At 36.0% G+C, this 72,089-nt stretch overlaps 1 protein-coding gene across 1 annotated transcript; it reads right to left on the bottom strand.

The window, feature by feature from the left end:
* Positions 1-13,476: 13,476 nt before the first annotated feature.
* Positions 13,477-54,686, bottom strand: LOC121429404 (receptor tyrosine-protein kinase erbB-4-like). Its single transcript, XM_041626385.1, has 29 exons — positions 54,603-54,686; positions 53,065-53,202; positions 52,396-52,461; positions 51,860-51,978; positions 51,272-51,413; positions 50,666-50,767; positions 49,499-49,625; positions 48,387-48,551; positions 47,064-47,275; positions 37,325-37,457; positions 36,297-36,384; positions 35,670-35,833; positions 35,190-35,271; positions 34,393-34,488; positions 33,855-33,992; positions 33,261-33,362; positions 32,132-32,421; positions 31,112-31,247; positions 30,352-30,390; positions 29,621-29,830; positions 29,057-29,242; positions 27,624-27,779; positions 27,120-27,195; positions 26,581-26,727; positions 26,127-26,224; positions 25,621-25,800; positions 24,535-24,670; positions 23,922-23,981; positions 13,477-18,746 (listed from the first exon to the last, which is right to left on the bottom strand). The coding sequence occupies exons 2-29, from the start codon at positions 53,126-53,128 to the stop codon at positions 18,223-18,225; spliced, it is 4,038 nt and encodes a 1,345-aa protein (XP_041482319.1). The 5' UTR covers positions 53,129-53,202; positions 54,603-54,686; the 3' UTR covers positions 13,477-18,222.
* Between the last annotated feature and the right edge of the window lie 17,403 nt (positions 54,687-72,089).

The following is a 72,089-nucleotide window of genomic DNA, read 5'->3' as shown; positions in this document are numbered from 1 at the left end:
CCTCTTGACCGTTTGACCACTTTAGGATAGTTGCAATTTGCAAGCTTTTGTTTCTTGGAGTGTACTTACTTTTGAGATCCTCAACCTCTCATTCTATGACTGGACTCTCTATTCCAGCCTCTTGTAGGAATCCTTAATCCCTTTTGACTGTTTGACCACTTTAGGATAGTTGCAATTTGCAAGCTTTTGTTTCTTGGAGATTACTTCTCAGTTCCTAGGCTAATGTCCTCTGTATTGGCCTATGTAATAGCCCTCTTTACTTTTGAGATCCTCAGCCTCTCCTTCTATGACTGGACTCTGTATTCCAGCCTCTTATAGGAATCCTTCATCCCTCTTGATTGACCATTTGACCACTTTAGGATAGTTGCAATTTGCAAGCTTTTGTCTCTTGGAGATTACTTCTCAGTTCCTAGGCTAATGTCCTCTGTATTGGCCTATGTAATAGCCCTCTTTACTTTCGAGATCCTCAACCTCTCATTCTATGACTGGACTCTGTATTCCAGCCTCTTGTAGGAATCCTTCATCCCTGTTGACCATTTGGCCACTTTAGTATGACAGTATGAACTCTTGTGATGAAATCCTATAAAAAGACCCACAAGCCATCAAGGTACAGAGTATAGGGTAAGGGAGAAGGAACTGTTTAGAATTGGGTACACTGGGTTTAGAGAGACACTGAAGGAAGAATAATTTGAGATGAGGTGGACCAAGGAGGATTCTGGAAGTGGGTGAGTATACTTTGTAGATTTTTGTTCATTTTTTTAGTGTAGGGACTAATTTAATGGGACTGAAATTTGGGACAAAAGTGGGCAAATGCATTTTTTCATGACTCTTTTACAACCTTCCTTGAAATTTGCATCATCCATGCAGTGTCTAACCTTTTGTTTGAGTGTTTTCAGATTTAGGTCATAAGCAAGATACAGGAGAGCTTTTGTTGGCTTCAAGTGCAGACTGCTTTTTGTGTCATTGGATCATGGAATGTCAGAGACCGTCCTGATGTATGAGGAGGAAGAAATGGTCTGAGTAACCTGATATGTGTGAGGGTTCACACCCAGCATGTATTACATGTATGATCTCAAGACCAGAATATGACCCCACCTCCCATTCCCTGTTGAAATGTCTGCCCAGTTTAAGGACGTTCCACAGTAATGTTTGTGTACATCATGATCTGCGCTTATATTTTGCCATGCGCATTGACGTAACAATGGATAAACAGGTGATTGATTTAATAGCTATAGGTATCAGTCATTTTTCAAATGATCTACATTTTAACTGCAGATTAAATGTGTTATCTTATAAAGCTAAGTAGCTGGAAATAATCCCTGTATTGTATTACAGGTTTATCGTAAACGTCTTGTGGAGGGCCAGTCAAATGTATTGCTGTACACACACATGACCAAATTATTTCCAAACACCCCCTAAACAAGTTTTTCCGAGGCTTAATTTACACATATTGGCCCTTCAACAAGTTGTTGCCAGAATATGACCCCGGGGAAAAAGCTTGGAGAAAAAACGTACCCTAAACGGAAAAAAAACATACCCTAAATACGTTTGACCCCACGATTGACCTTTGACCATCCTTTTAAAACCACCCTTTTTCTTGAAAATCTGTGTTTTGATACCAAATTCTTGGTTTTGATTGGCTGAGAGGCACTGGCCTCTGTTACCATGGTAATTGTCAGAGAAAGTCAATTTTTTCACAGCTTACAACTTTCATAAAGCGTTCCCCTGCTTTTCATTATGTAGGTAATTGTTCCACTCATACACAATAGGAGAGTAAATACACAGAGGAAATGGAACTTTAAATCTCAATCCATATGATTATTGGGTAAATTCCTAATTTGTCCATTGCCAACATGTCCACTCATCACAAGCTTTCAAAAGAACATGCCCTAAAAATGTTTGACCCTCTAATTGACCATTGACCAGTCTTTCAAAACTACCCCTTTTTGAAAATCAGTGTTTATGATACATTTACAGATATTTTTCTCAAGTGGCACACTTAAAAAGGCAAGTTTTCAAAAGTCTGCTCTGTGTCTTTAGCAGGATTCTTCCTCTGAAGGTGGTGTATTTCACAGCACCGATAATTGTCTGTGATAAAATGTGCAAATTGGCAATAAAAAGCCACGAGTTGGTTTCCTGCTGGGAAAGAAGCAGCTTTGATTATTTACAAGGTGCCTGACAAGTTGAGTACCCCCTCCTCCATCTATATTCCCTACCCACAATGTGCAGACAGAATGATATGAATGTAGGTTAATAGTGAAATAACAGATGCAACCCTCTAGTAGATCATGGATGGATCTTACGAGAACCATGGCAGGGTCCATAAGAAAAATTGTCAGTCTCACCAACCTGAGAAGAGATAAGGAAATGCACAGTGTCATTGTAATCATATGATGATCAAGTATGGACATATTTGTCCATGATCAGAGAGAAATGTGTCATCTTTGAGGCTCAACCCTACAGGGTTATACACTGTTTTTCAAACAATTTTAATGGAGGTAGGGAAACCACCTCTCACGCAATGGAGATATGAATACTCTATTTGCAGGCTTATTAGTTATTATGCTAGCCTGCAATCAGTAACTTGCAATAATGCATAACTTTTTTTGTGAAGAGAGAAATTCTTGAATCGTTTATGGTTTCTATAGTAAAACCTTATGTATGGTTGTATGATCTCTCACATAATCAAGATGTATATTTGCAGGCTTATGCCAAATGATATAATACTTATTCATCTTGATTAAGATATGATATCAGTACACCTGTAAAGAATCGTATACAGCCTGTATCAGATTTATTGGTATAGCAAATCATATTATATATATACTCCTCTTGCTTGACCAATTATTGAGGAAAAAAATATGATACCAGTACACTAGTTTGAGGGTATTTAGAACTTGATTATTTGAGTAACTGGTAATCATTTCACTGCCAGATTTATGGGTATAGCCATGCTATTACAGATTGAGAGATACATACAATATTTTCAATTTCCTCTTCTATTTGCCACCAAATTGGTGGCAATAGACACTGCATTACCTTTAACCTTGTAGGATGAAACTTTGTTCACTTATACCCCAGTCACATTTTCCAAAAAGTGGTCTATTGTCTGTCAAAGGTTTATTTTATTTTTTGTTATCTGATGATATGTTTATTATCATACCGACTTCAAATTTGAACATTGTTAGTGATATGTTCATCTTTGATTAGTTTTGTTATTTAATATTTTTATCATTAGTAACATTTTTTTTGTATTTATGGTGATTGTTTCTATTGTTTTGAGTAGAGGATTATTTGTGACATTGTAACCACTCCTGTCTGATTGCCTGTGTGTAGAGCAGTCATGGTGTGATTTATCCCTAAGCAATCGATGATGCAGGGGATGTGGGAGACGCCCGGTTTGAGAAACTTTTTATCCTCTGTCATTTGTCAGTTCACTGGCAAGTGACGGGCTGATTGTGACTCAGACCGGGCGTTCCTGCATCATCTTTTACTTGGGGATATAATCACTCCATGACTTGTCTATGCACAAGCAATTAGACAGAAGTGGTAACAATTCAAATTCAATCCTCTAATCAAAACAATAAACACAGTCAACATAACAAATATTGTAATAATGATATCAATAGTATTAACAAAATTATCAACGATGACAATATCAATAACAATGTACAACAATATTGAAGTTAGTGTCATTATAAACACTGAAATAATCAGGAAACAAATTATTTAAGTGCCATGTCTATTTTTGTTTATATTGGCATATATTTTGGTCATTGGCCATTATCATGATATATTATTCTGTTTGGCATTATGTTTACAGTTATCTTCAATATATCATTTTTTTTTCATTTTTTGTGACATTGTTACCACTCCTGTCTGAAGACCAGTCATTGTGGTACATGTAATTTATCTCTCCAAGCAATTGATAGATGCAGGAATATTTCATGCGCCGAGTTTATTACCCATTGTTATTACAGATCGTTAATTGTGGCATATAGTGGCATTGTCATTTTTTTTTCATATGTGGCATTATTTTACAGATATTATTTGCATTATTTTTGCAACAAGTAGATGATTTTGCGGTATTGTCTACCACTCCAGTCCGATTGCCTATAAAGTTCAGACCAGTCATGGTGTATCTCCAAGCAATTTATAGTCATAGGAATAGTGGATCGTCCTGTTCATGTTGTCAATTTATTTTCCTATGATGGGATCATCGTGGTCTAGTGGTTCTTACTCTCGTCTTTCAGAGGGTCCAGGGTTAGAATCCTAGCCTTGGTATGTTTTCTTTCAGCAAACACACTGTGCTGCACTCCACCCAGGTTAGGTGAATGAGTATCTACATGGCAGGATTTTTTTTTTCATTCCAACAATGCAGCGCTGCTGAAAGCGCTATATACATTCAGCAATCAGTGTGTTCTTACTCCAGAAAAAGTTGCTCACTCCAGAAACAGTCCCTCGCTCCAGAAACGGTTGCTCACATGGGTAGTTTATTGCTTTAATTTTGTTATATTGTTACTTATATATCTGGCAATCAGTAGAAGAGAGGTTCAATTTGTATATTTCTTTACAATAGGACCCCATTGGAAAAGAGCCTTATGGCTTTCATGGGCTATCCTGTCAAGGTATTCTTCAATTTCATTGTAATCACCGGTGATATTCTTGACGAATAAAATCAATCAATCACTGCTCCAGAAACAGTCCCTCACTCCAGAAACAGTTGCTCACATGGGTAGTATGTTACTTTAATTATGTTACTGTATATTGTTATATTGCCATTATCATGATGTATTGTTTTGATTGGCATTGTGATTGAGGTGTATTGTCCTCATTATATCATTTTTCTGATGAGTAAAGGATGATTTTGTGATATTGTTACCACTCCTGTCTGATTGCCTGTAACAATTCATATTTATTCCTTTTTACTCTTGTTATTGTAATTGCATATATATTTTGTTAATTACAAGTACTGTTATATTGCCATTGTCTTGATATATTTGTTGGCATTGTGTTTGAGGTATATTGTCTTCATTTTATTTTTTGATGAGTAAAGGATGATTTTGTGGTATTTTTACCACTCCTGACTGATTGCTTTGTGAAGAGCAGTCATGGTGTGATTATCTTCAAGCAACTGATAGACGCAGGGAACATGAGAGGTGCCCTGTTAATTACCCATTGTTACTAAAGATTGTCTATAGTGCCTTAATTATTTTGTATAGTGTCATTGTTATTTTTACATGTACACTGTATATGACAATATTGCTCAGATATCATTTGCATTTTAAGTAGATGATTTGTTTGCCACTCCTCTTATTGCCTGTGTAGATCAGTCATGGTGGAATTTATCTCCAAGCAATTGATAGATGCAGGAATAGTGGCATTGTTATATTTACATTTCATATGTGGCAATATTCTTCAGATATCATTTGTATTATAAGTAAATGATTTTGTGGTATTGTTTACCACTACTGATTGCCTGTGTCATGGTAAATCATCATGTTATGCAAATGTTGTTTTGATGCCATGTTAATTATTGTTTATATTGGCATATATTTTGATATTGCCATTATCTTCATACATTATTTTGTTATGGCATTGCTTTTTCAGGGGGCAAAAGGATGATTTTGTGATATTGTTGCCATTCCTGTCTGATTGCCTGTGTGTAGAGCAGTTATGGTTTGATTTATCCCTAAGCAATGGATGACGCAGGGAACATGGGAGGCGCTCGGTTTGGGAAACTTTTCAGCCCCTGTCCTTTGTTGGTTTACTGGCAAGTGACAGGGGCTGATTGCGACTCAGACCGGGCGTTCCCGCGTCATCTTTTGCTTGGAGATATAATCACTCCATGACTTGTCTATACACAAGCAATCAGACAGGAGTGGTAACAATGTAACGAAGAGCCATCTTTATCTTGTTATTACAATATATTATGTTATCTGCCCTATTGTATTGCATATTATTTCATTATGTATTATATTATATTGCCATTCTTGCATTTCTTATATAGGGGCTGTATTTGATTATTAATATATATTATTTTTATGCTCCTTATAAACTATGTCTTGTGTCTTTATTTGTGAAAGGTGTATCATAAAGCAGATGAAGAGGAAAGCTGACAGGAGATGGTAGATGAAACCGAGAAATTCCTGGTAATTTGTAAGTGAATTAAGCTTGCATGAGAGGGGGTGGGGGGTTATTGTTTTTATCTGTATAGTCAGAATTATAGGATCAAGAGTTGACGTATTGTAGCGATAGATATGACAATTTCAGTGAAATTCTTTGTTGTGATTGGCTGAGAGAAACTGGCCTCTGTTTTTATGGGAACTGTCGGAGAAAGTCAATGTTTTTCAGAGCTGACAACTTTCATAAAGCGGTCCCCTGATTTTCATTATATAGGTCATTGTTCCACTCATACGCAATAGGCGTACACACACACAGAGGAAATGGAACTTCACATCTCAATCCATATGATGATTGAGTAAATTCCTAATTTGTCAACTGCCAACTCGTCCACTCATCACAAGATCTACCTTCATGTAGTCTTATACCATCCCGTCCATTAACATTTGGTCAAACAACCATTTAGACCCATAATCACTTTGTCTAATCGCCAGTTGGTCTATATGACCATTTTGTCTCATAACCAGTTGGTCTATTTTCTTTTCATTTGTTTCGCCCAATAATCACTTGGTCCAATTAGACCGAATGTTGTATGAACTAAATCGGTATTAGATGAAATAGCAATTGGACCATGTGGATAGTGGATGAACTGATGGTAGACCAAATGATAGTAGATTAGTTTGTAATTGAGCAAATCAGCATTAGACCAATGTAAAATAAAAGTATGATTGTGTTTTTTGTCCATCATGATTCACAGAACAAGAAAAGGTGGTATGTAAATCGCAAGGAAGAAATGATTGAAAGAATTGCGTGCATGTGAACCAACAGAATGCCATGCCACTGCAAGTAAGCCTATGGGGATTGGGCCGGCCGTTACGAATTAAACGGTTACACTTCTTAATTTCAAAGATTTGTTATTCCGAAGGTTCGTAATTCCCAAACATGCAAATAGCCTATACCTCGATGTACGTTAATCCGAAAAAGAAAAAGGGTTCGTTAAACTGAACATTTGTGGCATTATTCCGAAGGTTCGTCAGTTCGAAAACGAAATAAGGTTCGTTATTCCGAGAACGAAATAAGGTTCGTTCCAAAAGTTTGATAATCGGAAAACGAAATAAGGTTGGTTGTTCCGAAGGTTCGTTAATCCGAAAACGAAATAAGGTTCGTTTTTCCAAGGGTTCGATTATCCGAAAACCAAATAGGCATGGGTGTCGATCACGGGGGGGATGGCCTGTATTGTCATCCCCCCCCAATAATTTAGGGTAGAAAAATTATAATGATTGATGATGAAAAAATGAAAAGTTTGATCATGATGATTACAGTGATGATTATAGTATGCCATCAATCAGTTTGTTCCCCTGGCAATTTGTGTATATTGTTATTAAATAAAAACATTCTTTTCCAGGACTTTTAAACAGTTGGGTGGAGGTTCAAGATGAAAAAGAATGAAATGTTTATGTATATGATATGTTTAACACATGACATAAAAGGAGATCCCAACAAAAAACAACTTTTGTTGATAAGATGTTCCATCCCACCAGTGGTGAATAACTCTGCAAAGAATTTACAAGTGAGGTCTGACATGAGGCGAAAGATTTTCGGACATTATTGAGACTACCTGAAATAGATGTTGTTCTATTTCACCCTTTTTCTTATTCATTCCTAGAAAATCCAAAGAAAAAGAAAAATACCTTTGCATTTCTATAGAGTATAGGCTAATTACTTCATTTGCCCGGCTATACACACTTTACCGATGTATATCATGGTAGTATTGTTATATATCAAGTTCGGCATTCAGTAAACCTTTGAACAAGAACATATACCAAAAGGAAGATGTGCACAAAACGAAAGTCATCCCTACTTGTATATCCAAATACCTTGACTTGAACGATAATTTTTGGTCAATAATATTTTGCAGAAGAGCATTGATGTCCTCATTACCTATCTATGTGGAAATGAGGTGCCTATAGTCATGAAAGAGTGAGCCCATATCAAATGCAAAAATTTCACTTTTAAAAAGGCATAATGGTCGTTTGGTGATCAGTAGCTCATATGTATGGTGCTTTGATGTATGCGGTTGGATGTAATTAATATCAAACATTTTGTCATGTGACCCCATCAGATACCTCATGAAAATATTGAGGTTCGGTGAGCTCAATATAATACGATCATATTTTTACAATTTTTTGAGATGTGAAATCAGTTAATGATTTCAGAAAGAATACTCATTCATATCTCTCTAACGCTTATCTTCGGATATGAACATCAGATGTCTTTTTCTATGTTATTCGTGTTATTGTTCTGGACTTGAATAATTGAACTTGATTGATTTTTTCTTATTTTGGCAAAAAGAAATCTCTTTTAAGTTTAGAAAGGGATGACAGTTTTGCATTCTATATGAGCACACTCATGCGGTACGTAAATTTCATTTTTAACACATATTAGCTGATATTACACATTGATGGTTCAAGAAAATGTTGGAGAAATATCATAACATGAAAGTTGAGTTGATTGTTTTTATGTTTGTTTTTGTTTCATGCACTTATAAAGCATTTAAAACATGTTAAAATCCAGGGTTAAAAATCGTCTAATGAATGACGGTAAGCCCGATGGCGCACAAGAAGCCACACACTTTGTAATTTTTGCTGGTCTTAATTTGTCTGAATCTGCATTTTATCATCATGCATTAAGAAGAAAAAAAGATATTGCCAGTCTGGTTAGATTTAAGAGAGAAGTTGTATACATCATGCTCAATAAACAGATCACCTTGTACATGGTCCAGACAATTTTTGTCATTTTTTCTTTCGTATGAGTTTAGAAAAGGCTTACTTGTAACAAAAATTGAATTTTCAATAAAATTATGTTAATTATATGTTAAAAATTAGTGTTATGTGGATAGGGAGGTAAAAGAAGGGCGGCAGATCAAAGTGGAGTAGAGCAAAGCCTTTTGAAGTGATATCTGATTATGGTAAGATATATACATGTATATATATATATATATATATATATATATATATAGGGTTTATTTTTCGCGAGAGAGTGTAACAAGCGAACAAATTGGAAAAAAATTCAAAGCTGATGTTGTAAAACTCGTTTTTTTTATTAACTGTAATTTGGGCATCCTTGGTAGGTGTTGCGAGCGTGAATCGCAAGCCACTTTTGGACATTTCTATAAGAAATGAAAATAAAACATTCTGAGCAGTTGTTAATTGCAATCTTTAAAAGATGTGCATCTAACTGAAGAATTAACATGATCAAGCGTGAAGTGCAAGCTGAATATACTGACCACATGCAGAAAAGGAACCTGTTAATTTGCGTTTATACCTCGGTCACATTTGATCTACGGCGACCATACGGCAAGTCGAAAATAGCCGTTTTATTCTTTTTTTTCTTTAAACCACCTATTATGTAGCTGGTGCAAAAAATGTTAAAACGGCTGTTTTCCACTTGCCGTACGGCCGCCATAGAGCAAATGTGATCGAGGTATTAGTGACTCATGAATAGGATACATTGAATAATGCGGGTGGGAAGCGCGAGCTAAAAAGATATTCCAGTCTGAAAACTGGACATTCTAAGCCTTTTTATAACAGGAAACAGTGAGTACCTTACTAAACAATGATAATAACAACAAAAAAAGGGATTTTCTAATCTAAAATGTATACTTTCATTTCGAAGAAACGGCACATTTCATTTAAAAAGACAACGGAATTTCCCATTTTTGAAAAATAGTATTTCATTCCTATGGGGATTATTATTTTTTTTTTTTTTCCAAATTTTATTGATTTTCAAGATTTTTTGTAACATTACAAAAAAAATCAAAACCTATGAAACTTAATACTGAATTCCTGCATTTCTGAATATAAATGTATCTCTTCAATAAGATAATTAAGTGATTCAGTAATATTTTTTGTGGTCCCTTCCAATCCTTTATAAATCCAATGATTATTATTTGGGGGGTGCAATTGCCCCCTGTCTCCCCCTACCCTCACCCCTGTGGAAAGGAGCTGATCTATCGTTACCAGGGGCGTTTACGTATGCAGAATTCTCTAAGGGCTTTTGAGGCTAATTCATGTTTTTCTCTCATTGCTAGACCTGCAAATTTATTTGATCGTTCATTTTATTTATCTGGTTTAAAAGTAAATAAATGTACATGATACAAATTAAGGCACAAGGACTAAACTGAACATGTTTACAATAAGTACAACTTAAAACACAGACTACAGAACATCACACAAATAAAATATAAATGCATGCAACAAGAAAACTACTATTAATCTTAACAAAACAAGTATGAGAGCAGATCTATAGAAGTTATCAAATGAAATATCGATAGGGGTGCGTTGATGCACTTTTGTTTAAATTTCAAATGTCTTCTATTCTTGCATGTTTACCACTTTAAACCCCCCCCAAAAAAAAAAAATTCACTCTGCATGGGGGGGGGTTGATTGTTTGGACCAGAATAGGGGTGATAAGACCCACTTTGGGGATTTTTAATTTTTACATTTTCAGATTAACGAACCTCATTTCGTTTTCAGATGAACGAACCTTCGGAATTGCGAACCTCATTTTGTTTTTGGACTAACAAACCTTATTTCGTTTCCGGACTAATGGAACCTTCACAATTACGAACCTTTGGAATAACGAACCTTTGGAATACTTGAACCTTCGGAATATGAAGCGTCGGAATTACGAATGTATGCAAATTAAACATGGGTATAATACTTCCTTCGTCGTATATACTATTCTTTCTGTTTTTCAGAAGTTAAAAAGGATGCGCCCTTTTTTGTAGCCAAAAAATAGGGGGCCGGTGCCTGCTCTAAATTGGTTGGACACATAATTACCCTAATGCTGGTTAAAATTTTACCTAATGTTTTTCCATTGTACCCGTAATCTCACACGTAATTTTTACATGACATAGGGCACGTACACACCTCCCGAGTCCCCCCCCCCCCTCCCCCATGAAGAACTGTTACACCACTGCTCATTTTGGAGGTGACTTGGATTTAAGCCCCCATCAAACTTATTTGGAATCAGCAGGAATCAAGCAGAAGCTGGAACGAAAAAAAAATATTCAAAAAATCTAGAAATTTTTTGAAGGAATTTTTGAATTCACCAATGAAACTTTTCATGGTGGAAATATTAAATGAACATAGAGAATAATTAAGTTAGTTTTATCATAGGTATTTTTCCTCTTATCCTCATTCGAGCTATTTTAACCACAACAACGTATATATATATTTTTTTGGGGGTCTCACAAAATCCATATCATTATCGTTTCTTCTTCTTCCCAATCCCCTTCCTGGTCTTCTTCCTTTCCCCTCCTCATTCTCCTTGTCCTTCTTGTTATTTTTATTACTACTAGTAGTAGTAGTAGTAGAAGTAACAGAATTTTTACCATTATTATAGAACTGTATTCCACACTTGTATTGCCTTATCTATATTATTATAACTTAGTTGGGGAAGTACACATAGCTCTGGGAACCGGGGGTGCTGATAGCACTGGCCAAACAAATTATTTGGGATGTTTTATTCTCCATAGGCAGTATCCACAGGCCTGGAAGATGTGTGCAAGTGGAGAAAATGTAACCCAAATGACCCTCTTTTTGTAGTCAGGGGCGGAAATCTCTCCCAAAAGGTAGGGGGGGGACAAGAGTCTGGAAAATTTGACAAGCAAAAAAAAGGGGCTATTATCTAAAATTTAAGGTCATTTCGACGAAAATATATTTGACAAGCAAAAAAAAAGAAAAAAGGTCATCTCGTCCCAAAACACACGTTTTATTCCCATTTTGAGTGAAATATTTCTCAGCATCACCAAAGACCCAAAATAGTAGGGGGACATTTGATATTGCGTAGGGGGGACACATCCCCCTGGAATTTCCGCCCATGTTTGTAGTGAAACCCCTTTTTTTTTAAATTATATCAATCAGCAGCCCACTTAAAAAACTGTTCCCATGCAGGGCACTGGAAGTGCATTTCAGTGTAACCTAAAGAAAGTTACCCCAAAAAATAAAATAGAATCATAGCTGGAGCCAGGCCAAGATCAAAAGTTAGCACATTATACTCCGAGTTAAACTGCTTACCTGAAAAGATATTGCAACCTACCAGTAAGGTATTTTTTATTTATCAGTGTATCAATCGGTTTATGCCTCTTAAATTTTCTCAGTTGTTTGATACGAATCAGAATTTTCATAAATATAATGCACCCTCCTCTTTGCCAAGACACAGAACGTGTTCTTATTAACATAATATTTGTTTTATAGGTGCAAAAAAGAGGAACAAATTATCTAAGGACATCATAAATGTACCATCTTTGAATTAAACTTAGAGAAAAAGTTACACCCCGCTCCCTAAACTGAGTGATTTGCTCATTTTAAGTCTTGGGATGATTGGTTGACAATTTATTTATGGTGTCATTTGATATCACATATATAAAGTTGCCCCTTTTTGTTGTTGTTTTCCCCTTGTTATGTAATGTACTTTTTACGGATAAGTTCTTTTTGGTCTTTTTTACTGTCTATAAATCAGTGAATTTTTCACAAGCTCTGCTTATACCGAGTTCTTACCTCCATTGTATTCTAACTTTTAGAAATGTATTAATATGCTTATACCTTTGGAAATAAATGTTGAATTAAATTGAAAACTGTGTAGGCTTAATTGTACATGTATGTTTATATTTTTCATCTAATAAATTAAACTAGGTTTCAATCATATGCAACACATTGAATATCATGTACAAGTGAGGGTCTAAATTTGTATTTGAACAGGTTGTGAGAGAAATTGGAGAATTATGCAAATTAGGTTGCCCATAATGTCAAACACTCAACATTTATTTTGCAGTTTGCTCTATGTGGTGTTGTTATTACTCCCCATTTAACAAACACAATCACCATTATATTCTGATTTCAACAACAGATTCTTTAAAACGAACGACACGATACCAAATTGAAGACAAAAATGAAGAATAGAACATATTAACATTTTGATAAACGGAACATGTATCGAGGTGTCGCACCTCATTTTCAGGCTGAGGATGAGTTGCGACACCTTGAAACATGTTCTGTTTATTAAAATGTTATGTTCTATTCTTTAATTTTATCTTTAAGTTTTATTATTTTTTCCACTTTCTTCCACATTTCTCTTCGTCATTCTCTCTATATCTACCCCCCCCCCCTCTCCATCAATACTTCTCATAATTGCAACATTCCTTGGTATAATGTCAACTCTGATGACTCAGACTAATCCTTGCATTCCCATTGCTAATATACTAACTATTAAATATTGTTTTGGTTCTCTTTCAAAATCTTGAATCTACCCCCAAATACACACCAAAGAATAAAGAATTTAATGAAACTGTTTTCTGCAAATGAATAAAGGAACTTTAATTTTTAATAGTCCCAATGATGTACTAGGTTGTTAAACAGTAATAATTGTACACACATTCTCATAGCATAAAGTGATAACTTTCTTTCTTAAATACAACACCTCAATAATGACATATTGTTCATGTATATGAATAAAGATCCACAAAAACAGCTTCATTTGATTCCTCTCCCCAAAAGACGAATGTTGTTTGCAAAAAAATAATGTCACAATATAATACTAACATGTTTTATTCAAATCCTACATCAATGGAATATTACCACTATCTGGACAACTGTAACTTTCTTCTACCAAATAATGATCACAAGTTTTATAATTCTGTCTTTACTGATAATCTTGAGCATTGGCATCAATGCAAAGGATATCTATTTTTGCATCCATCCCCACCCCCTCACAAAAAGATATTTTTTGTGAGGGGGGGGGGGTGCAATTATGGATGTCCCCCCATGAACAAAGGATAATCCTCTTTGCTGATATGCCTTATATAAAGTATTTTCTACAGACATTCAACAGTTATTTTTTTCAGAAACAATGGCTAACTTTGAATAAACCCAGTAACACCAGCTTGAAATAATGTAAAAGCAAAGTGAACACAAACTATACCCAATATATTCAGAGTCAAAAGAAATGTACAACATATAAAGATAATTATCATACTCATTACCATTACCATCAACATCTTCATCATCATCATCACTATCATCATCATCATCAGCGTCATCATCATCAGCATCATCATCATCAGCATCATCGTCATCATCATCATTATCGTCATCATCATTACCATCATCATCATTACCATTATCATCATCCTTATCATCAACAAAATCCCTCAACTAGGGGACACATATCTCGATTTAGGATACCCCATAGCAGCAGTCAGGCTTCTTCCTTCTTCCCAAGAACCTGTAAGGACTAGACCAACCTCCAACAAGATCCAGTTCTTTATCCCACTGTTGATGTCTTCAAGGTCTTCTTGAGTGGGATGCAGAAGTAAACAACAAAAACATGAATGTTTTACTTACACATCTATATATTCGCACCTGCAGGACAAGAACAAGAGCTTACGAAATAACAGTATGTGAAAAGTTCCACATGTACACACACAACCATTGCATTCATCACCTTGAAGCAGCCCTTACTCTGGAAGAAGAAAGAAGAACTGTTTCTTTGTCTTGCTTTCGGCCACATCTAAGGCATTCCATAACTTTACTTTAGCATCTACGGTATATGCTACATAATACATAACATAAAATATTGCATAAGAAAGCATGTAAGTTTGATATCCCACCACCATTTCTATTTGATCATGTTGTAAGATGAAAGAAAACTCTGAGTGATGAAATATAAAAATCATGAACGACCAATCCCCAATCAAGACCATCTTTTAGGTTTATATTTTTTTCTTGGGTTTATAGTCTTTTCCTATTAGGCTGGCATGAAAGAATATCTTGAAATCGACTTGCATACATTAAATATCAGAAGCTAATAATGCTACAGACCTACTCTGACTAGAATAACCAAAAACATGTATAAAAATAATTTACAGTAGATTGCACCAGCCTTTCCAAAGAGCAATAAAAAGTCTTATAACAGTTCATTCAATAACAAAGGAAATCCATTTAAAAAATCTTTAAAAAAAATGCAACTCATGTTTTAAAAATGAGTCACCATTTAATACACTGTAATCTGACCGTTCTCATCTTTCTTGTTCCTGGGAGGTTTTTCTTACAGAAAGGGGGAGACATTTTCTCATTAATATGGTCTGTCCTTTAAAATACAAAAATACAAGACTTTAAAGTAACAGACAAGAGATGTTAGGAAACCTGCTACCTCTTTGCAAACAGATGGTAGAACTAAGAACAAGTTTGCATAAGAATTATGGCATAAATGAGGGACAAATGATAAACACAATACAGGAACTAACAAATCAACAAATGCTTTAAATTTGCATATGACATGTTCTGTGAGTACAACTGTTGTGGAGAATACAAGCATGCAATATAATGCATACATTTGGCCCAAATCAACAATCTCTAACAAGCAATTAAAAATAACATGAAAAGCTAGGAAACGTACAACATTTGTAGAAACAAGTAATTCCTTCATAACCATTCTTTGAAAATTTTGTCTTAACTAGGTTTAGGAACCTTATCATAAGCCAGAGCAGCATCTATCATGTGGAAATCCTGCAAGTAGTCTTTGATTGTTAATTGTTGCCTTTCATCATTGAAGAAACAGTTGAGGATGCAGAAAAGCCATGGAATTACATTAAAATAGCTCAAGAATTATAGTAACTATAAAACTGGAAAACACCAAGAATTTGGAATTTGAGGCAAAAAAAATTGAATTTTGATCAATCTCAAATTTCAGATATGTGAAATTGAATATCATATAATTGTTTTATTTTTTTTTGTATTTTAGAAAGACATTATATAAGTAGATGTATGGTCAATTAGGTAAGGATTGGTAATTTGTACCTAAACACCAGTAAACAACATATGACAATCTTCTCTGAGAAAAATTACTGGTAACCACTTTGTTCCAACGAGCACAAGATGCAAACATAAATGAATGTTTTTATGTTGAATTAATAAAAAAAAGAGAGACTTGTATGTTAACTTGTTAAGACAATATCAGAGTTAAAATGGAGGCAATGCTGGGAAGTACATCTAGAACGTTCAAATGAAACTTAACTCGGGATCAATCATTTTCCTCATATTATTTGGAATATGCTATAAAATATGATATTGTAAAATACACAGTATCTCCAGTATCTCCTATCTTGCAGTATCTCCTTCATACATGTACATGGCATGGGGCATATTGCAGAGACCCAATTCATATTACAAACACATTTCAAGCAGTAAAAATCCAAACCTCAAATGTACAATTTTAAAAACACCATCAATGCTAAATTCTGATTTATCTGATGCACCCATAGACATTATTCTTTTTGTTCTTTTAGTTTTAGGAAATTCCCCCTATATGTTACTTCCTCTTCATGCTACTTTTCCTTCTCAATAGTAGGTTGTTACTAAAAACTGACAACTTTTTCAGAATCACCAGTGATTGATGAACAGGGCAGCTGCAATCTCAATAAAATATCTTCAAATCTTTTAAGAAAGGGAACACAACACATACCACAATGCATAAATACATAATTAGTTCTACTGTAGAACTAACAGTAGGACTGTTCTTACACTGGCAGTGATAAGATACAACACTAAATCATTTACATAGTACTTTCTGACACAAAAATAACTCAACAATACATACAGATTATGCAAAATTCTACAATATTACTCAAATAAAGACTGTTGCACTGCATCTCAGATTTTTCTGAAAATATGGTGTAAAATATTTTAGTAAATTAGTTGAAAGAAGAAAAAAATGAGTTGAACGTGATATCAATAGTTGGAAGAAATCATCAGTGAGACATACATATACTGAATGAAGCACCTGAACTCTTAAGTTAATGTACTGTACAGAGAAACACATATGATTATTTGTTTTATAAATAGATCAAAAATAGATTTAATAGATGCATCTGAATATTTCAACAATTAAGAAGTGCTGATACTATAGAAAATTTTTTGACATTTATTTGTCATACAAATATTTATATATTCTTAATCACTTTTTTACATTTTTCGTTCATTTATAAAACTTAACATAGTTATTTGATGACATATTGTGCATACAGTACATATAAATGTTGTTTTCCACTCGCATTTGGCATTGTTCTTCACAACATATCATAAATCCAAAAGTCTTAGCTTGTTTCATTGTCCATTTGAATGAAAAATGGGCAAAGCAGGACATGTTCTGTGCAAGACTGACAATGCCAAACAATTACATCCCCAAAACATAAGTAGGTTTTCATAATGGATAATTGGTATCACTCAGTGACAACTATGGTCAATGTTGGGAAATCAGCTATTGGATTTAAAAATAACTTTGAAAAAAATAAAAGACAGCATTACTAAAATTAAGTACATTTCAACATGCTAAAACATGTGCATTAGTACATAAGTACTTCACAATTTTTTTAGTAATACCTTATGGTTACAATTAGGGTGAAATAAAGTTTTTCTACATACAACATGTTAAGGACACATAAAAACATTTTTTAAAGAGTACTGGATAATTCTTCAAACATAGTTGAGATGACACATTCAATACTTTACATATATTTCTCCTTATTCATCACTTTATCAAATAAATGATCAAAGATTGGTGAGCTGAAAAATTGGTAATACATGAACTTCCAAAGAATCTTTGGAGATAGAAAAGAGAACATTAACTTCACTTTTTGATTCCATCCTAAACAATCAATTATTTGGACACAATTAAAATATATGATCCATTCTCCTTTTACAAGGAAATTAAGAGAATAAATATGATTTGGTTTGTGATAGGTCAGCTTCATTCTTGAACCAAACTTGAGTTAATTTCTTGTTCACACTATTGTCACAAACATACATATACTAAATACTTTATAAAGTTGCTCATGAAAACGGTATAATTTGAATATGATTTAAAAATCATTACATAAAAAATATTTGAAGTATAAGTCTTTTCTCTAAATTTGTATATCCATTCTTCTGCTTGTGATGGATCAGTCGACATCTGGGAAAGAGTGCATGCTTGGCCACAACGTAAAATAGTTTTATGCAAGGAAGCCATGGCCTTTTTAAAAGTACATCTGTCCATTTATCAGACAGTAGACTCGCCACGATCCGTCACCACATCAGAGTTGACATAGTCATTCTCACTCCCCCTTGTTGAATTCCTACCAAGGCTTCCAGAACTAACGGAGGGTGGGGGTGAGCGGTAAAGGCCTTTGTGATTCCCATTTTGTCCATTCATGACAGGAGCACCGATTGGTACAGGCCCCTCAAAGGACACATCACCAAGAAGAGGGGTACTTGAGCTTACGTTGGGTGACATGGGGCCGTACCCTGGTGGTGTTCTTGGCTGTGAGGGCGTGCTATGTTGTCTTGCCATCAGATGAGGGTGTTGTTGTTGCATAGGTGTCCATGGATCACCAGTATGTATAGTAGGTGTCTTGGGTGATTTGGCTCCCTGTGATGCTTGATCCATCAATGCATGATATTCTAGATTATCCATCATACCAGCTGACTGTACCATCGGTTGAGAACCTGTTCCATCGTTCAGAGGGAGGTAGTTGTCACCAAGGTCTGTTGGTCTTCGTGGGTCGTTCTGGTACTCGTGCTCTTCTACATAAATTATAAAAAAACTTTTCTTTTATCTCATTTCATTTGACTTTTTTGTAATCCTCACAATTACATAATATTCTTCTTTGCAAAATGTTGAATCTTTCTTGATGAATAAGCAGCCAATAATCTTGCATATTCAGTAATGTGTACTGCTAGATTGAAATAATTTATTTTAAGAATTGCAGTTATCATTTAATTTACTCATTGCCTTACCAGTATATCGAATAGAAACTCTTAAATTTTAGTGATAAGTCAGGTTATTGTTTGTTTGCTTTGAAAAATTGATTTCCTCTCTTTTAATAAAAATCAGACTTAAAACTAAGAATGCAAGAGAAAAAACAGCAAGTATATACATCACGTTTGAAAACTCTTTAAAGGGTTTATATCAACTCACCTCTAGGTGCCCTGAAACTTTTGGATTGAAACAAATTATGAAAATACTTACCTGATTTTCTTATTTACGAGATAACTCATACATCTACTTGATTTGCTAGTTCAGCCCTCTGGACTGCCATACCCGAATAGAACTCCCAAGGATTTAAAAAGCGCGAGCGCGCCCTCTCCCGTTCAGGCTTACTACCCATGATCACCGCGCAATTAGCGTCCATCTTCCTCACCTTTCGCAAGCCCATACGTTGAAACATGTTGCTACGCAAGGCGGAGGGTCGGTGGGAGGGTATCAAGTAGATGTATGAGTTATCTCGTAAATAAGAAAATCAGGTAAGTATTTTCATAATTTACTTCAATAACTCCATACATCTACTTGATTTGCTAGACCAGCACGGACTCAAACCGTAGGGAGGCATGTTTTCAATTGTAAGCCTAAGAAAATTTAAAAGAAAAAACAAAAACAACGAAATTTAGGGAGAGGGGGAAAAAGCCGCAGCTGCTTTAAGCGCCGAAGCAGGGAGAACGGGTGTCTGTACTAGCCCTGACTCTGGCGTTGCAAGGGTAGGAGCTAAGTAAGACAGGGCACCCTTACTTTCGAATAGAAAGTGAGGTTCAGGCCAGAAAAGCGACGGTCCCGTCGCCTGGGCGGACGTGATAGGTTGTCCTCTCAAAGCAGCCAAACATTCTCACGAGAGAAGTGCGGCATGCGGTATGTAAGAGATTCATACCTCCAATCTACGGGCCCGCTTAGGGGGAAGAATGGAGAGAGTTACCGCTGAAGGAGTCGTCGCCGTATGTGAGCTTGACGTAGAGGGCGAATTCGGGAGTACCTGCATAATAATCGCCCCCCCCCCTGCCTCTGCCTTCTCGCTAGCCTCGAGAGGCTTGAAAATTTCGAGACGGCGGCGCCGGAGCCTGGCGCTTCCGGGCAGCAGCAGAGCGGGGGTGGGTTTACACCCACGGAGCTGGCGGCTTCCTCGTCGTAGGAGCCGCCTCGTCTAGAGCGACCCCGTCACTTCTCCGAGACCCCCAATTCGGCCGATTGAGCTCGGAGCGCCTGAAGAGGTGGGGCGAGAAAATATGGACTCCCTTGCTTCATCAATACCCCCGCTCGGAGGGTAGATGTGAGGTAGATACTTGTCAAGCAGCGCCTGAGCGCTTACTGAAAAGTCGACCGCGGGATAGGGGTTGTCCTCGTAAAGGGAGTCTCGCTCTATGGACTGAACCGGGGGGTTGTCCAGTAAGCGCCGGGGTGGCCCCGCGTGTCGGCTGGGACACGTGCTCTGAGATCGACGAAAATGCTGGAAAGCACACGCGATCTTGGGGCACCCGGTTAGTCGGTGCACTGGCTGGCGATTTAACAGAATCGCTCGAGGATTTCCCGGGTGTCTGGTGGTTATTGCCCACTTGTCTCGCTTGATGCTCAGGGGCATCAGGGGGGATTAGTAGACGTCGAGGGTGGGGTGAACCCGCACTACTCGAAAGCAGAATGTAGCAGCATGAATAGCTGTGACATCTGACCACCGACACAAGGGTCTGAAGGAGGGACGCCCATGGCAACAGGGCTGGCCGACCTCACCTTCGACCTCTTCTTCTTCGCGGCCTCCGCCGGAGTGGCCGGGGCAGAAGAAGGCACAAGAGGCACGGGTGATTTCTTACGATTTGCCGCCCCTGGCAGGGCGGCCGTCAACAACGAAACTTCACCCGAATCTGACGGGGTCAGATTGTGGTCACAGTCTGATGTGTGACGCCTCTCGCGGTAGCAGAATGTAGCAGCATGAATAGCTGTAACATCTGACCACCGACACAAGGGTCTGAAGGAGGAACGCCCATGGCAGCAGGGCTGGCCAACCTCTCCTTCGACCTCTTCTTCTCCTTCTGCGGGCTCCGCCGGCGTGGCCGGGGCAGAAGAAGGCATGAGAGGCACGGGTGATTTCTTACGATTTGCCGCCCCTGGCAGGGCGGCCGCCGACAATGAAACTTCACCCGAATCTGACGGGGTCAGATTGTGGTCACAGCCCGATGTGTGACGCCTCTCGCGGTAGCAGAATATAGCAGCATAACATGTATGACTGTAACATCTGGCCACCGATAAGAGGGTCTGAAGGAGGAATGCCCATGGCAACAGGGCTGGCCGACCTCTCCTTCGACCTCTTCTTCTTCTTCTTATTTTGCGGGCTCCGCAGGCGTGGCCGGAGCAGAAGAAGGCACAAGAGGCACGGGTGATCTCTTACGATTTGCCGCCCCTGGCAGGGCGGCCGCCAACAACGAAACTTCACCCGAATCTGACGGGGTCAGATTGTGGTCACGATCAGATTGTGGTTACAGTCTGTGTGACGCCTCTCGCGGTCAGGGGCTGGGCGATCTCTCCCGATGCTGTCAACGGAGGACGACTTATACGGCAGAGATCCTGACCTGTGCCGGGGGGAGAGAACCGCACTCTCCCTCCGGACTTCTGGTGACCCGGTAGCCGGTGGGTCGCATAGCCCTATGGGTGCTGCGGCGGCAGGACCTAGTTTAGGCTTGGAAGCCTTGGCTACCACTTTTTCCTTTGTCCGAGACCGTGGCACCACAGTCTCGGCCTTCCTTCTCTTAGCATCCGACCGCAAATTCGGAATGCTGATCGACGCACCCTCATACTCACCGCCGCTGGGCGCTCACCGCGGCGTCCCTCCTGCTCGCCTGGAGGCGGCCGACTTCTGTAACTTGCAATCGGGACGGTCCCCGTGGAGGGCACCAGGTCCTCTGGGGCTGTGTTAGTCCCATTCAAAGATACCTCTCTCTACCCTGAAAAAGGAAAAACAAGAATTTTTCTTTTTCTTTTTTTTTTTTACAAAGATCTCGCTTAGATTAAAAGTGGAGACCGGAGTGGTCTTTCCCTCCTCCTAAAAGGAGTTTGTTTGAGGAAACAGAACAAAACAAGAGGGGAGGGGTAGGGAGGAAGAAGAACCTAAGAATAGTTTAGGTATCTGCCTGTAAGAAAATAAAAAGGAGGTCGGAGACTTTGAAAAAAGAAACTCCTACAAGGTTCCCCTACTATATTCTCTTTTTTTTTGTGCCCGAAGGAAAAATTCGAAACAAAAATTCAAAAATGAATGCAAGTTCAGAAGAGAACGAAGTTTCCACCTGCGAAGAAACACAAAAACAAGCATTTCAGAGCAGGAAGAAAAGGGATTGAGAGACAAATAATTCCAGATAAGAGAAATTTTACGATAATTTCCAAGAGGAAAAAAAAAGTAACCTCCTGTGGAAAGGTAAAGAAATTCAGAACAGGAGGAAGGAGGAACGTCTCTAGTAACGATTCCAAGAGGAAGAACGACACAGTAAATCCTCAAAGGGAATCGTAAGCCCGCCTGTCGAAATAAAAAAATATATAAGACTAGGAGGGAAGAGGGAATTGAACGAAGAAAACAATTCCGGGACAGGTCAAAAAAATTTCTAACAGGAAGGAGACCCCACCTGTAGAGAACAAAAAAAATTTTTTTTTTTTTTTTAGGGGGGATTGAATAACCAAACAATCATCAGGTATAATTGCGTAAGCCGAATTAAACAATCCCCGAAGCGTCTGTGAATAAAATATTAATCAAGAAATTTTATTCAGAACAGAAAGGAAAAGGAATTGAGCTTTAGGATCCGCCTGTGAATAAAATATCAATCAAGAAATTTATTCAGAACAGAAGGAAAAGGAATTGAGCTTTAAGATCCGCCTGTGAATAAAATATCAATCAAGAAATTTATTCAGAACAGAAGGAAAAAGGAATTGAGCTTTAAGATCCGCCTGTGAATAAAATATCAATTAGGAAATTTATTCAGAACAGAAAGGAAAGAGAATTGAAGAATTAATCAATCAATAATCAATCGAAAATCTTAATAAATCAATTCCAGAAGCAAGGAAGGAACAGAGTTGAAGATCCCAACCTGCAAAAAGAAATAACAATAACACCCTCGACAACAAAGTGTAGAGGCTGTCTAGAATTTAATTCAAAAACGGCACCAAAAGCCACCACGCTTTGAACGTGAAGAACAAAAACCATGACAGGTGGTGAAGGCTTGCTGCCACGTAGGCAGGCCAAGCCCGGTGCCTCGCAAACGCGCTAGCGATGCGGCGCGATGAGAACTCAAACGTTAGAAAAACAATTGAAGTGTCACCAAAAACACGTCTAAAAAGTCACGCCAAGTGTAAATTCTGAACACAATCTAACACACAAATGGAAAGATTGAAATTAAAAGGGAGAATGCACCACAGATAAGCGAAAATAATATACCAAAGCTCAAAAAGATTTGAGCTCTTAGGAGACTTATCTGAGCACGTCTTGACAGGTGGCTTGCCGAAAGCAAAAGAGGAAGATGGACGCTAATTGCGCGGTGATCATGGGTAGTAAGCCTGAACGGGAGAGGGCGCGCTCGCGCTTTTTAAATCCTTGGGAGTTCTATTCGGGTATGGCAGTCCAGAGGGCTGAACTAGCAAATCAAGTAGATGTATGGAGTTATTGAAGTAAATCACCTATTCTTTTTTACTGATACATATCAACCTCTTAACTCCTAAATTATATAACTTCCAAAGGTATTTTACAGGGATTACCAAGTTATGTAAGGAAATCCATTTTACCATTTAATCTTATTTCTTGATATAAAATGTATTCTTGGTCTAAGAATTAAATTTTTTTATATAAAAAATGAATTCTTCTATGAAGAAATTAAATTAAAAATAATGGGCTTGCCATACGTAGGTCAGTAGAGGCAGGCTTAAACACCAAGGTAAAACAACCCCTTTACAATAATTACCTTCCATCAAGTTATCTAGCTTATCATTTGGTATCAGGTAGTCATCATTCAAACTTGGATCTGAAACATAATTTACAAAAATGGGTGTCAAAAATCTAGCAGCATATCTCCTAGACATATCAACGTATTAGATTTTTTTTGAGTCATGGATAGTTGATACAAGCAGGAATCATCTTTGTATCAAACAAGATACATTTCTGTCTCACTTCTATTTTGATATTGATAATAGAAAATAAAACCAACAATTTCTATTTTCCTATGGAAATATATATTGAAGAAAATATTTCTCTCTTAAGGTTTAGTTTTAATTTAACTTTGAATCATACATTATATTATATAAAAGGGAAGAATTGAGAATTTCATCATCTCTGATCTGACCCTATGGAGTGACTGAATTGAATTGGACCAAAAAATCATAAACTTATTTCTCTCAATTTCAGTAAATGTTATGAAAAATATTTCGAATGGCTATTATCCATATCTTATAAAGTTAGGTAAGAAACTCAAATTTAAAACTAAAGGGAAAGCAATATCGTTTTTATTGTTACTGACATAATATTAAAATATTAATAATTATCAAATATCAATATTACAAACAAACATTCAATCTTACCAGTGCCACTCATATTACTGTTTTGCCTGTCAAAATTTCCCTTAACTGTTGGATCTTGACAATAGCGATGAAGACTGCTATCCTTTCTCACTGGACCAGATGGTTTGCCTGAAGGAGACATAGGTGCAGCACCATTCTAGTAGAAGAGAAATGGTATTAAAATGATCATCATTCAGACGGTATGGGTTAGGCCCCACACAGTAGCACTTCTAAGAAATCATCATTAAAGTTCTCAAGAACTGAGAATCATTATCATCCTCATCCTCCTCACCATCATCATAACTATAATCACCACCATCATCTTCGTCTTTATTGTGATCATCATGTCATCATCATCACCTCAGTATCATCATCAACAACACCACCGCAACCACCATCATCACCACCATCATCATCACTATCATCATCATCACCATCATCACCATCATCATCATCACCATCATCATCGCTATCATCATCATCACCATCATCACCATCATCACCATCATCATCATCACCATCATCACCACCATCATCATCACCATCATCATCACCATCATCACCATCATCATCATCATCATCACTATCATCATCATCACCATCATCACCATCATCATCATCACCATCATCATCATCATCATCATCACTATCATCATCATCACCATCATCATCACTATTATCACCATCATCATCATCATCACTATCATCATCACCATCATCACCACCATCATCATCACCATCATCATCATCATCACCATCATCATCACCATCATCATCATCACCATCATCATCACCATCATCTTCATCATCATCACCATCATCACCATCATCATCATCATCACTATCATCATCATCATCACCATCATCATCATCACCACCATCATCATCACCATCATCACCATCATCATCACCATCATCATCATTTAATAATCATCTCATCATTATCATCATAATTAAAAACTAAAATGACACTACTTCTTTTATATTTTTTACAATCTTATCTCTTGCTTTAAAATAAACAACAAAATAGAGCAATGGAAAAGATAGAATATGATGTAAGGAGAGTGCTGAATCAATCAGGGAGTAGAAGTAAAAACTTGGACTCACTGGTGGGAAGAAACCTTGCTGACTCTCATAGGTGAGATTATGTGCAGTAAGGCTCATTGGTTGTAGGTAATCCTCAGCATCCATGAGTAAGTTGGGATCAGCTCCTGACTCGGTGTCCTGCATCAGGGTCTTGTAGAAATCTGAAGGAGTGGGGCTTGGTAGGGATAATGCACCATCATTCTGATTGGAGAAGATATGATTAATGATGAGAATGATTATAAAGAGAAAAGGGATGACGGGTAGAATTAGAATAATATAGAAGAACAATCAGAAAGCTGGTGGAATAAAATTCATTCGGGTGTATCTCCAATTTCATCAAGTTTTCACACCTGACAAAGAGCACAATATGTTGAAACATCAAGATAGAAACATTGATATATACATCTAAAACAATTCTTTTTCCAAACTAACATGACAAACTATATACGCCTACATGGTATATCTCAAAACTTGTTCATCTAGTCTTTACCAACTTATAAAAAGTTCAAATATCCTAGAAGTCTCACCTGGATGACAAGGTACCTCTGAGGATCTTTGGTCATTCTCTCTAGTTCTTCTTGCAGCTGTTTGAATGTAGGTCTACTGTCTTCATCAATCAACCAACCTAATCAATGATGAAAAAGTCAAAATATGGGATATAATAAATGATGATTATGGTAATGACACTACCATGCAGGTAGACAAAATTTATTTCAGATAACTTCAGTACAATTTACCAGTGCATATGGTATCTACATGTTCAAACAATCTGTAATAAAAAGGTAACACACATAAAATTATGACTTAAATACCTATTCTTTTTAACACATGCCAAACTAAAAAGAAATCTATTTGTGAACAATAAAATGTTCTAACTCTAAACAAATTGAATCTATAATTCTTTACTTAAGGAAAAGCTTGTGTCACTATCCTAATTAAAAATAAAATATATAATACTTTCTCATGATTGTAATTACTTACATTTGACCATCAGCATGTATATGTCAATGGTACAGATTGGAGGCTGGGGTAACCTCTCACCCCTTTCTAAGAGTTCAGGAACCTCTCGGGCCTTGACCCCCTCATAGGGTTTTCCTCCAAAGGTCATCAGCTCCCATAGCGTTACACCTACAAAAGATAAAGACAATACCACGTTGTATGACACATGAACCATAAAGGACCCTGAAATGCCAGAAAAGGTTTTGGTATTTATTTGTGAACAGATCTCTAAATGATGAAGCGCATAAGTAACCCAGGACTTCTGAATTCCCATATCTGAGTTTCAATATACTTAATTCGGTACAAATGCCCAGGAGTTGGATGAAAGCTTTCTAAATTATCATATTTTGAAGTCCATAAATGCAGAAACCAGGTTAAAATCAAATACAAAACTTTGTAAAAGAAATACATATGTATAAGTAAATAAAGAATTTTATGATATGGTCATTGATCCACCTGTAAATAAACATATTGGTAAGGAGAAATGAATATATTGAGGTATGTCACTCTAAAGTACTTACCAAAACTCCATACATCACTTTTGTGTGAGAATCTCCTGAACTGAATACACTCTAAGGCCAACCATTTGATGGGCATCTGAATACAGAAAACAAAGAAATCCTTATACACATATCCAAACAAAATACACACATGCACAGATGTATCTTTTACCCCAATTAAGACTAGCCAATGATGCCACATAAAGCACATGCAGTCACGATTTCAATTGCATTAATAAATTAAATCATTACCAGCAAGTTAGCAACAATGCAGGTGATATGATATCCTGAAAGGAATTTCATCATTATTATGCTGTCTGACAAATAATCAGATCTGACAACTTTCCTTGATGCTGATTGGCTGAGAAACTCTGTTTCTATGATATCTGTCAGAGTGTGAAGGGATTCCAACATTTCTATTTAGGGGGCCCGAGATGATAGCCAAAACTAAGAATGACCTAAAACAGCTAAAAAAATGAAATGGGTAATATCACATAGGTCAATATATCTCCATCTTGACCTTACCTTGCCTCCCTGTGCTTTGTATTCATTGGAATCAACCTCCAAGAACTTGGCCAGACCAAAATCTGTGATCTTCACCTGTGCTGGGCTCTGAACAAGGACATTCCTAGCAGCCAAGTCACGATGAATAAGATGTTTTTCTTCAAGGTATACCATTCCCTGTGATAAAAGTGAAGAAATAATGTTTTGCTCTTATTTCTGAAGAATCTAGACAATCAAGTAAAACCTTCCAGGAAATCTCACAAATTTGTTACTGGTAAGCACTGGTCAATGACATGTAATCTGACCCAATTGAATTCATGTATGGTGATGAGTTGGACCACATTGGTGGCAGCAGTGGGATGAAACCCTATGTTACCTCAATTCACTGGTTCTACAAGTGGTACTAGTCAATGATGTGTAGTCTGACCCAAATGTTGTTCCTGATGTGGTCATAGATGTGTAATTGGGTTTATTGGTGGCAGCGGTGGGATGAAACCAAATGTTATTCCTGATGTGGTCATAGGTGTGAAATTGGATTTATTGGTGGCAGCGGTGGGATGAAACCCAATGTTACATGTTATCTCAATTCACTGGTACTACAAGAGGTACAAGTCAATGATGTGCAGTCTGACCCAAATGTTGTTCCTAGTACTTTTGTTTTTCATTGTTTTTTCAATTGAAATTATTACAGACTAACAACTAAATTAAACCCTAAAATAATTAGGCAGACCAATTAGATTGGAAAATAATCACCCTTTTATGAATTTCATCTCCCATAGACTTTGTACACAAGGTTTAAAACGAGCCATTTTCAGCACAACATTGTCTCGTGAAAAGTCATGTGACCTCGCGATACTATACCCGTATGTCGTGTATTTGGTCTCAAAAGTTGCACGAGACTTCAAAGAAGTTTTGGAGATATCGTGCAAAGCATTGAGGGGGGGGACCATGGCCCCCAGTCCTTTTAGGGTTAAACTTTCTTTACCAAAATTATTTCCTTTTAATGTGTGTAGGGGTGTGTCAGTGAGATAGAGACCAAAATCTGTTAAATGACTTGTATCACAATGGGCATAAATTATTCCTTTTAATCTGTTTAGTATTAACTGGCTAGGATGGGTGTTGATTTTATTTATGGGTGGAAGTGATAGCCAAAATTGAATGCAACTTTTTAATCTAGCTGTTTCCTTCAGTTTAATGACATCCAATCACAGTCATTTCATTTTTAACAGTAGCAACCTTCATTCATCCATAGCTGTAAACCGATTTTCAATGTTTAAGTTATATGTTTTATTATATGTTGCTGCAGTGAAAAATAAAACCACAACACAAGACCAAAAGTACAAGTAGGACGTGAGATCTAATCATACAAATATTGTAAGATATCCCACATTTCATCTGGTTGGTAAAAATTAGAGCAAATTCAAATCAGCACAAAAAATCTTGAGTCCATTTACCTTAGCAATCTGAAAGCTCCAATTAAGGAGATGGTGAGATCCTATCTGTTCCTTGTGTTGACGAACATAGTCCAAGATAGCTCCTAATGGCATAAGCTGGGTGATCAATGTCATGTTTTGTGCAATACAGACACACAGAAGACGTAGCAGACAAGGATGGTCCACAGATGCCATAACCTTTGCTTCCTGTGATACAAGAATCATGTAGATATATGAATACATGTAATAAACTGTTTGAATCAAATTCAGAGGAGGAAAGGATTGACCGTGCACAGCTATCATAGTTGAGTTATCATACACAAATATTACTGTTCTCTTTCAAGAGCTTTATACAAAAGGAGCTTTCCATAACACTTTTTAGCATATTATGTTATTGAATATTAGAGAAAAATTGAAGAAAAGACTCGTGCCCCATATTGCCATTCAGTATCAACTCTAGATTATATTTCATTTGAGTACAGACTGAAAGTGAATATGGATATCAAGTTGATATTTGGTTCAAATACAAAGACGCTAAAAACATGTCGTGTTTGCTTTCATAGTAAGCATGTTGACATTACCCACCTCAAGTAATTCCTCAGCAGCATGTGGTGAGACTTCCCTTAGAGCTTTGATAGCTACAGGAATCCTGATCTTCTCACCCTCTGGGATCCATAGACCCTTGTATACCGTACCAAAGGCTCCAGATCCAAGGACTGGACCTAGCTTCAGCTCAGTGTCCTTGATGATCTTCAGTTGAGCCTGGTTAGGTTCCACATTGCTGGGTGTCAAAGGCTGGAAGGAGAAAGAAAGTGATTACCCATCGGCTCAGATATCACAATGACTGACAATGATCTGGCTGATATGAAAATCTCATAGCTTGCATTGAAGGGGTCAACTGTTTCATAGCGTCTCCGAAGGACTTAGGAAATGCATTATTTCAGTGAACAAGTTCATTGAATGTTTGGGTTTTTTTAATCTGGGACCTGTGACAGGTCACTGTGTCCCCTGTCATATAATTATTAATAAGAACGAAAAGTTGTTTTCTTTCAAAGAGAAGAACACAAGCTTGGTCAAATGATTTCAGTGTCCATGATATTCGGAAGTCATTGAAGATGGTTTTTATTAAAAAAAAAAAATCTTCAGAATATCCTGTTTGAGGGATACATAGTACTGATGCATAATGTATTTATTTTTACTGTCTAATATGTTTGAAAACATAGGAAGTAAACATTCCCTCAAAACCTCTTTGTTTACTATCATAAGAGTACTATATGCAGCATTAAGAATATGTTCATTTATTTCATTTTACTTACTGCTCCAGTGTAATCACTGCTCTTCATATCATTTAAGTCCTGAAAAAGAATGGAAAGATTTTACATGGAAAAAAGAAATACCAACCATCCAAAAATGTACCAACACGTGTTCTTGGAACATGTATAATTTCCTAATAAATATGTTTTTTTTACTACACAAATTTCAGATTTAAAGGCATGTCAGGAATATAACTGTCCAAACAATAGTATCCTCAAACAGATATTAAAGTGTTACATGTATATTCATCTATTTTTTTAAACTTCAAATAACCTACATTAATTTTGCACTGATTTCCAATTCATCACTGCCAGAAATCTTGATCACTAGCCTGTAAAATATGATGTCACTACATTATCTTTTTTTTTATAAAACTGCAAAATATTTACAAGAAACACATGTTAGGCATTAGCCAATCTGTTCTTTCATCTACATGTCAACACTTTTCCAAATCCTTAAATAATAATGTAACAATAGTCTGAAGTTGAATTTTGTTTTTGGTTCCTAAATCTACCAATTGAAAACATAAGCGCCTTTCTTGCCATTTCACACACATAAGTTTCAAGTATTGCAATGCCATTCAATAATCAACCTTCTGTACGCTAAACCCTAATTTTTGTTAATTCTTACTTCACTTCATGAACCTATTAAGCCATTATAATTTGAAAATACCCTTTTGTCTGGAGCACAAAACTGAGATGAATCATTTCAGGAAAGTTTCATACTTTATGGAATGTAATCTCAAACTCAACCTTTACTCACTATGTTAGGAGGGATGTCTATGTACATATCATTCTTGATACGTCGTTTGAACCAGATGATAAACATGACGATAATGAGGAAGATGATGAGGGCACTAATCACGATGACGGCAAGAACTCCGATGGACAAACCTCCACTGTTAAGATGAGGAGAACTTGTGTTAGTATAAGGAAATCAATAGAAAGCAGATAGAAGATTTAGAATAAGACATTTAACAAGAGAGTATGGCAAGTACAACACATTACGGTGGAATATGTATTATAGATTGTTTCAGCAGAAGAAGATAAAAAGAGTTGAAAATGGAGAAGCATAAGTGTAAAGTTATATAAAATAACATTTTTTAAAAAATAAAGTTGTTGCAACATTGAAAGAATAAATCAGAAAAGTAAAAGTATAATTTGAAAAGATACAACCAAGCCGTAGGAGACACAACACATGTTGAGAAAAGACAATTAACAAGAAGAGGAGATGAAGCACAGGAAGTAGGATTTGGTTGTCATGGGAACAGGATGACAGCAGGTTCAAGACAGACAGACGGGTAGACATGAAAAACAAACAAAACAAAAGTTTAATTCAAACATATAAAAACAAGAAGAAATAAGTGAATATGTTCAGAGTTTGCTGTTATAAGTCTCTATATAGTAGAAAATGTAATACATTAGTATGCTACAAACATAACTTGTAAAAAGATAATTCTATGAAATAAGAAAGAGCAATAAAACATAGATATTTCTTTAAATTTACACGAAACCATACATATGTGAAAAGAAAAATTCTAACCACTCTAAAACATCAATCATCAATGCATGAAAGTCCAAAAATAATCTGTGTGCTCTGATGTTTTTTCACAAAAAAAAATTCTGCAATATTCATGATTTTCGAAACTTTTAACATCTCATTAATAACAAAATCAACATTTCACGATGAATTACATTTGTAGAAAGAACTAAGCACACAGATTATGATGATCATCATCCATCCTTCCTAGCTTCATCCAAGTAAAGTAGCATTGGTACTCACCCTGGTTTTGGCTTTGCAGTCTGGTCTGGCCCGTGAAGGTAGAGACATGTTCCATTGACGTTCTCATAAGCAGCAGGACACTCTGACCGACATTCTTTATTCACCACAACATTCCTGCATTCAAAGCATCCACTCCGTGTGCCATTCTGGCAACCACCTTTGCATTCACTGTGGCAGGCTTCACACTTTGACTTAGCATTGGGGAATTGCATAGAGGGGCAGTCCTTGCCGCAGACGTATGGACTGAGTTCGTTGGGGTATTCCGGTGTACAGGAGGGTGCACAAAAGAACTGGTGGGATACACACAAAAGTCAATAAGAACTTTTAATTATATATCGCTCAAAGTATCCCCTTTTTTTAAAGACAGAGGGGTCTTATTTTCTGTTTAGAACAGAATTATTTAAGGGTGAGGAAAGGAAAGTGCTTGTTATTCAAAAAGAAAAAAAAATTCTGTAACTTTTCAAGGTTTCCATCATCTTCGGGAGATGATGGAAACATCAAGTTTGGCTGGTCATTTTCAGGACCAACATGCCCACGAAAAAAATACATGGTGTACCTTGAAAAAAACTATAACATAAATATGAAGAACATATGAATGAGTGCTCATATCTATTCTACATAGTGCTTAAGGCACTTATTGTCATTATTTCTGAGATTAATCTGGCTGTAATCCTGGTGCAAAACCATTTTCAAAGAATGCTAGGTACCAATTTACTTCACATATCTTATTGCATCATGTTAATAATAACTTTTGAGAATGGCTAATCTAAATGATCACCTTTTCCAAATGTGTCATATCATTGCTACACTTTATTGCTATAAAATCATAAAGTTAATCTGAAGACAATTGATGTGCAGCATGGTAATGAATATTAGAATAGAACTATTATAACTTTTTGAGATATAAGTTACAGTTCCAGGACCATGTTCCTTTAAGAAATCTTATAAAAATCTCTGAATCGGCAAATGCACATCACATCATCATTATTTTACACATGGTAAATGCACAGAACAAGTTCATTTGACCAAAGAGGTCAAATTTTTTCTGAAACAATTGAAGTTTTGGGAATAAAAATCAAAATATGGCAAATCAACATTATGGAGAATGAAGAAGTTGTGGATGACTTACAGTGTGGAAACTAGTCTTAATTGTATATGATTCACACTGAAGACAATCATATTCTGTACCATTGAAGCAATTTCTGCACTGTGAATGACAGGGCTGACAAACCTATAGGAAAGATAAAAAAAAGGATTTCATTTGGCCTTATCATTTACTGGCTAAACCTAAGAAAAGGTTATAAGCTTCATAGACATATTGAAATTTTGGTGACCTTTTTACCCAAAAAGAAAAATTACCAATAGATAATGATAAGAGAGTGATAAAGGCAGTGAATTTGAGTAAATATATTCATTTCATGGCTAGTTTATTTCCTATGGCCTGTATTCCTTCATAAGTCTAGTAATCTGGTAACTCTGTAATGTGGCCACTGTAGAGTAGGTGATAACTAAACTTATTCAGGTTTAATGAATATAGGGCCTGGTGGAGACAAAGATATCTCTTTATATCAGTAACCACCACTGGTAAATATCTAATATTTTACATCATTAAAAAATACATTTTTCTTTTACTATTCAACATTTTACAAGCTCAGGTACATCCTTAAGAAACACAAATTTCTATCTGCATCAATGCAGATAAGAGGCAATATATTCCACTCACATCATCCACATCCGGATAGAAGCCAGTCCGACACTCATCTACGCATTCATCATCTTGTTGGAATAGTTTACACTGCTTGCATCGTCGAGGTCCTGCCCCATCACATCCAATACACATAGGGTCACATTGCTGACATATCTGTGAGGTCAAAGGTCATTGGTCACATCAATATCCAAACAAATTATTATTCATAAATTAATCAAAGAAACATGGAAATTCCATTCTGAATATCAACAGTCTAGAAACAAAAGGTAATTATATTCTTCTATATCTCCAATTGAAAAATTGTTATTTCTGGATCAAATTTCAATTCGTTGCTGAGCTTTCAAACTTTCTCTAGTTTGCAACTATTGTGCATTATCTTGATGAGCAAAATGAAGAGTTGAAAATTAGCTTATAATATTACATTGATGATATCTTTCAAGACAAGTCTCAATACTTGATATGACAATTACAAGTTCATTAACAACATAATGAGAAAATTCTATAAACATCTGAGAGAATAGACATTTTATCTTTATAAAGATGATGTACTTACCACTGACCCAGCAAGAGGATCTGATTTTTCTGAATGGGAGATGCGATCATAGAAGTAATCATCACCACAGGGAGTATTAATAAGCATACACTCGATCTGCAAATGAACGGAAATGTTGTATAAACATTGTATAAGAAAATATAACTATTAGGAAAGTTTGTAACAAAGTGGTTGAATGAAAAATCGATATGTGGGTTGTGGATTTAAACATCTCTAACTATTTGAATACAGGAACAGTGTGGACAATGTATGGAACAGTTGTTATTACAATCAATATCTACCTCAAGTTAGTTTACAATAAAATCTACGATTATTTTTACATCCTTTTATAAATCTTTGAATTGATCTGATATCACATTGTAATGAACTCCTGGAGATGTTGGAGGACCACAGAAATTTTAGTTTAATAAAGCATTTACTGGCACAAAAATGTATTTACTGTCGCAACCTTTTGGTTATCTTTTTGGAACTAATTTGTGAAACCATAATATATATATTACAGCTTATAAACTGAAATTCATAAAATGAGCTCTTTGTGATCTCTGCATCTACATGTACTGTAAATCATGAAAAGATCTATACCCAAAATCCGAAAATATATGCAGTATTCTGTATCAAAGATGTCCGCAACAGAACTCTGTTCATTGGAAAGACCAAAATTATGCTTTATTAACTGCAAGAGTGAATGTTTATATAGTACATATTTTACTACTAAATATATGAATTGTTAGCTATGATTATGAAGATCAATCAATGTAGCAGTGTTCACCACCAATGTTGTAGTCTGGGTCACTTACCACATTTCTGTTGAAGTCAAGCATAACTTGAGGACATTCCCAACAACCTTTATCACCAAGATTATTCTCTGGACCATCACACCTACACACAAAAAATATATATATTTGGTTACTCTTTGACTCTACAAAGAAAGTCAATTGGTGCATTTTTATCATTTATCAATTATTCTTCTGTATTCATTGATTGCTCTCTCACCCATACCTGCTTACTCACTAGTCTATTCATGACATGCTTTTCATTTTATTACAAGAAAATGGGTTACATGAAAGCTTAAGTTCAATGTAATCTAGCTGTGTCCTCATGATTACTTTCAACACTTCAGCAACTGTCTCTTGACAGGTGACTGCTCTTATTGCAATTACCCATTGCTTTGCCCAATCTTCAGTTTAATGGTGGATAATTTGCAGATAGGGTTCACTTCAGGTTGGAGCTGTATACAAGCTATACCTTGAGGAAAACAAACCTGACTTTAGTCTTACCCTCTGAGGCAGTTTGAATGGCAGTCGGTACAGTTGTTCTGAGAATTGGCAAACTTGAGTTCTGGACACTCTGCCCTACAGTAGGGACCATCCTGGACATGACGACACCTTCTTCTGCAGTTGTGACCCGATGAGTCTGCCCGGCAGTCACATTGGTCTGGTTCCTGATGGAGGTCATAGGTCACAAGGTCAAAGAGTGTTCAGTGCAAAGGAAATTAATCAGAACTTATCACAAAGAAGTTCAACAGACCTACAGGTTTTGTTCAAGGTATCATTACAGAGATGTTTTCATAGAAAGACCAGATTTATAATAATAGGTTTAAGAGGAAGACATGTACCTTATACAATGAATTATTTGCTGATGTACCAATCATGAAAAAAAGGAGAGTCCAAAATCACAACCAATTTTCAACCATAAAAATACAAGATATATTAAAATCAAAATTTTTTGGTATGCCCTAAAAGCCAATGCCTGTTTAAGCAAGCATTTAACAAAACAATTTCAAATAACTTTCATTTCCCTTACTCAAACCTTAAAATTATCCAACAGTAATTTTTTTGGAGGAAATATCTTTATTTCACATACATTCCAGATGAAACATTCCCAAGTATGAGAGATATACTCACAGGGCCTGAGCAACCAGCTGAACATTCTGCATCACAATGTTCACACACTGCAGGAGCATTATCAGTAGCCTCCATCTCAACATATTGACTGGAAAGAAAGTTAAAACACAACCAAGAATACAAAAGTAATATAAATTCATTCATAAGATTAAGATTTTTGCTTTTCATTTGAGAGATTGACGCTTATATATTGTGCTACATACAACCTCAGTGAATGCTAAAGACTTTCATTGAAACAAAGATAAATTGCATCCTAATAGCTTAGAGATGAAACAATACATAATCATGTTTGATAATGACAACATATGAGTAATAGTAAATCTGAAGTTTAATTACACGGAAATGAAACCTTTATAACAAGATAGCTTTTGTGATTACAGAAAAATCAAAGAAACAGATCAATGATAGTTTGATAGAAATTGAATAAATAATAAGAAAGTTATGAGCATTTGAAGTTTAGAACACTATTGTTATGTTAATCCTCCAATTGGCAATTTGACAAAGATGTGTGATGTCACGTGTGAACAACTTTGCCATTACTTTAGTATATATTTCACTTAGACTGTCTCTTTTATCACATCTATAAGTAGATCATGTATTCTTTCTCTAGGAGGGCATGCAATACAGATTTTCATAGAATGCATTGTGGATAAAGAGTTTGTATCACTCTAAGAAAGAGCAAAAAGATACATTTTTGGGGTATTTTGTAGTCCATCAAAGGGAAAGTTGTTCACATGTGACATTACATATCTTTGTCACATTGCCAATTGGAGGACCCCCATAGCATTAGTGATCACAATATTCAAATGCTCATAACTTTCTCATTATTTGTTCAATTTTTCTCAAAATTTCTACGATCTTATTCTTTGATTTTCTTTTTCCACACAAGCCCACTTGTTCTGAAGGTTTCATTCCCTTTTAAAGTACAAGAAAATTTGCTGATATGAAAGGTGAATAAAAAAAAACAGTAAATATATATATTCAAAGTGCTCTCTCAAGTATTGCTTGAATATAAACCAATATCTCACCCATTTTCCAAGTCACAGGCCTCGATACAAGTGTCACCAATGATAGCATTCTGACATTGGGCGCACTGCTGAGGTCCAGGTCCCCAACAACCAATATCAGCACACTGCTCATGGCAGACTTTATCTTCAGCAACTACAATGGTTTTAGTTTGGAGAGAATAAAAAATAAACATAGTTAGACTTTGCACAGAATGACACTTCATAATGACTTCTAATCATACTTGCTTGATATATTACAATTAACATTCACTTTATCACAACTCCCTATCAAAGTGCAGAGCAATTTAACCCATTATCATTTTACTAAAAAAATAAATGGCCATTGCATGATATACCTACAATTAAAAATTGTAAATGTCATTTTTTTAAACTGCAAACATAACTTTCGATTAATTTATTTCCAGGATTTACAAATAATTGCCAAACTATTATATAATGAAAAATAAAAATACTATAAAATTAGACCCTTCTTCCAATAGTCTCATTATATTTGTTACGAAACTAAAAAAATAATTATCTTCTGATCACCCTATAAAAAAACACTTAAAAGTAATAATTGAATTATAAAGCATGGATAAGATTTCAATTAATAGCTTTATAATGAAAAACATATAAGTATCTTTAATAAAAAAAGAAATGATTTCTTTTCTAAATTCAAGCTAATATGCAATACGATAATGGCTGTAAATTTTAAGAATCAAACAAAGGCATTTCTGTAATATACTGCTAGCAGATAACTAAAACTGCTGAAAATTATTTAGAAAATATATTTCATCATAATCATGTATCTACATGAAGTTAGATAAATCTGTTACATTTCTCTTCATCTAGCAGGTATTCTTTTCTAAATGTGACTCCTACAGGAGATAATTTGATTGTACAATAATCTGGTTTTATTTTGTGGATGTAACACCAATATTTTCTTTTTGACTCAGACAAGATGGTAAAAATGTAACTGATTTCTCTTCTTATTTTCCAATTGATGCTATTATCTAAACAGGCAAATACAATTCATACTTTGGGTATTCTACAATACTCTATTCAATATCCTTCATTTATCTATTTCTGTATGCAGTAGAACAATACTTCAGTTAAATAAGTGTTTGGTACCATAAAACCACATCATAGCATTAAAAACAGACAAACTGAAGCTTTTTGAGACAAACTCATTGGAGTAAAATTGCACGAATGACTACAACGCTAGAGCAATACAATATGTTATAACAGAACCGAAAGAGGCAGCGTTTAGCATCCATTGTCTCTTTCTGTTCTATTATATATTGTTTTGCTCCAGCATTCTAGTCATTCATGTGATTTTACTACGTCTAAATCATCTACAAGCAGGCAACAAATACAAGAACAAGACAGACAAGCAGTACATGGACATAGCACTATGATTTCTAATGTTTACTACATCTACAAATTATAGTAAAAAAAACATGGATGCAAATTTGTTTCATTGTTCCAATATATGAAAGGAGAAGAACTTCCATTCCTAAGAAAAGTGGCATTAACCATAATATTTCACATTGCAACATCGGTTATAGTTTCATATTATGAATATGAATGTTGTTTTAAATGACAGGATTTTTCAGTTAGAAGTGGGTACTTCGACTTTTCAGCAAGACACTCAGTAAATTATAATGTAGAAGGGTAATAAAAATATCACTTTGCATATGGCCAACTGGATCTGCACCTTTCAGCTTAAATGGTTTGCCTATGACAAAACAATACCTTTTTATCATTAATCAAATTTGCTGAGAATAATGCTTTTGAAATTGGATATGGAATTGCCACTTTTCTTTGGAGGTATTACAATAATAGCATTAAAAGCACCCTACAAAAAACGTGCAAAATGTTAAACATTTAGATATACCCATGAAATATTGCATAATCTTGATAGTCTAAGAAGCTTGTATTGTTCACTACTTAGGCTATCAAATGGAAAACCGTTTGATAGATTTGAAATACTTGTTCAATTTGTCAACATGGACTATTTTCTTAATTAGAAATGTTAAAATCATTCATCATGTTGTATTCATTCCACTTGAAAATAATTAGGAATATTGTAGAAAATTCAGATTATACCTCAGGTAAGTATGCAATACCTATTATGCAATATTTCTGGCATATGCTACAATATTCAATGTGAAATATTATTCACTAATATTGGCATTAGAATCAACAAGACATTTTGTAAGATTATATATTCATCGTAAAATAGTTTCAGCCAAGTAATAAACTCAATACTTCAGCACAATTCATGAATAAAAATATAACTGGTTATACAGTTATATCTTTCAGTGAAAGGTGTTTTGTTCGTATAAGCAGTTTTGAGATACAGGACAATTTAAAACTCATTTATTTATCAATGATTTCCTTCCATATAAAGTTTGTAAAAATTGTCAATTCTTACAAAATGTCTGGTTAATTCATCCATGGATAGAAAGAAAAAAGTGTTTTTTTCATCAACATATACAGCAAGTCATACCATCACAATGAAATATAGGAATAAATAGTGATATACATATATGAATATTGTGTAAGATTAAAAAGGAAAATAACATTATCCATGGATAGTGCTGTATAAATGTGCAATCCTGTGCTCTTTGTATTGAGAATAAAATTAATTAAAAATAGAGAGACTTGATGACAAATAATCTTTATACTCAATTGAATTCCTCTTATTCTTTTTTTGTTTTGGGTTAATATTATAAATACAAATCTGAAATGATATGGGAGTATAATCATCCCCCAAAATATGCCAATAAAAATGATTTAATTTATAGCAATTACTTTCAAGCATTTCGCAAAAGATTAAGAACTACACCAGATCCTCATCAAATGAACTGTAAAGATGGTTTTTAGAAATTTTGGGTAGATGGCAAATATTTTGGCTAGTTTAGTGAAAACCATACTGAAGTTGTAAAGGAAAAATGAAAAATAAAGATTATTTGTGACCAAACTTTCCATTTTTTTTCATTCACACACATTACTCACACACAACACAAAGAATATCACAACTGACACACCAGGAACAATAAATACATATCCTAATATATCCAACAGTTGATCAAAAGAGTAAATATAAGGTGCTGTGAGATCAAAAAAGTAAAGAAACACTTTATCAAAGTTGTGCATCAGAGTAGTAGCCCATCACCATTGATAAAATGAAAATGAAAGATTAAAACAAAATATGAAATCATAAAAATAGAATGAAGGATGAGAAAATCAGTGATGACACTTGATGGAAGTGGCTAAGAAAAATGAAAATATAAAGATGGCTGAAAATTAACCCAAATTAAAACAGAAACAAAGGTGATTAGATAAAAAAGTGCTGAAATTATAAAGAAAAACAAAAGATAATGAATAACTTCAGTTTGTTAAGATGTGTGTTTCTTTCCAAACTGAAGTCAATGAATATTAATTGGCTTAGTTTGGCAGCAAACTTGGGCAGTAGACATCATCAATAGCCAAAGGAACTTTCACCTGGATATTCACACACAATGTTTTTAATACTAAAAAGTTGCTTCAAATAAAAATAATTATGAGGCATCACTGCTTTCTGTTTGAGCTTTTTGAAAGGAGGATTTTTTTGTACAAATTGGTCAAGAATACACAATGTTTCACAAACATGGTATCTTTCCAGGATTCCAGAATACTCATTGTCAAAATACTGCTTGGATAGCAGATAAACATTTACTGCCAAACATCAACCTATATAAACTCAAAATCAATAGAATAAAAAACAATTAGAATGAAGACAAGAAAATCCCTTGAACCAGTAGAAAAAGATACTGAAAACTCAGTAAAGCAATACCAACTCGAACAAAGCAAGAGGACAATTCTCAAGTATTGGCATAGAATTTCTTTTGAGAATACCACTGTTTTTTTACAACAATTAAAGAACTTTTTCTAAGAAAGATAGCATTTTTTTCATAGATTGAAAAGATAATAAATATTTAAGCATATTGAATAAATAAGTTTATTGGATTTTGAAAGCGCATTTTTAAAATATAGATATACATTTTTTGAATAAACAAAATAACTTTTATTTTTCTTTTGCAATTTTTGTCTAGAATATCTTTTTTAAAAATTTTTATGGGGGTCAAAGTTAAAACTCATGACTTAAGTCATAATGACAATGAATAAGCACACAATAATATAAGATGAATGTATTGTCATTTGATGTTTATCGTGTATCCAGCATTCCACTGTGTTAATATCATGATAAAGGAGTTATTCAACAATCTGTGCGATCATGAATTCAGACAAGATATATAATAAATAAAAACAATGAATGTCTTTATTGAATAGGGTTGGTTAATAATGAAGTTCCAGGCATATGGGTGAATAATACTTGGGGCGAAAATGTGATACTTTTCTGCTCCTTATTTTCTCTGATAAAATTGGGGTGGGGGATATGTTTATCCTTTCCTTTACTTGTGGTTGAACCAAACTTTCACATGAATTGATGCAAATCAGTATATATTTAATTCATGAATAATTTCAAATAGAAACATCTGATCACAGGTGAAATTCAAGATCAGAATAACGTTCAAAAAGCTGCTAATCAGATGTAGCACACACTAATGCTAGATTTTTATTCAAATAAAGTAGGATTGTTTTTTTTTCAAACATAGTATACTTCAATGATGGTGTCTCGGTAAATTGCAGAACAATTTGAAAATCCACAGTACAAAGGCACTTTAAGCACGGCTGGCCTGGTGCACAGAAGAAGATGAAAAAACATTGAAAGATAAGCCATTAATCCCATCAATGAAATACTAAAAGTAATGCTGAAATGTAGTCACATTAATTGGTAAGTAAAACCAAGCCCCAGATAGAAAGCGCAGTTGAAGATACACAGTAGCCATCCAGCAGGAGATATACTCCAATGTGTTCAATTTTGAGAGTGTAAAAAGCCCGATCCAGAGAGTATAAGCCAACGCCGTATAAGATGATGAACGCAGAATGAACGGAGTGGAGGTATAAAGGGGATTCGCTACAACATGCTGGTATACTGGAAAGTGGGCGTGGTAGGATGTAGAGGTACAGGATATCCTTATATGCTTTTCACACTGTATTTCCTTCATCCCATACTATCTTTACCCCCGGACTATCCTTTAGCCCATACTATTTTTTTTATTCACATTGTCTTAATTAACCCCATACTATTTGCTTAGCCAGGGTTAATGCCTTAACCCCGGACTATCACACATGAATATTGATAATTTTACCGCACAGAGTGCGATTTACGTGCAATTTTGACTTCTGTGATTGGCTAATGCTTAGCCCCACTTTTCCTTAGCCCAGATTTGTTTCACACTGCATCTCTTAGCACCACTATTGTGCTGCACAATAAGCTGGCTTACCCTGCTTTTTGCAGGGCCAGATAGTACTATACTATTTACCATGCTAGCCCACTTTGCTAAAACGTAGTGTGAAAATGAAGCTTATTCCCGGGAAGTTGGTGGGGCTAAGACCCCCCTTAGGCCAACCTATTTCCCGGAATTAAGGAAAAAAAGCGCAGTGTGAAAAGCATATTAGAGTGCTGTTTAGGGATGGTAGTAGTAGGATAGACTGGGAGGGGGTAGGGAACAACTATTTGTTGGGTGTTGGATTCAACTATACTTCATATGCTTGCTGACAGTTTTGTCTTAGAAAGTTTTCTATTTTCCATATTTTATTTTAATAGAATAAATCATTTTGCTTCTCAAACACAATTTTTTGCTTAATGAGTGCATTTATGCTTGATTTCCAAACGTAGAATGGATCATACTCATATACATGTATAACACTCCTGTTATTATGTAATACCATGCCTGATATTCATAGACAGATCACATGAATTTATATGTGACTTATCATGTTATTCATACATTATAATGCTTTAATGTTAATGCTTCAGCAGGATCTGAATTTTTGGAGGAACAATCTGATTTTGTTTTTGCATTATAAATAAGCATATGAAAACAAGTCTGGAAATTAATGTTTTGATCAAAGCTTTTTTCCTCAAGCGTTATTTTGGTCCCCAAAATGCAGGGTATTTCAATATCAATTCATGATTTATTTCTGCTCCATTATAGTCACATATCAACTTTATTTCAACTTTAATTCCAGTAGGAAGGGCTTGGTGACAAAAAGATTCTTGATCAATAGACTGACCAATCAAGGTCAATGTTAAACATGCATTTGGTTCAAAACACTGACAGGAACCAATCAGAAGTGTTCTTTCATATGAAGCTTTATATTACATGTCTCAAAGGTAGAAGGAAAGGTTTGGGGTGACTTGACAAGAAACACAGAGGTAGGGTAAGACAGGTAGGTGCACGCTGTAATATTTTCTATGGAATTATTTATGTGCTGGAGGACTTGGACAGGGAGGGGTAGAGGTGGTGGGGTGGGATAGGGTGGAGTGGAGTGGGGGGAGGGAGGCAGTAAAGACAAAGCTGCTTTGTTAAGATTACTGCATCATGGACAGATAGGCCTCTACAACATTACAGTGGCATTAGAATGTCCAAGTTACGCAAGGATTTTACTCTAAAATAGGCTATGGGGAAGCAGGGATGTTCAATAAAACTACAACCCAAATTCTTCATCAATATACTAACTACTATGCCAATTGATTTTAAAATGGAATATTTTTGTGAGTGGAATCAAGGCAACATCTTAAAAGACTGTTTAAATTTTCTTTAGTAGAATCCATTAAGCTTATTTACAATTAAATGTATTTAATACTACACCAAAATAATAACAAAATATCAATAAGTTGACAAAACTCCCAATTGAATAATGGGTGAAATAATTTTGTTCCTAATAGGTATCATTTATCTTAAAAATGGAAGGCAATCCGATATGCTACAATAACAGGAGAGGAATACTATTAATTCTTTCTTTAGGGCACTGGGACCAAATATCATTATATTAAAGGGCAATAGTAATATGCCAACTTAACCCATCCTTATTCCTTATAGGTTACTTCTTTCTATTGAATCTAACCCCATGTTATATTAGTATTCTGTACTATATTTCATTCCATAGCTATATACAGTTAATATCTAGTGTTATCTATAACAAGACAGATGTACATACGAGTTAGCGCAGTCTGCAATGAGAAACATAAGGCACATATTGCTTTGGATTTAAACTGTATCATGCACAGATATGTTACTTTGACGTGTGATGCATACAATCATATGTGAATAGTAAATAGTATTGTGTTTATTCCTAAATATACAACGTACATGATGGGTCTATGTATGTGTCCATGTGTGTTTATTTTGTGAACATGATATTTATCATATATTACTGCTTGATTTTTCATCTAAGACTTTTTGGATACAACTTTAATACTATACATCTACATTTTAATTGAATTATTCAAGCTGATATTCATATCATAGGATAATCTTTTAGATATTCAAATTTTGATATACATTCATTTTTTCTGTTTATATTTTAAGATAGAAAATCAGAACAGAAGATAATGAACTCCAAACTTCAAAATTAAATTGAAAAAAAAATCAAATGATGTGTGCTTAAAACAACACAAAACTATGCAGAACTGGAATATTAACAAAAAATAAAGTCAAAATATCTAATACATTGTGTTGTGCATCAGTAAACTGTTTTGACAAAAGGTAACTATGTGCATGGTCAGAGGTAAAGCAATTACTTTTAAAATATTTAAATTTACTGACTCCCTATGAATGATAGGGGCATTGTATCATATTCTCTTAATATACAATTACTTCTCTAAAAATAAAAAAAAAACTTGGAAGAGAAAAATCTGAATAAAAAGTAATTTAAAAAAAATTTCATGAAAAAAATCATATTATGACAATTTCTTTTGCACTATATCATAAAAGTTTTAAAGTTGAGATCATAATTGTTGTCCTCTTTTCTCCGTAATATTGCACTTTGTAATTCCTTCTAAAGCTTTCCTTCTGACCAGTGTGTGGAGTGTGCAAAAGTGTTTGGCAGACTGTGATTGGTCAGTGAAGTTTAATGGGTCAGTCCATTCATTGTAAGGGGTGCATACATGCAGTGTCATGCAAGTGCAGCAAATTAGATTGTAAATAGCATCTATCTAAACAGAAGTGATTGGTCAAGAGAGACTATCTTCCTTGATTTGAAAATATTTCAGAAATAAAGATAAGAAAGAAGAGCAAGGTGAAAGGAAGATAAACCCATCTTAAACCAAGTAAACCAAGGTAAATATATTCATGCAGTGGTATCATGTTATAGTATTCATGCAATAGTATTCATGCATTGGTTAACAAGCATGCAGTAGTGAATATAGGCAGTGCGGCAGTCAAACATGCAAGTGAAATTAACATGCTAGTGAAGAATTATGGTGCAGAGAAGGTGTAGCATAACAAACAAAAACAGGCAGTGAGAGTGAGATGAAGAAAAAGAGATTCAAACATGCAAACATATTAAGAAAAAGTGAAGTTAAGATTCACATGCAAAAAAATCATCATGCATACATACATGGCATGAAATGGCTATATCATATCAACATAGCAAAATCCATTCTCAAAATATATTTTTTTGTTTTTGTTTGTTGTTTAACTAAAATGAAAGAATTAGCCTGTATTTCAGTGATATTTTTGGCTGTGAATCCTGAAATTAGACTGGAGCAATGAACAAATCTTCATGAGGAATTCATGGTACTTTTTTTTCTTTTGAGAATGACGTTGCAAAGTGAATACCATCTCATATCAGTATTTAAACCAACAAGGTCACCTCATGCAGGGATGGTTACATTATTATTAACATGACATGCAACACCTTACAATTAATACATGCAGTGGTTAGTTTCTACAGCTTCCCAACATTTTAAATATTACATAAACCCACATATTATAAACATACATGCATTAATATGTATCCCATCTTATAAAGGACTGTGTGTCAAAGACATTAACACAACACAGGATATAATAACTGGCACTCTGGGATTGTAGAGATAATTATGGGGTTGAGTTTGGGTATTTTAAGGGGGTTTTATTTGAAGGAGCGGGATAGTGTTTGGGTATACTCACTACATTCTTCCAAAAGTTTGTTGTTTTTGAAGGAGACGGTATACTCTGAATTTATGATGTTTTTAAACGTATTATCCTCGCTATAGCAGAGACTAGGGTTATGCTGGACGTACGCCCCACCCAGCTTGAGCTCTTTAAGTGAGACCAGGCTCAACGAGTCGAGATGTAGGTTATCAAGAATGGCCAGCGAGGCATACGGCGGCTCTCTAAATCATCAATAAACAGAGAGATAATTAGACAGTACATATCATCAAATTCAATGAAATATCCAGAAAACACTTCACACATTGACACCATGAGAAAATAGTCAAGATATTCATCCCTCGAATGATCTATTTGATATATAGTATGTGCATACCAGGGCTACAAGTGCAAAGTATATATATACTTCAATGAAACATAGCTGTGTAGCGACGCATCTCTACAGCATGACCTAGGGGGTACGTGAGTCCTTCCTTCATCACTGCTGCTCTTTGATGTTCTTTGAGACCTACAGAGAACACCTGCTGACTTAAGAGTTTATCATCATTATCAGGTTAGTAACTTATGTTAAGGTCAAGGCATGCAAGGACAACATGCAAGAGATACAAGCATCCAGTTGGGATATTTTGGTGCGAGGGGTGCATATATATATATATACAGACGATCCATTCGGATTGAGAGGACGTTGAGGGAGGGTTCATACTTACTACATTCCTCCTCACTGCGACTACCAGTAACGGTTATAGTCTGACGGTTTGACTTTCTGATAGACTTAAACATTGGCCTCTGCAAGTAGCAGAGCTTTGAATTGCTTGTGACTGTGATGTCACCGTTGGATACCTCCTTTAGACTCGTCGTACCAAAGAAATCCAAGTTGGTTGATGTGATGTATACAGCATCCGTCTTGGCACCGCCGACCCTGTGGTATATGTTTGTTATGAAGTAGGTGAAGTAGCATCACAACTAATGAGCTTTAAGGCCCCCATTTCCATGGCAACACACTTGGTTTATATAATTAATGTCCACCACCTCTTCTATACTTTCAACATGGCCACAATTTGAAGGTATGAGGCTTAGCTTGTTTTCATGATATATTGCTGATGATGAATATATATTCATGCTTGATTTTTTTTAAATACAGACTTGACATCAGGGAGTGTATATAAATACATGTAAACAAGGGTTGTTATTTTACCTGAGAAATTAAAATAGCCCTCTTCAAGAAATCAATTTTCAGAGAAAATTAAACTTCTTTGTAATTTCATTGTTCACTCAGATCTTTGTAGAAGATCAACATGTTTGAAAAATTAATATGAATTTCCATCATTTTTTTTTTCACTTTGTCCTCCCCTCCAAAAAAAAACCCCATCAGTAAATAAGTCACTGTTGATCATCATTGGTATATAATCGTTTGTTAGTGTTTTTCCCGGTATGCTTTGTTTGTTAATACAATTGTTATGAAAGCAATCTGACAAGCAAGGATTTTTATATGGTTTTGATTATTTACAAAACATTACTGGAAATTCCATAAATGAAATCTGAAAATATCCCTTCCTTTTAACCTTGAAAAAATAATGGAAACAAAAAAAATCCTGACTCGCTGATTCCCAAAACTGGTAAGCTGTTACTTCACTTTGAACTCTTGACATGTACAACACATTTGAAAATATATGAAAAAAAAAATAATGTGAATAAAACAATGGGATTAATACAAGTAGAGCATAATAAAATGATGTATGTTCCTCAATACTTCTGTCACAAGTATACTGCATATTACCTCACCCCCAACCCTTCCCCATAGCTTGGGGATAAACCAATTTTGGTATAATAATGCACTGTAGCTGCCAGCAGCTTTTTATTTGTGAGCTTCGATTCCTGTTTTTATTTTTACTGATGGGTTTTAATGCTTTGACTACTTTATGTGATTTAGTTTAGATAAACATAATTTGTCGAAACTTCTCAATTTTTATTGAGAACCAGGGCCAGATAAAAACCTGTAACTTCAGCAAGAAGGATTTATTATTCCTTACCCGTACAAGTTACGACCATCTATCCTCTCTAGGTTACTGAAGATAGAGAGGTTGGTGAAAGCATGATGAAGTCCTTGGACTGACAGGTAACCAGTTATCTGTTTCACCGTCTTAAAGATCTCCAAGGAACTAGGTTCAACAGGGGTGGTACCCACGAAACCATCACTGAAAGAATGAATAACATACAAAAATTTAATAATAATCATATCTGAAAACATGTGAAAGGGTTTACATACTATTACTAACTATTACAAACAAATTGAAACAAAGAAAATTTTAAACCTGCTATGATATACGATCAGAGGTCAAACATTAAGACATATCCTTACACCTTATTTCACCTCACTAGTTCATATCAGACCCAGAGCATTTGTAAGTACATAAACATGGTGTCTTATAAAATATTTTTTGTTATTATACTAAGTCTCAGCATCCATATTTATATTCATACTATTCAAAATTCATTCTTGATATTTATTTTCAAATCTTTATTCATACAATGGTACCTTTACATTGGAGTAAAGGTATGTGTAAAGAAGTAAGAAATTTTTATTAAAAAAACAGGGAAATTTGAAAGTATGGTTCCACCATTGAAAGACTGCAGCTTTATACAATTTATGTCAAGATAGACAGTTATTCTTATAACTACATACTACTTCCTTTCATCTCTACCCTCTCTAATGAACATTGTTTTACTGTTGTTTTGTTGATTAAGTCCTAGCATCTCATATAGCAGGTTTACAGGTAGGCCCGACAGCCCTTTTTTCACTCCCTGCTATAACAAAGTACAGTGCAAAATCAATAATGAACACTATAGTCACAAGATGGCGCTGTTGTGGACAGATAGAGAATGTAGGATTGTTTCAGTTGGTATCCAATGTGGTGCAAATTTCTTTGACTGGTAGGGATGCAACATAAGAAATTAAATCCATTTTGAGGGATCAAGTCAAACGTTCTGTGTGGCATTGTTGTGAAACAATCAGGCGCGGATCCAGCCGTACAAGGCAATATAAAATTTTAGGGGCATATTGGTATTGCCTCTCAAGGCATTTGTCTAATCCAGCTGGATCCACACCTGACCAAGGTACGAATGGATCATGTAACTAGCTCACCCAGTGAAGGTATGTGAAGTGATGATTAGATTCCCGTTGATCTTGGTGCAATTATCAAACTGTTTACTCTTGATATGAACAGAGGATAGTGATGTATCGTCTCCTATGCCACTTATCCCTTCACAAGCTGTTAAGTGAAGAAAAAAAAGAAGAGAAATACAGAAGAAAGTGTGAGACATAGTCAAAAGATATTTAATGAATGTACTACATATATTAGGCTCTTGAAATATCAAAGTTTATTTTAGTCTGGTACCTAAAGGCCGGTCCCACTGCACTTACGGATGCAAAGCGGATGTAAAATGTACAAAAATGTTGCCATCTGTTGGAAAACACTATCCTTTGCATACTCATTTCATGTGTTACATACATTCTAGCTAACCAACGGAGAGGGAGGGAAGATAAGGTACATGGAACGTTTATACATCGTTACTGGCTCGGAAATAGAAAGGATGTAAGGGTATGCATCTTGTATATAATGTATTCATATCCCCCGGTAACCCATTTAGAGCTGCCATCCACTAGGCTTCCAATGAACATCCATTTAACATCCCCATTAAATACTACAAACGTCTGTTATTTTCTGTTATGTTTTTGCTAAGTTTGTCCATTTCTGGAGCAGATGAAAACGGATGGAGCAGCTCCCAAAATTTTGCCCGTCCGCTGTGTTAAGAACACATTATTTGTATAAACGTGAATTCCTACTTCAACTTACTACTACGAATTGGGCGTACGACTGCTTACTTTTGGTGTGAGCTTGTATTTGCAATTATTTTGCATTGGTAAGGAACACTTGTTCACACTTATCTAAGTGCACTTCTGAGTGAAACTCAGTGAAACAAACTTTTAAGCAAGATAAACTGTGCAATGTACTGCCCCCAATGAACATCCTCCACATGTTTGTCATACACTTTAAAGATGTTGACGTAAAAAAAGAAATCGGCGAGACCCTGTGATTCACATGCAAATCTACAATTTATCACATGAGGGGTCACATGATCACCTTCCACCTATCAGAAAGCAATATTCTTAGTATGTAAAATATAACAGTTCAGCTAACATAAATAATACACTAGTTCATCAATACTGGTCCTACCATTTTTCAATTAGGATAGTCCAGATACTACTATATCAAACTGGTCTTGAACTGTGTAGTAAACGGTTACTTACTGCTTGGGCAGATGCCATCACATGGAATGCATTGGTTGTTTTGTTCCTTCTTTCCTGGCCCACAAACCTTCACACAGTTATCTCCATCTATCAAGACGTTATCTAAAATCAAAGAATGACGAATGTTGTTAAAAACAATGAATAGTGGAGGTACAAACATATCTCTTGTTGATGATCCCTTCTGCTTCAGTATTCTGATGGGAAAATTATGCCTGTTGTCCTGACATAGATGCCTTTCAATAACCATGTCACTGAAGTAGTTTTCTTAAAAATTTGGTTCATTTATAATGTATTTTTATTTCATCAAATCCTATAATATGATTGGCTGCCTGAAGATTAGTCAGTGGTAACCGCTGACAAGATGCTGCATAAAATGCTCGTTACACACAGGCACCTGTCACAAGCTACACAAAAATCTGCATCTGAGATTTGTCAATGAATACTATACACAAGATACTCAATGAAATGTTACCCGAAACTAGCACCTGTTATGTGCTACTGGAATCCTTGCATCGGATTGGATAATAAAAGATTAGTCAGTGATAACCATTAACAATATGCTGCAGGAAATGCTCCCTCAAGTTCACTTATAGATTAAAATCTTACTTGGACAGTCTTTGAGGCATCTGGAACCATAGGAATAGCGGAAGTTTGGGTTCTCCACATTGGTGAATGTATTTCTATCATACTCGTATCGCCGAGGACAGCTTTCCACACAGGTGTTATCCAGTGAGAATTGCCGACAAGCCTAAGGGTGAAAGAGTTAAGTTTAGGTTATGAATAAATCTGAACTGAAATAATGCAACAAATGATGCACAGAACCTATAACCTTTATGGAGGAGAGATATCAAGACACCTTTGTTCTGGAGTAAATAATGAGGTGAAGCAAAGAGGAAGTAAGAAGTGAAGTGAATTTGTAATTCTAGGGATCTAAGGCTTCTTGTGTGAACCTTTTTTGAATGCGCATTTCAAGAGGAAACCCACTCAGCATCTTTTACCCTCCAATCCTGCTATTTCTGTACAAACAAATCGATGCCTTTTGGCGAAACTACTGTGAAATCCATGTAACAAACATGCTGAAAGACAATGGACACAATTTTTTTTATAAAGCTACCTGACCCCTGCCAGCATATGACAATGTGGTTTAGTGGTTTGGTAAATGGTACCCTTAGGAAGGTCAGGGTTCAAACTCACCAGACATCCAGCATTAGAAGAATTGGTGCAACCCCCAGCGCAACTTCTGTGGCAGCAGTCCGCCTGAGTAGGACCTCGACAACGGTAGTCGCATGTTGAGCTGCAATCTTTTAGCGTTACTATAGAGAGGAAAAGGGAAAGACTATTAATATTTATGTGTACCAAGACATGAAAATTATGATCCATGGTCAATTTTAGACATTTAGTCACAAAAAGACATTTCCAGTATTATAGGTTAGATGACAGAATGCCTTTCATTCAGTATTTGTGATAAGACTAGAATTTACCTTCTTGCTAAAACTACGTCATGCTTTATCTTTCAAACATACAAACTATAGATCAAAGTTATTGACTGATAATAAAGTTTTGAGTGAATTGGGGAAAATAATCATGCAAAATCAATTGAAACAGCTTCCCTTTATTCTTCTAGAAATATTTCAAATATTACCTACTTCAATGGACCAAAATTTATGGAGCAGAATATCTTCAGATTATGAATGAATAACTGAGGAGAATGATTATGTATGTGTACTCACATATCTGACAATGGTCCTCCCCTGGACCCCAGCATCGACCGTTGCATGATTCATGACATTGGTGTACTGTGTAAAAGAAAGTGAACAAAGATAAACATTAGTAATGATACATTACTTTAACAAGGGAAAGTGGCACTGACCTTGTACATATCAAATTGTGTATAAAAGAAGTACTCATATTCAATAGATAAAGATTATGGATATGTATACAAAATAGAATACAATGACTGCATACTATTCTGAAGTCGGGTTTAACTTAAACTCAGGTTTAAAGTTGTGGTTTAAGTATGGACAACCAATTGTTACTTAAATCACTAACAGTAAAGATATCATATTTCAGCTCATTTGACTCTCAACTATTTGATAATTGTCAAGGAAGCATAAAGAGATGATTGTCTTCACTATCGATGGATCAAGAAAGAGCACAGTAAACATAAGAAACATACAACTTAATACAAATTTTGACAATATTGGCTTCCCATAATTTTAGCACAGAGTTAGACCATGGTCTAACTTAAACCTGACTTCAGAATACGGGCCTCAGAGACAAAATCCCTATGTATCATTATGTGAAAATTTTCTCAATTAATAAATTTAGAAAGCAATATGCGTTTATCTTTCTAAGTAGCTAATTCCTTTCTCGCTGTAAGCACATGAAATAGTCCTCACCTAAGCAGTTTCGTTGTGGATGTTCATCCCATACTGAGAAGTTGGCTACCAAACCAGGTTGCATGTCATCCCAGGCTATGGTCTGTACATAGCACAGCTGATTGTTCTGGTGAAAGTATACATCTCCTTTCAAGATTTCTGCAAGAAGAAACACACAATTGTAGCCGTACAAGTTTAAAAATTGAAAGAAACCATGATCAATATTTGTCAATATGATTGAATTCATATTTGAATATTCAAATCAGTATGTTTAATCATCATTCATCGATAAGAGCGTTTGACTGGGATTTATGAAAGAAACATAAGGAGTACATGACAGTTCAGATCATGTCAAAAACATCATTGTAGCAGAAATCATTGACTAGCTATCAAAGATGAGGTTAAAAGTGTACCATGGATATTAATTTGCCTTTTGTTTTTAAGGATGCCCCATGCTGACATGCTGAATCTGACCAATTTTAATTTCCCTAAATGTACACATAGGCATCGTTTGAATATTCCCAAATTTTAGTGTGTTTAAAGAACCAAGGGGGATGTTCAAGCCCCATTGTTTTGTGTGTGTGTGTTTCAACATCTTTTATAAAATGCTGGTCATTACTTGTTTGAATGAATTACCTCATTTTCAAAAACCTGTTTGGTGTCTCTTATGTGGTCTTCTTGTTCATAAAATCAAAGAGACAAAGTGGCTTTAGACCAACAGAAATATTTCAAATATATACCAAAATGGTGAATGGGCCGTGGAGCACCTAGATATCAAGAATTCTTATTGACAGCATTGAATTAGACAGAGTGAGAGTAGACCAAGAACCAGTTCAACACTCTCATTAGGTGGTTTCAAACCGCCTCGATCACAAGAATCCCCGTTAAATTACGAGAACTTTTTAAGGCTAAAAAATACCCGTTAATTATTCCTGCATTCACACCGCCCCGAAACACATCCTTCGGGATAAGTTCCCGAAGTTACGAGCATGCGCAGTGTGGTCTGATAAGCAGGCAAGGCGGGAGATTCAAAATCACTAGCCCAGCAGCCACCCACGCCGCCGCGCCCAACGACACGCTGGGATAAAAGTTCCCGTAATTTGCTTTCACATTGCCAAAATACCTGCGACCTTGGAAAATCCCCACGAAAGTTCTCGTCATTTCGCCAAGTACCTACTATTTAGCGGGTATTTTCTTTCGGGGAAATTACGCGTAGTTTGCTTTCACATTACCAAAATACCTGGTATTTTCTGATCGGGGTAAATTTCCCGATCAGAGAATACCTGGAACTGGCGAACTTCAAGGCTGTCTGAAACCGCCTATTGTCTCTTTCTTTTACCAAAGGCTATTTCAGAATCACTGGAAATTTGTTTCATTCAAACTTGGCTGATTTTTCATCTGATTGACTTCTGGATCCAGGAAACATTCCAATCATCAATAGAATAGTTATCTTTAATTTTGTGATTTAATAACAGCCAAAATCCCCAAAATAATACAAGGACAAAGTATGACAACAAAGAACAACAAGTAGGTACCTACATAGCTATCAATAGACTTACCATGTAATGATGTTAACCAAATCTCCTCTGTAGCTATTTCTGGATCTCCTGTATGAAACGTCAAAGCAACGTAGAGGGCGTACTTGTTGTCGTAAAGCTTTGTTCCTCTGATAACCCGTAAGTTTGTGAGCGGTATCACCCGGGAGTACGTCAAGAGAATGAGAATATATCCTGTGACTTCCCGTATCGATGAGAGAAAGCTAAGATCATATTCTTGCTCATGGAGAAAGGATATTTCCAGGTTTCCGTCAACGTATGTACAGTTTGTATATCTTTCCTTTAATTCTTCATAGTACTGTTGCCTTGCTCCGGCAGTATCGCTGTTGTATGGTTTAGCGGTACCTTGATCTGTGCCAGTACATACTGTAAGAAAATAAAAACACAAAAAAAAATTAATTAAGTACTGGTATGACAAATTTTAATTCTATAGCATGGATTACGGGGAAGGTGAATGAGAATAGAGCATACAGAAACTATTTTTTTTATAGTATTTGGAAAATAATATAACTTAAACCCCCTTAAATAGCATATCTTTAGCATTGGTCATTATAACCACACTTGCTAGAGCTATATTGATCATAATGCACATTATTTCCCTCTGCACCCCTCCCCCTCCTCCTCTGCACCCCCCCCCCCACCTCCCCCTCCCCTCCACTCACCCAGGTACAAACTGTTGCGTTAGTCTCTGCTGGTGTACCATTGAGTTTGTTGATGTCTATTACATTCCAATCTACACCAATTGGGAATACTGGTATCAAAATATCACATCATTCTATCTTTGATGTGTTTCATATTTTGATTGAAACCTGTGTTTAGATACTCAGAAAACACGCCGGAGACAAGTCCCTGCCAGAAACCAGTTTTCACAGGTAAAACATAAACCTAATCACAGGTATAGTAATACTAGTAAACTCTGTCTTCCAGGTATTAGAATTACAAAAAATTATCTTTCCTTTTCATTACACCATCATATTTCCATTAAATCATAAAATCTGAAGTGAAAAGGCACATGCTGCAAACAAAGTGAAGTCGTTTCCATAATTTGACATTACTTCAGTTAAAATTTATAAATATTTCAGCCTTTAAAACAATTTGTTATGCCTGTTTTTCATGAAGAAAACTATTTGGTCAGACATTGTTCCTGCCTTTCATTTATCTTTGTATGCTAAAAATTGTGTGAATAATCATAACCTTGTAATAATGCTAATGTGGTTACTGAAAACCCTGTAATTACAAAACAGAAAAGCCAGTACCAATTGATACTGAGCTTGCATCCATATAATTATAGCCTTCAAAATACGATACTCATAGCATTTTCAGTGAGATTAGCTTAGGATCTGTGAAAACTGGGTCATATATTCGTTATTACGTCAAAGTGGCAATCCCTTGATACCTGGCTTTGATATTGGGGTTACTTTACACTATGATTGCCTGATATGGGTCAAAACCAGCTATGTCAAAGAAGGCATGTTCAGGTGTATTTTGATTTGGAATGAAACCTGTGAATGAGAATAGAGCATACAGGAACTATTTCTTTTATAGTATTTGGAAAATAATACACCTTAAACCCCCTTAAAGGACAAGTCCACCCCAACAAAAACTTGATTTGAATAAAAAGAGAAAAATTCAACAAGCATAACACTGAAAATTTCATCAAAATTGGATGTAAAATAAGAAAGTTATGACATTTCAAATTTCCCTTCATTTCACAAAAACAGTTATATGAACGAGCCAGCTACATCCAAATGAGAGAGTCGATGATGTCATTCACTCACTATTTCTTTTGTTTTTTATTGTTAGAAATATGAAACATTTTGATTTTCTCGTCATTGTCATGTGAAATGAAGTTTCATTCCTCCCTGAACACGTGGAATTCCATTATTTTAACATTTTGTGCTTCAGGCAAGGAGGTCCTAATTGTCAAATTCGTAAAAAATGAAATACTGTATAATTCAAACAATAAAAAACAAAAGAAATAGTGAGTGAGTGACATCATCAACTCTCTCATTTGGATGTAACTGGCTCGTTCATATAACTATTTTGTTAAAAATAAGCGAATCTTTGAAATGTCATAAATTTCTTATTTTACATCCGATTTTGATGAAATCTTCAGCATTGTGCTTGTCTGATTTTTCTCTTTTGATTCAAATCAACATTTTTCTGAGGTGGACTTGACCTTTAAAAATCAAACCATCATTTAAACAAATAAAAAAAATTGATGCATTTTGGGGGTGGGGTCTGTTGAGAATTAGGTGTTTATTTCTGTGAATCTCTAAAACTACAAACATCATTCATGTTGAGACAAATATGTTTGCAAACGTTTCAAACTTTAATATAAGGAACAAACCGTGAAAATAAGATGGAGAAAATTTTGAATTTTTTATATTTTTAATTAAAGTGTGTCACTAACTGCATGACATCTCATATTGAAAGATAGTGGATGGTTGGGGTAAAATGGGGGAGGGGGGAGGTCTGCCCCTTGACCCCTACAGCTATCCAGTCTAACCTCCGAACTAATATACGATCTGGCATTTCTTTACAGGTGTTTTACCTCAAAAGATTTACAACTCTAAATTGGGATAGAAAAGAGAAAATATGATTTCATCTCTTCCGTTGTAATGCTAACCTGGGATGCCACCATCAATTGATCTTGAAATTGGTTAAAAACAAATTCAAAACAAGGGATTGAATGTCTAAAAACACAATTCTATTCACAGATCCATCTAGGGACCAAAGAAGGCTCTCAACAACTGCTGACTGCATTCTTACATCCAAAGGTGGTATCGGTATCCCCGGGTCGCCATCCATAAAAAGCTTCACACAGTCACTACAAAATCTTTGCTAATTAAACTGAGATTAAAGCACCACTTTTCAAATTACATCGGCTAACTTGAATCTAATTTCCTCTTTATTTTTATTTTCTTTATCAAATATTTCATGGGTTCATTACTGTTATTTAATGTAGGCCTATGCCTGAATTTTGAATTGCATCACTGTCTGAATATGTTGAGATGCAGGCCTAAACTGATGACATAGTCATAACATGGACCTACATGGTCTTACACTATAGGGATGCAATGTAAAAACATTGCAATTTGTGAAGTTATCCTGCCAGTATAGTACTTGTCAAGGACCCAAATTGTCGGGGAAAGAGAAGGGTTCAATTTATAAAGTTATTCCATTATGGAGATCAGGTATCGGTCGAGTTTGTTAAAACAGAATGTGCAATAGCCACTACAAGAAGTAACACGAATCTCATCAAATTTACAGAAGACACTGCAAAAACACTTGCAAATAAAACCCAAATAGGATGGGACAACTCCCAGTATCAAGTTCTAATTATCAACATATCATCAGCGACCCCAAGGTCAAAGGTCATAGCAGGTCAGACAAGAGTGTAACAATACCTCACTAAATACTTGTCCCTCTTGTAACATAGCTGTAGTACCATGGCAACCTTAAGTTGAGTCATCCATTATAAACTTCTTGGGTCATACCCCAAAAGAGTAAAGTATCTGACATTCAAGTTGTTGCTTGATATCTAGGGTCTTGAAAGACAAGGGGTCAAGAAGGTATGTTGAAATTCTATGTTTGGGAACATTGAGACATCAAGGAGACATTGAGGAGACATGAAATTTTACAAATACTGGGTAAGATATCACTGTAGAGGTTCTGTTTTGTATACTTTCATCTACTTATGGTGCTGTTTTAGTTGTGTACACGTATCTCACTTTAACTCTCTGACTTATTTTCAAAATATACAGTGCGTCCCAGAAAAAACGAAACCGAGATTTAGCGATCATTTATCATTACTTAATCATAAATAAAATAGACAAATGACCTACCAATTTAAAGCTTAAAATCTCTTCTTTCATCTGATATTACTTAGATTATTTCTGATTCACGCATGAGTGAGCAAATGCAATTTGAAGAAAGGATATCAAAAACTCATTTCGCGGGGGGTATCTGGGTTTCAAAAAGAAAACCACATTTTTGAAAAGTTCAATATCTCCTCTTTAATTTGATACCTAAATTACAGAAAATGGTCACGAAATAACAAAGTTCTGGTCATTTGAAATAAGGCTTGAATTTCAATAATTTCATAAAATGAAGAGGTTCTCCAGGATGGCTTTCAAACTCTCTCGACACTCTGTTTTGTTGACGATCAGCCATGCATTAAATCTTTTGTTCACCATGCGAAAGCTTCTGTGGGAAACCGGTGAAAACACATTTATCTCTTGAAATTATGGAAATACAAGCCTTATTTCAAATGAACAGAACTTTTTTATTTCTTGACCATTTTTTGTAATTTTGGTACCAAATTAAAGAGCAGATATTGAACTTTTCAGAAATGTGGTTTTCTTTTTGAAACCCAGATAACCCCCGCCAAATGAGTTTTTGGTATCCTTTCTTCAAATTGTTTTTGCTCACTCATGCGTGAATAAGAAATAACCTAAGTAATATCAGATGAAAGAGGAGATTCTAAGCTTTAAATTGGTAGGTCATTTGTCTATCCTATTTATGATTAAGTTATGATAAATGATCGCTAAATCTCGGTTTCGTTTATTCTGGGACGCACTGTATGTACATTCAGAAGACAAATTCACACTGACTTTGTGGGTGCATCATGGTCAAGTGGTCCTGACACTTGCCTTTGAAATAGAGGGTTGTAGGTTCAAATAGTAGCCATGGCGTGTTTTCTTACAGCAAGAAAATTTATCCACACTGTGCTGCACTCGACCAAGGTGAGGTGAATGGGTACCCGGCAGGAGAAATTCCTTGCATGCACTGAGCGCCAGTGATGGTAGCTCGAGCTAAAGCCAAGGTAATAATAGCAGTGCATTGTATCCTCTGGCAAAAAGCGCTTTATAAATCCAGCTATTATCATTATTAAGACCTCTCATTTATATGACCACAAGAAGCTTTGAAAGTTCATCTATTAAAGTCCATATGCAATTATCTCTATTTAACTATATACTGACCACATGTGACTATAAAATAATAAGTTCAGAATGATCCAAAATTGATATGTATTATGCAAAATACTTCCATTACTGAATAGAATTTTGGCCTGTCATGCCTTTTCAGAACCTTGCAGTTTTCCAATCAAACAGATATCAGGAAGGATAATTTATGAATTTTCTGATGTCTCTACTTATTAACAGGTAATCAAATGATTTCTGAGATGCGAGACTACCATCTCAGGAACGGAGCACTACAAGAAGAACAAATTTCCCAAAAGAATAAACGGCCTTAGATTTGACAAATGATCTCACTAATGATCACTCTCTTAATGAACCCTGCTTATATGAGATCAGATGTCAATCACCCCCCTCCCATGAAGGAAAGTGGGTCAATGACCCCACATGACCTCATGCTGACCTAAATTCCACAGAGGTCGATGTTGTGTTGTATCAAAAAGTCACCCTAGTACTTCTTGGTTATGTATACTGAAGGTTTTTGTCAGCATACAGGTCTTACACCACAACAGCTTTGCTGATGAAGTTTTTTTTTCCTCCTGCAAAATTTGAAGTGCACTTGGCGACAAGACCTTCATTTCAAATGTGACATTTTAATAAAAAGACAAGGTATTTACAAAGAAAAGGGCATCTATTCCACATCCCAATGACTCAATATCATTACTCACACTTTAAAAATTGAGAGTCAAATATTTCTAGGAATGAAATGGGGGCAAGAAAATAAATTTCACTGCTTACCAGGCTTTAATGCTCTTGGTAATAATGAAAGCCGTGTACTTTCTACGAATGTGTCACTGTTTGATTACAACACACGATACCCCAAATGAATACAGTGGGCCAACCACAAGAAAAGATGAATTATTTTCAAATCAAACCATCACTGGTGCATAAGTGAAAGCTAAAGCCATAGCTGAAGGCCAGATGCAAGATGAAGGTGGGTATGACAAGGGGGGTGAGAATGGCTTGGGGCTGGTGGTAGATGGTACCTTAGATGGGTGTATTATTTACACATCTTGGGTGTTCGGTGTCACTTTATTTTTGGAGGTATACAGCCACGAGCTCCTATAGAGTATCTATCGCAATTCCATCAAGGATTTCTACTCAAAGAATACCGTTCAGTGTGTTTTCTTCTCCTAGTAGAATATAACATCTCATAGAACTATAGAATTCTGGTGAATGCCATTGTCAACACTTATTGCCATATCTGTATAAGGGTCTTCAAAGCATAAGTTTAAAAGAATTTAGGCTCTTTGGCAGAGCTGACACTCATACACCAAATTTCATTCGATTTTTCCCAAACTTAGTCAGAGTACAACATGACTGTGAACATACAGAATGATGTTGCCAAATCTCGAATGGACCCTTCCAATGCTCTACATGTTGTACATACAAATTTTCCTACCTTACCAAAAAGAAGAGGATCTATTTTTCTCATTCTCTAAATACATCATAAGTACTTCATCAAAGATAAAATGATTTCAGAACAAACATTAATTGTGTAGTGTCACTGCAAAGCATCATTTTCTACCAGCGTACTAACTCTACGGTCACTTTAAGATCTGAAATGTCACAATATTCCAGCAGTTTCCCCAATCTAGATATTCAGGCTGGGTATCATCACGGCCCATTGTTTATGATTTTGTTTGGGGGACGTGTCCAGCGAGCATTAATCACACATATTCATTAAGAGGTGACAAAGATAGAGTTGTGAGGATGGATACAAGGAAAGTGTATCCAAGCGGAGAGGATGGTTACACCTCTTTCATAGCCAGGTATTTATAGAAGGGGGGGGGCGTTATCCACCGAGAGTGGGCTGGATTTCCTCTACAGGATTCCCGGGGGCCGTTTGGCTGTTCGTAAGTTAAGAGCGACTTTAAGAACCAATGGTGATCCTTTCTTACGCGCTAAACCATCGCCAATTTATTATACAATTTACCACAAGAAAGGATCACCAATCGTTCTTAAAGTCGATCTTAACTTACGAACAGCTTTATGAAACACCTGCATGGTTGAAAAGGGAATCATTAAATATTGTCTAATTTATGCAGGAAAGGCACTGAAGGTAGAATGTTGCAAAACCATTACAAAGGAATGGTAATGATTGCAGATAAGGATTTAGGAAGAATTAATGCATGCTATGATGGACAGATCGAATTATTAATCCGTACTTAGCATCAATATCTTCAAAATCACACTGTTCAGAAAAATGACAGATGTTTAGGGCTATCCATTAAAACAATGCAGACAGACCATGAAGAAGACACGGTATAATATTGACCATGACTAAAAGAGAAACACTAATGATTGATCAGGAACGCTCTCATGTTTCCAAAGACCCAGGCTTGTATGATTTATGATTCTAAGCACACTCAGCTGCTACAACCAAACTACCAAAACGTAAACATTCCACAGATAAGTAATTTTTTGAGGGCTCATCCTGGACAAGTGGTTTACTTCAGGTCTGTTACGCTGCTTTCAGCGATGCCTCCGCGAAGCCCGTTTGAAAAGCGGGGATAAATTTCTCTTCATTATGCCACACGCAGTTGCAACATTTATCAGTGGTACTCAATTCATCTCTATCTTGACTTCACTTACACCAATGCTCGCTCTCTGGGAAAAAAAAGCCCATTAATTCGACATGATGTTGATGGAGGTATTCTTTAACATTGACATCAGGCGATGTAACTTAATATCCAGGAGTGATATCTTGTACGAAAATAAAAAAGACCATGAGCATTGTTGCAATGAAGACAAAAGTTGGGAAGGTTACATCAAAATCATAATTTTTTATGTGGGTAGTCGTGAAGTTTCCTTCACTTTTTCTCTGCACTAAGTATCTTATACCCTTTTCATAAACCTATCCTCCAATTAGCCGCCTAAGAGTAATGCGGATAATTCAATAAAAATTGCGTTCATAAACTCCGAAAATAAGCCGCATTATTTTTACGAGCGCCCGTCCTGAAAAAGGCGGATAATCGCCATGACAACTGGACATGCCCCCTCCGATGCGGTTGTGTTGGAAAAGGGTGACCTTGTGACCGCACCATGGCAATTATCCGCATTATTTGGAAATGCGTTCATAAATTCAAAATCTTGTCCCGATGCTGCTATTATGCGGATAATAGCAGCATCAGAGTAATGCGGATAACTCTTGTCCTCCTCCAATTTTACGACCAAATTATGCTGCTATTAGCCGCCTAATTCATTTTAATGGGGTTTATGAAAGGGGTATTACATGACAAATATGAAAAGAGGATTGCAAGATCCTAATTTTATCTTTAGTTTTAGGTAAAAGAAAATTCTACAAATTTAGCATTCCTCAACTAAACTTTATTAGGAATATTACATGTATATATAGTATATGAAATTTAATTCCATTTACAGGTTTTATGATACCCTCCAAATCAAAATGCTCCTATTATGATGATGGGATTTCATATCTTATTTTCAATAACCTTGCAATAACTTTCAACTTAAAACCACTTACACAAAGGGCAATACTTCTTCCAACCCTTCTCTTTTCTTCTGCTTCTAAATTACACTGCTCGCTTACTATCTCCCAAGCCCCTACAGCAAGTAAATCAGATACAAGCGGAAACGGATTATCACAAAAGTGACGCTTTCTCCGTACGCCCGTTGAGCTTGAGCGTGCCCCGAGGTGTCACTCTCAACGAGAATGATGTCGATCGTAATCTAATGCATGTTCGTTTGTCACCCTTTGCGAACTTATTTGTGAGGGATCGGCCTGTCATGCTCAATGCATGCTCCGTGCCTTGTAAACCCAAAACCTTGTCCATTTTAAGTTCTCATTACCCCCTTCTTTCAACAACCAACCAGATTTAATTTGGCATCCATTTGAAGTTATATTTAGTGATCCAATTACCAAACCATGCATTTGATTGATTCAATTAATTTCAGGAAAAACTCAACTGAAGAAAATTGTTATTACCCAAATGTAGCCCCCCCCCCAACCAAGCAGGGCAGAGAACATTTTTGCGAAGGCCGATTCATGCTGTGCATCCGTTGTAGTGTGAAACGAATCGAAGGTGCTAAGAGAAAGACATGTATAGCATAAATGATGAAATCATGTTTTCCCTTCAAAGCTGTCAAAAAAATAAGTCTGGTGGCCTGGTCCCTATCCTCCCATCACATGCCTAATTGGATCTGGGGAAGTAGCAGTGCATTATCGGTCATAAACGGCTACGACATGGCCATGTCCACGTGGATTAGGAAAGAAATAAGTGTACTCATCCGATAATTTGATTAGTCTGATATCAGTCCACTAAAACCCCTGACAGAGAATTCATCATTAATTACATCTCTCCGTACAGACAACATACGTGTCTTCCACAGGGAATATACACAGGCAACTTACTCACCCTACCTGAAAGTGGAGTTCAGAGACCGTCCACCGGCTTATATACATGGTCAATTTTATAGCATCAATTCTCTTACAATCTTTATAGCAGCATGCAATCCTAATTGCAAAACTGACCCCCTATTGCTGCCCCCTATTAAAAGATTTCCATCCCGTTTATTTGTTCTTTATATTTGTTATTTATATCTTACCAGTGGAAAAGGCTTTTAAATCTGAAAATAACTACTATTATTAATTTTCAACCAGAAGAACATGTTTTACCACAAAACTATCAAAAATACCATAACAATATCATGTTGGATATGTGGTCCCATTTGACCATAAAAAACAATAAAACAAGCTCCTTTTTTCCTAATCCACACTAGGGCTGCGTTTATGCGACCTCGACCCAGAATCATGATTTGAATCACCATTTGAATCATGATTCAAAACAGCAGCATGAATCATGATCCGACAGAATCAGCGTTTATACAACCATCTTTCTAACGCTGTTTCTCCTTGAATTTGGGCCGATCCAGTGCGCATCACAGTGTGCAGTTTGACCCAGGAAGTATAGGTCAACATTTTCGCACGTGTTTCTAACTTCACGTCGGCTGCTAGATTTTTGCTGCCACCGGAGCTAACGCGCGATCGTTTGTGCAAGTGCAACGCTTACTCGGCTTCCGAAAAATAAATCTTTTACTTCCAGAATTCCGTGTATTGTACCTCGTATTGTTTTTGATCGGGAACCAGAAGGGGTCTTCATCCTCCCTCCCACCTCCCGATCGATTTTTCTTGTCTATGATGGTCCTGTACTGGGCACGAATTCTGTTAATTTTGTCTCGACAGGCAGTGCCACATCTCCGTTGAAATCCCTCCCTCGCAAGCGCCGCTGAAAGGGACCGTCTTATTTATGTGAATCCCGGTAAGGGATGCTTGTGCTTCAGGCTGAGCCCAAAGCACAAGCAGAGCCCTGAGTTCATCGTCAGTCCAATTTGTGCCTTTGGAACTTGAAGAAATGATGGATGAAAACAATGAAATATACAAATGACGCTACAGTACAACCCCGGGGGTACAATACACAGAATGATAATTCCTAAATGCTGGCAATACTGCTACACGAAAATTAACCTGCACGAAACACAGCGCGCGCCTTTGAGTCGAACCCGGAAGAAGCACGACACAATGACGTCATAGAATCATGATTCAAATCACGATATCGTTCATACGACCTTTTTCGTTCGTGATTCTACAGAAACGTCTTTCCAAACGCCCCTTTTTCGTGTTTCATGTTTGTGATTCTAATCATGATTATATTCAATTTCGACTAAACGCAATCGTGATTCTGCAGAATCGTGATTTGAATCATGATTCTAATCATGATTCTAGGGTAAAAAAGTGTCGAATAAACGCACCCTAGAAGAACATTGATTCACTACGGATGAAGGTTAGGGTGATACAGATAAATCACTGTTCTTGAGCGGCAGTAGATATATTCAGAGTTCACACCAAATCAATCACTAGAATACCTGTAAATTTACTAGAACTTCTTCAAGCCTCAAAATAATAATTTCCCGAAAGAAAATTCTTCTAATTTGCTTCCAGACCATATAAAATCTCTGTTTAAGTAATTCTAAATTTGACAAGTACCTACTATTTAGCAGGTATGTTCTTTTGGGAATGTTACAAGTTTTTTAGTTCACATTGGCAAAATGCCTTTTATTTTCTGATCAGGGCGAATTTCTCACTCAGAGAATGCCTCATCTTGAATGTTGAGTCGGTCTGTATACACTGTATGATAATAGATTGAAGAATGGATAATCAAGGCCCCTTTTGCGCTACCATGCCTCTTTCTCTCTTTACTTTTAAAATATGGATTATGATGTTTGATAAAGGGTCTTGTTTCAAGTACCCTACAGCTTGTCAATGGCCATGAATTTCTTAAATTACAGGAATGTAGCAATGATAATAATGTTTACCAGACTATATTACTTTTTGTATGTAATATGACCTGCGTTAATTCATTTGTTCTAACTAAAGATGTTGAATCCTTCTGGCTTTGAAAGGACAACGTGACTGTGTAATAGTCTCTGAATTATGTAAGATCATCACCGTGACCTTGCTTGTAGGTCTGCCATGAAATTGAGAACTCTAGTTACTTTTTGAAAAACAAAATGTAACTATAGGTGACGAGAGGGGGGGGGGGGGGCAGACACACATTAACATGCATATGGACAAACGGATAGTAATAGAGAGGGAGATAGGAGAGAGAAAGGAAGAGAAATTGTGGAGAAGAAAGTGAAAAAGTAAAGATGTGAGAGGATGAGAAAAAGGGGTGAGAAAGAAAAGACAGACAGCCAAACAGGTAGGAAAGGTAGAGGACAAATATTTGAACTCATTCCTCCTCTATGATATACATTATCTTCATAAGCAAACATATCAAAAACAATAAAAGAAACATACAAATAGTTTGCAATAATTCAGCTCACAAAATGAATTGATTTACATGATACAGTGCACGTTTTACATGGGAAGATTTTTTTTTAAAGTAAACTCAAACATCCTTGCCAATGACTCTAACAGACTGGTCTTTAACAACTCACCAAAAGATCCATCCATCACAGTGCTTAGCAAAAATGTTATATTTGGATTACAATTATAAAAGAGCCATTAAATATTCTATCCCAGTAGATTCAATCGCCTCCAGACTATAAACTTCTCAATCATATATTACAGCCTAACAATACAGGGTATGGAAACAACTTACATCCATACATATCTTGCCCCTGTTGTTATATGTGACTCGGCATACCGAAATGAGAGAGAAGTCGCAAATGAAAATTCCTAGAAATTCGACAAACTAATAAAAAAGTCAAAATTTTGAAGATTTTTTTTTTTTCATTTTTAGATTCTTCCATGTTTCATAATTACTGTGTGAAAAAAATGAGTGAATTTGATGACGGGAAAGTGATAAAAAAACAGTTTTTCTGCGAGTGTTTTTTTCGGTCAGTTCGAAATTTTTTTATACTTGGCACGCTCGATTTCATCGAATTTCGCTTCATACTAAGCTCCGCCCCTAGCAACGTAACGCCATTGTTGATTGGCTATTCATTTAAACTCAAGTACAGCTGGCGGCGTCCGCCGACCGTCCGCTCGATCGATCGGTTCAATGAGCCTCAAAAGAAAGATCAAAAGCATCGCTTTCAATAGGTATTCTGAAATTGAAAAGGGGGCTTCTTGACAAAAGTTAACAAGCGGGATTCAACTTCTAAAGGGCTATTTTTTGTAATAATGGTAGTTGGTACTAGGCGGGGGCGTTAGCGATAGATTGATAGGCCTACCTGATTTAGAGTGTATAGCTTGTCTCGCGAAAAAGGTCATGCGTAAACGCAAAGTGTTTACATAACACGGTTTGTTGGCGAGGATTAATTTCATAAAACATAACATGGACATGTTGAAGATTCTCTTTATTATTTGCAAGTGATCGGGATGTTTCGAAGAGAAAACTTTAATTTCAAAATAAAGGGTTTAAAATACATAAAAGTGTTGTATGTTCGCGAATGTGGGTTAATTGATCTGCAGTATATCATTAACAAAAGAAAAAAAGTTCATCATGAAAGCTTTGTGGGCTTTATTATTTCCAACTATTTTTGCCTTCAATTTTTTTTATCATGTTTGAATGAACGATAGAGAAAGAAATAATTGTCAGAAATGACAGGAAGTCAAAGACAGTGGAATATTAACTTCGACAACTGAGGCACGGATCCAGGGGATGGCACGTCCCCCCCCCCCCCCCCCCCCGAGAAGAAAAAAACAAAATTTGTAATGTAAAAATGCCATTGAAGCCGAGATGTACCCCGGGATGTACCCCTTTTTGAAATCGAAGACTTCATTCTTTTTTTTTTTGCTTGTCATTTTTGGCGGGTACGAAGTATCTAAAATTAATGGTTGAAATCCTTTCTCTCTCTGTTATTCTGTTCTCTCTGTTATATTCTCTGTTATGATAGGAATTAGCGAAAACAGGGGAGGAAGAGAGGGATGGGAAGGAATAAGCGAAAACGGGGGGGGAAGGAATAAGCAAAAACAGGGCAAAAAGAGAGAGGGATGATAGGAATTAGCGAAAACGGGAGGAAGAGAGGGATGGGAAGGAAAAAGCGAAAACAGGGGGGGGGGTGGGAAGGAATAAGCAAAAACAGGGCAGAAAGAGAGAGGCATGGGAAGGAATTAGCGAAAACGGGGGGGGGGGAAGGAATTAACGCAAACAAGGGAGAGAGGGATAGAAAGGAATTAGCGAAAACAAAGACAAGAGCAAGGGGATCGGCATTATACAGTGATAACATGAGAAAAAAAATATGACACAGCTTTTATTGATTCTGTTGTCCTTTCTCTAAAATTTCAATTTTCTTCTTGTAAAATAATATCAGTGGTGTAACAGGCAGGGGGCAGGCTGCCCTTGCTGATTTCATCGCCATAATATATTTAAAAACGGTGGGGGGCGGAATTAAGAAAGGGAGCAAAAAGAGGAAAGGGAAAGAAAGCGAGGATAGGGGAAAGGAGAAATGGAAACGGAAAAGTGAAAAAAAAACAATGGAGGATCCAGGGAGGGGGGCCTAATATTTGAAAAAATAAAAGAACGAAAAGGCGCCGCTTAAGACAATGAAGGAAAGAAAAGAACATTTTGACAGGGTCAGACTTTACCCCTTTTTCAATTTGTACTTTTATGGCGCCGGTGAAGTACAAAAATATGTATGCCGATCGGCATTACCAAATTTCACCCCATGGCAGGTTTCATATCATTAATTAAAGTATTTATTCAAGTATCATATTTTTCAAAATTTGTTCTCATGCTTTTAGTTGAAAACAAGACGATAAAGGATATTTTTTTAATAGCATACATATATCTGGGCCTATACTAGTCACTAACATGTAGTACTTTATTTTCACCTTTCTCTCAATCTGAAGGTTAATCATCTTTGACACCATTCTCATTATACTTTCTAAAACTATTTTACTGGAAATCAGTTCAGGAAACCAGTTTGGAATGATCACTTTGCTGGCGTTCCCATTTGATCAGCCGTAAGTGGTTTTCGAAACTGCTTCACGTAAAGCGATCTGCTTGCAATGGGAACGCTCTCAGTGGGGGTGACATGTTTGGCGCGAAATTTGAAACTACATGTAGACAGTCTACACACGGTATGTGGACTAGTGCACTCAAAATGTGCTAAGATCGCTTCCGAAGAACGGTTGTGTCCTCACTTACACTCAAACCTACAAAACTACATTGTGAGGTGGTTTTCCGAACTCGTTTGGAAGATCGTTTCCAAGACCACTTCAATCAATACACGTTAACTAGTTTCCACTAAACTAGCTTTTGGGTGGCAATGAGAATGGGGTCTTTGTGTTCTACAGCAACCCTCTTCAAGATTTAGTAGGGCAGAACAAAACAACAACATGAAAGAAAGAGAGCAAAAAAAAAAAGAAGCTCTCAGAGATTGGACCAACCCTATTTGTTTGATTTGATTTGTACAGCAAATTATCAATCCTCTTTCCATAAAACATGTAACATTAGCTCAATCTGCAGGTTTAACTGTAATGGGTTTTCTTCTCTCACGCATGCTGATGGTTCTTCTACGAGAAGAGGGGAGTGCGGGTTTGGAAAAGAATGAATTTGTCCTCTTTGATTGGTTCGGCTCTAATTGGGCAGGCTCTACCTCCTTGTCTATTAGCCTACATGTACACGCCAAGAATGAAAATATGATCTGAGGAGAATGATAAAGAAAGGAAAAAAATAAAGGCAAGGGGGAAAGAGAGGGGGTTAGAGAGAGAGATCAAGAGAAAGGCTAGGTTCATGACCAGATTCTTATCTTAAACTTGATATTAATAAAGACATTACGTAAGGGTAAAGATTTTAATATAATAAGGCTAGTCAGTCTATCTGTTTGGTTTAAAGGAGAACATCATTAGATTTGCTCAGAGACAAAGATGGGTTCAGATGCCCTTTCGGTGGATGGTAAATAATTACTAGATTGTACTAGTATTAGATAAAACTTGAAACCCAGATAAATCACTTCATGCCATACATTGTTTTCCTTTCATCATTCAATACACAGAGATGGGATAGGGATGGAGAGAAATAGAACGAAGGAAAGATAAAAAGACAGCAAGACAATATATACATTTGGTTAATCCATTAGCTCAAAAATCAATCAGACACCGTGGTTCAGATGTTTGGAATTATCTTCCACATAATATTCGAAATTTGAAAACCTCACATTCTTTTAAATTGGCTGTAAAGCACAATCTCCTTTCAAAATTACAGAACCTGTAAAAGTGCTAGGAGGTAATTTTGTTTTCTATCTTTATTTTCTTTGTAACTGAAGATTAAGAATTTAACTTTGTTGAATTACTATACCATATATTCATAACAATTTGAAACTTAAGTGTTCTTTCTCGGCAGTCTTTTACATTCTTTTCTTTCCTCTCTTTCTTATTCTTACATTTTTATTTTGTTTGCTTGGATGCAAAACAAGTTTAAAGGTGCTTCAACCAATCAAGCTTTTAGCTTATGTTGCAACACCTTTGTATGTTCATTATTTACTTGTGTTTCATATAATTATATTTATATAATATCTGTGGACTCTTTTACATTGTAAATTGTGAACATGCATGAATAAATAAATGTAACAGAGAGGGAGAGAGAGAGAGAAGGGGAGATGGGGATGCATGCGACCAATGGGATGAAAATCCTCAACTCCTGCTTCTAGAATCATCCACTTACAGTTTTCGATTCTCTCTCCTTTTATCCTATGCCTGCATGCATCCAGAAGTCAAACTTCTTAATGATTTTGTTTCAAAGCCATGGCCAAATGGTTCATCAATTCCATCCATACAGGGGCTTAATGACTCCCTGATTTATTAAATCTAGTTCCAGATTGGCTTTCATTTTCTATACTCTTTGGAAGGCAAAAATACTCGAAATTATGTTAAAAGCTAACCAGCGAGCTACACATATTAAAGTTGATCCCTGCGCAATATATGATGTTCTGAATTGCATTTGCAATATTGCATTAGATGAATATAAAACAGGTTCACCTTACAAATAGACACTTAAGCATGGGTAAATCAATGGGTCTCCAATCCAAATGAGTTTCATTCACAAATCCATGACATTAAATAACCCTGTTCATTACAAAATATTGTAGTTTTTTACTCATAATTTTCATTGCCTTTTCCCATAGCCCCAACTACCATGACTGGAGAGTATACAGGGAAAAAGTTATGAATGGGTGAGTAAATTGTTTTCTGTGGTGAATTTGCGGTACTTATATGACAATTTCCTCCTAAATCTCAAAATTGATATTTCATGGCAAACTGAGGTTTTCTGTGATGATTCAACAAGCAAATTTATTCTTCTCAAAGTAAGGAGAAAAAAAATTTAGTGAAAAATGTTCCGGCTTCATAAAAAAATAATTGGTGACAACAATTTACAAAAAAATATTTACTGTGTGCCAACACTCTCTCTCTCTCTCTCTCTTTGTTTCATACTCTTTTATGATACACACATTTAACAAATAGTAATCCTAATACTACAGAAACTAAAATAGCTTCAAACCTTTTCCCTTCAAATCAGCATTACCTATTTAGAGTATCCCAAACAGCACTCTTTGTATACCTTTGACATCAATCAATACCATTATTTTCCCACACTTTTCAATTTTTTCTCCAGGAATAGGCTTCAACAAATTATAAAACTGTTGGGTAAGCACTGATTTTAGCAAAGCCTGATTAAGGTAATATCCACTACATGCATTCATTATAATACACAGGTAATGACTAAACCGTGGTTAATAACAAGATAGCAATTAACTGAGTGATTACATGAGGCGGCTCTGAGAGATAATGCTATCAGTGTCACATTCAGTTTGTTTGGGGTTAAAGTAAGGACGTGGATGAGAATCTAGGACACACTTAAACCAGGACACAAATGAACCCTTTTAGAAATAAGCACAGAGTAACAAACAAGTTTGGTTCCATTTCTTGTATTAATACAGTGAGATACGAGTGTAAGGAAAAAACTAAACAAGTGGATTGCATCTGGCAGTCTCGCCTACATTACTCGATTCAATATAGCAGCAGTGCTGACTTTGAAAA

This window comes from Lytechinus variegatus, chromosome 1, assembly GCF_018143015.1.
Source record: "Lytechinus variegatus isolate NC3 chromosome 1, Lvar_3.0, whole genome shotgun sequence".
In the NCBI taxonomy this organism is placed as follows: domain Eukaryota; kingdom Metazoa; phylum Echinodermata; class Echinoidea; order Temnopleuroida; family Toxopneustidae; genus Lytechinus; species Lytechinus variegatus.
This window is presented reverse-complemented; position numbering and strand designations above follow the sequence as displayed.

Bases quoted from the DNA above. Each gene is read 5' to 3' on its own strand.
- LOC121429404 (XM_041626385.1), bottom strand. From the start codon at position 53,128: ATGCAACCTGGTTTGGTAGCCAACTTCTCAGTATGGGATGAACATCCA. The intron at 37,458-47,063 runs GTAAGTATGAAC...AAACCATTGTAG, and splicing joins TCGCAGTGAGGAGGAATGTA to TTGCTGAAGATAAAGTCTGC. The intron at 30,391-31,111 runs GTGAGTAAAGGT...ATTCTTTTTCAG, and splicing joins TAGACATCCCTCCTAACATA to GACTTAAATGATATGAAGAG.